We start from the raw sequence: 72,089 nt of genomic DNA, 5'->3' as shown, positions 1-72,089 counted from the left end.
GATGAACATTAAAATTAAAAGATGATCACATCCTCTTGTTAATGGTCTTGTAATATTCAGCAACTGTGCTTTCTAGGGTAAATATCAATTTTTGCTTTTAATTATATCATAACCAGTAGTGATTGCGATGGTTCTTTCCCCTGAAAAATAAGTGACTTGAATTGACCTACTTTAATTTTATTCATTATCTCTGATATTGAAACCTGTATTTGACATATTATTTGATCTTTTTAAACCACATTCATCCCCAGAAAGAAAGCCCCAAGACATTTTGTTTTAGAATATTTTAAAACATTCTGAGGTTTTGCTAGTTAGGTAAAATGTGACAGTAATTTCGAATTCTTTATTATGGCTTCCTTCTGCAGCAAGAATCAATTATTTCATGCATATTAGTGCCTGGTTTTCAACTTAGTATTTAAGCAATTAGTATCTGTATCTATAAATTAATACATTTATATTTCTAATGGGACTTTAATCATACAAAATGAGTAGAAACTGTCTTTGGGGTTTATTAATGTTGAAGGTAAAAGCTGTTTATTTGATATTAAAGCTCAATTAAATTTTAGCGTCAGAGAGGGAAGGGGAGTTTTTGACACTTTCCTGGTTGATTCTAGTTTTGAATTCTCCCTGAATGAAGGCAAATAAAGAAGCATTTACAGTACCTTTCAGAGGAAGACTGTCTGTTTCAGACAAATTATACTTGTTTTCATATTTTTATACTCAGTAATTGCTGACATCAATGTTCACATGATGACATCTAACCCACTAAAATTATTTGAAACTTAGTATCAACTCTTTAACTTTGAGTTAGATAATGTATTTGCCTCTAAAAATGTTTATAACCACTGACAAATATTTTATATCTTCCAGTATGGACAGATTCATAATTTCAGATTATGCTGTGGCTGATGTAAAGGTTAACATTTAAAAATGAATTTGTCTGATGTTTTATCAAGATAAGGAAAGTACTTTTGCTGTGCCTTGAGCTATCCATGCTGGTTGAAAAGTAAATGCTTTTCAATTTTAAGTCTATGAAATGATTTTAGCTGAATAATTCATATTCTATACACTTAACCTCTTCTCTGCCTACAGTCCGTGTTTTGGTATGTTCTATAAATATATGCAATGTTCGCCATAGCCAACCATAGAAATATTTTATCTACTCAAAGGTCATCCCCAGTTTATTTCCTTTCTGTACCATGTCATATGCATGAAACACTGTCAATCATCAATGGCATCCTGCCCCTGTCAATTTTCCCACTTAACATATTCATATGGAAAAAATCATATAAGGGTCTTTCTATGATCACTTCACTTCATTTTCTGTAATGTTTTCAAGGCCCAACGTGTATCAATGCATAGTAAAACTTCATTTACTTCTAGAGATGAAAGTGTGGCATAGGTCCATGACAATTGTTATACTCATTTCTTTTCACTGATCAAAATTCAGTCCAACAGAGTGTGGTGGTCATCACTTCTGATCTTAGCATCTAGAGGCAGATACAGTCACATCTTTTGAGTTCGAAGTCAACCCTGTATGCATAGGAAGTTCCAACACAGCAAGGGATGTATAGTGAGTCCCTGCCTTAAAAGTCAAATAAAATATTTACAAAGTTGCTTCTATCTTTTCTTCATCATAAATAATGTCACTATAAACATTTGTGTGCATGTTTCTATATGGCCATATTTTGTTCATATTCATCATATAGGCAGGAAAAAAACTGCTTTTGTAATTTTTTTTTCATTTCAGATTTCAGATTTTTAATTGTATTTGTATATATACATACACACAAAGACATATATCATATATATGATGTATACGTGATATATAAAATATATAATATACATATATCATATATATGTATATATAATCATATATATATAATCATATATATATATATATAATCATAGAAATTGTGAAGAGCTGAAGAGCTGCCTTTTGGGTGTCTGGGTCCTTCTTTTTACTTTTTTGGATTTTTTTTTGATTGTGAATTTTGCCCATAGACTGGAACTCACCAAAGGGTTATATGTGGAACATAGCTTCCAACTCTTACCACCTATTATGTAGGACTATTGGTCATCCTGTGGGGTTTCCATCCCCTTCAGTTCCTCAGTCTTTCCCCTAACTCTTTCATAGTGGTCCCTGACCTCAGTCCAATGATTGGCTGTATGTGTATCTGTCACAGTCAGCTGCTGATAGAGCCTCTCTGAGGACAGACTTGGTAGGCTCCTATCTGCAAGCACAACATAGTGTCAGTAATACTGTCAAGGAATGCTGCCTCCCATGGGATAGATCCCAAGTTGGGCTTGTCACTGGACAGCCATTCCTTCAGTCTCTCCTCCATTTTTGTCCCTGCATTTCTTTTAAACAGGATTAATGTGGGCACAGTTTTTGTAGGTGGGTTGATGTCCCCATTCCTTGACTTGGCGGAGGGATATCTGAGTACTGGAGGTGGTCTCTTCAGGTTCTGTATCTCTACTATTGGACATTTCTGCTAGGGTCACTCGCATTGTGTTCTGGGAGCATCCCGGGTCTCCTGGGACATTCTAGAATGCTCCATTATCAGCAGCTGCATGTTTGCATTCATTCTCCTGGCCCATGGGGCCACTATTTCATCTCTCAGACCCTGGACCTCTTTTCCCTTGCCCAAACCAAATCTCCTTTCCTGCCTCCCATGTTCCCCCTTCTGAGTGGGATTTAAGTGTCTTCTCTTTGGCATTTCTTCTCGTTTAACTTCTTAGAGTTTGTGGGGTATACCATGGGTATTCTATACATTTGACTAAAATCCACTTACCAGTGAATACATCCCATGCATATCGATTTGGGTCTAGGTACCTCACTGAACATGGTATTTTTTTAGTTCCATCCATTTGCCTACAAAATACATGTCTTTGTTTTTAATAGTTGTATAGTATTCCATTGTGTAAATGAACAACATACTCTGTATCCATTCTTCAGTTGATGGACAGCCAAGTTTCTTCCAGTTTCTGGCTGCTATAAATGCAGTGGATCATGTGACCTTGTGATATGGAGGAACATCTGTTGGATATAAGCCCAGGAGTGGGTCTTCGGGTAGAACTATTTCTAGTTTTCTGAGGAACTGTCTGATTTCCAGAGTGTTTGTGCCAGTTTGCAATCCCACCAGCAATGGAGGAGTGTTTTCCTTTCTCCACATCCTCACTAGCATGTGCTGTTGCTTGAGGTTTTGTCTTAGCCATTTTGATTGGTATAAGGTGGAATCTCAGGGTCATTTTGATTCACACTCCCCTGGTGACTAAAGATGTAGAACATTTCTTCAAGTGTTTCTTGGCCATTCAAGATTCTCCTGTTGAGATTTCTCTACCTAGAAGTATATCCTGTTTTTAAATTGGGTGATTTTATTTTGGGGGGGGCTAACTTCTTGAGTTCTTTATATATTTTGGATGTTAGACCTCGATTGGATGTAGGTTAAGGTCTTTCCCCAATCTGTAGGATGTTGTTTTGTGTTTTACTTGTTTTACAGAAGCTTTGCCGTTTCAAAAAGGTCTATTAATCATTTTTTTTATTTTAGATCCTGAGCCATTAGTGTTCTGTTCAGGAATTTTTCTCTTATGCCAGTGCATTTCAGAGTACTTCCCACTTTTTCTCCTGTTAATCTCAGTGGATCTGGTCTGATGTTGATGTCACTGATACAATTGGACTTGAGCTTTGTGCAGAATGATAAATAGGAACCAATCTGCCATCTTCTACATGTAGAGTGCCAGTTAGAGTAGCACCATTAGTTGAAGAAGCTTTCTTATTTCTAGTTTTTTTTTTGCTTTCTTTGTCAAAGTTGAAATCTGTACTAATAACATGCATATTTTTATATCCTTATTTCTCTGTAGTACAGCTTGAGGTCAGGGATGGTGATTCCCTCAGAACTTTTCTTATTGTTAAGAATAGTTTTCATCATGCTGGGTTTTCTGTTTTTCCACATGAAGTTGAGAATTGCTCTTTTCAGGTCTGTGAAGAGTTGTATTGGTATTTTGATGGTAATTGCATTGAATTTCTAGTTTGCTTTTGGTAAGATGGTTATTTTTCACTGTTAATCCTACTGATCCATGAATATGGGAGATCTTTCCATCTGCTGAGGTCTTCAAATACTTTCTTCAACTTGAAGTTCTTGTCATACAGACTTTTTTCTTACTTGATTAGAATTACACCATAGTAATACAATAGTTTATATTATATGTAGCTATTGAGAAGGTGTCATTTCTCCAATTTCTTTCTCAGCCCATTTATCATTTGTGTAAAGGAAGGCTACTGATTTCTTTCAGTTAGTTTTATATCCAGCCAGTTTGCTGAAGTTGTTTATTAGCTGTAGGAGTTCTCAAGTTGAATTCTGGGGGTTGCTTATGTATACTATCTATCATCCCTGAATAGATAAACCTTGGATTCTTCCTTCCAAACCTATATCTCCTTGATCTTCTTTGGCTTTGTTATTTATCTACCTAAAACTTCAAATACCATATTGAACAGATAGGGAAAGAGTGGAAAACTTTGTCTTGCAACCAATTTTAGTGGGATTTCTCCTATTTTCTTTCCATTTATTTTGATGTTGGCTATTGATTTCTTTCATATTGCTTTTTTATTATGTTTAGGTATGGACCTTGAATTTCTGATCTCTGCAAGACTTTTTACATGAAGTGGTGTTGATTTTTGTCAAATGATTTTTCAGAATCTAATGGGATGCTCGTGTGATTTTTTCTCTGAGTTTGTTTATATAGTGTACTGTGTTGGTAGATTTTTATACATTGAGCCATTCCTTCATCCCTGGGATGAAGTCTACTTGATTCTGGTGAATGATGCTTTTGATGTGTTCTCGTATTTGGTTTGCAAGTATTTTATTGAGTACTTTTACATTGATGTTCATAAGTGAAATTTGTCTTATATTCTCTTTCATTGTAGTATCTGTGTGTGACCACAGAGTAACTGTAACCTCATAGACTGACTTAAGTAGTATTCCTTCCATTTCTATTCTGTGGAATGGTTTGAGGAGTAATGGTATTATCTCTTCTTTGAATGTCTGGTAAAATTCTGCAACAAAACCATCTGATCCTGGAAATTTTTTTGGTTGAGAGATTTTTAACAAGTCCTTCTATATCCTTAGGGTTTATGGGATTGTTTAGATGGCTTATCTGATCACAATTTAATTTTGGTACATGTTATCTATCTAGAAAATTATATATTTCATCTAGATTTTCCAGTTTTGTTGAGTATATGCTTGTGTAGTGCCATTTTATAATTTTTTTAATGTCTTCAGTTTCTGTTGTTATGTCTCCCTTTTCTGATTTCATTAATTTGACTACTATATCTGATCCTATTAGTTAGATTGTCTAGCTAAGGATTTTTCTATTTTTTTGATTTTTTCAAAGAACCAGCTCTTGGTTTTGTCGATGTTTTTGTATTTTTCTCTTTGTGTCTAATTGTTTGAATTCAGTCTGGAGTTTGTCTATTTCCTTCTATCTATTCCTCTTAGGTATTCTTGCATCTTTATGTTCTAGAGCTTTCAGGTGTACTGTTAAGTTGTTAGTGTAGAATCTCTCTAATTTCCTTATGAACACACTTAGTGCTACGAATTTTCTTCTTAACAATGCTTTCATTGTTTTTTCTAAATTTGGGTATGATATGCTTTTGTTTTCATTTAATTCTAGAAAGTCTTTCATTTCTTTCTTATTTTCTTCCCTGACCAAATTATCATTGAGTAGAGAGTTGTTCAGTTTCCATGAGTATGTGTACTTGCTGTTGTTTTTGCTTTAATCATGGTCCAGTCTTAGTCCGTGGTGATCCTGATATAATGCAGGGGGTTATTTGAGACTTATTTTTTTATTACCTTTTTTTATTAACTTAAGTATTTCTTATTTACATTTCGAGTGTTATTCCCTTTCTCGGTTTCCGGGCCAACATCCCCCTAACCCCTCCCCCTCCCCTTCTTTATGGGTGTTCCCCTCCCCATCCTCCCCCCATTGCCGCCCTCCCCCCAACAATCACGTTCACTGGGGGTTCAGTCTTAGCAGGACCAAGGGCTTCCCCTTCCACTGGTGATCTTACTAGGATATTCATTGGTACCTATGAGGTCAGAGTCCAGGGTCAGTCCATGTATAGTCTTTAGGTAGTGGCTTAGTCCCTGGAAGCTCTGGTTGCTTGGCATTGTTGTTCATATGGGGTCTCGAGCCCCTTCAAGCTCTTCTATTTGAGACTTATTGTACCTGTTTAGGCATGTTTTGTGTCTGATTACACGGCCAAATTTGGAGAAGGGTCTGTGAGGTGCTGAGAAGAAGGCATATTATTTTGTTTTGGGGTGAAATATTCTCTAGATATCATTGAATGCATTTGGTTCATAACTTCTGTTAGGTTTACTGTGTTCCTGTTTAGTTTCTGTTTTGATAACTTGTCCATTGGTAAGAGTGGGGTGTTGAAGTCTCTTACTATTGTTGTATGGGGTTCAATGCATGTTTTGAGCTTTAGTAAAGTTTCTTTTGTGAATGTGGGTCCCCTTGCATTTTGGGGCATAGATATTAATAACTGAGACTTCATTTTGGTGGAGTTTTTCCTTTGGTAAGTATTTTTTTTTCATTTTTTCGGAGCTGGGGACTGCACCAAGGGCCTTGCGCTTGCAAGGCAAGCACTCTACCACTGAGCTAAATTCCCAACCCCTTGATAAGTTTTAAGTATCCTTCTCTGTGGAGAGCCACAATAACATTCGCCACCACAAGATGGCGCTGGCTTCCACCGCGCCCCACGTGGAAAGCTGGGATAGCTTTTAGCATTACAGGATGGCGCTGGCCTCCGCCGCGCCAGCCAACTTCCTTTCAGGAAGTTAACTGTGTGCGCATGTGCAAGAGTATCTTCGTGCCAGGTCTTTGCCCACTCCGGGGCATGCCTATGAGATCATGGGTGAGTGACCAATCAGGTGTGGATGCGCCGCGCTAGGGTGTATATAAGCTGCGCCATGCTGGCGCCGCGGCGTGCCCTCTCTTTAAAATACAATAAAAACGTTTTGCTACAGAAGGATTCGTGTGTCCGCGCGTGCGTTTCCTGCTGGCGGGACGTTGGGCGCGCGATATCTGGTGCTGAAACCCGGGATAAAAACGCCACACCATCGCCAGGCGCCAAGAGGGGGTCCTCTGCCCGCGGAGAGAATCCAGAACTGCAGTGTTTAGGGTAAGCTCTGAGAGATATGTTTGGTCTTGACTTCTTTCTATTCTCTCCCCCGCTAGAAGATGCTGCGGAGGCTTTTGTTATCGTATTAGCAGCCTTCATGCTTTCTCTTTTGGTTTTTGATTTTATGGCTGCTGCTAGGCACCATCAGAGGTCGTGCCTAGAAGATGGGAGCCGCCCAACTGTAATAGCAGGACAGAGAGTTCTAGGGGAGGTACAAGACAGCATGTCAGAAACAGATCGGGGTAAAAGATTAAAGAGCTCAAAGAGAAAAGGTAAATATAAGGAAACAGACCCTTCCAATGACTTCAGATCTGAGGGAGCGAGAGATTGGGGAAAGAACGCCCGGGGAGAGGAAACAGAGAAAGGAGAAGAAAGCTTTGAAAAGGAGAAGCCTTTATCCGGTAAAGGAGTTAGAGGTTTTGGAGCTTGATAGTTCAGAAACAGACGAGCTTAGCTCCTCTGAAGAAGAGGATTTAGAAGATGAGGCAGCTCACTATGAAGAAGAAAGATATGGGCCTAGGTGGAGAGCCACTGTGAAGAAACCGAAAGTTATAGATCCTTTGTGGGCAAGGCTGGTAAATTTGTTTAAACTTCACAGAGTCATACTGATCAGATTTGATAGAGGTAGACTGCCTGAAAAATTTATTCAGGAGAATCAAACAAAAGGACATCTCAGTGCCCATACACAGCTTGATGGAGTTAATGTAATTGGGTTGTGAGTGGAAATATTCAGGACTGTGTTTCACTTCCATACCATTTGTGAATGTCAGTTGTGCTGCTCAGATATCCCGTAATATATCTCAGTATCTTACAGGAATTTGGTTTCAACACGTTGATAGACTAGTCCAGGAATTGAGACAATCCATCGTCCATATCCACTCCACTCGAGTGGATGGTCACCGTGGAAGTGGTGGGAAAGGGGAAATCCTACCTCTCTGCTGACTCCTATTGGAATCTGGGTTCCTTTCGTGGAACACCATCTAGTTTTTCCTCTTTGTCTATTGTCTGTCCTTGGTGCACCAAGCTCTCCATGTATGTCACTTTATGTCTGTGGTTTTTGTTTCTTGTTGCTTAAATGTTTTATGTTTCATGTTCAAAAGGGAAAATGGTAAAAACTTTATCTGCCAGTCGTTCACACCTTGATTTGGTTTTAACTCGTTTCAAAAAAGGAACAAATGAATAAAAAACAGTTTCAATCAGTCCTTGGAGCCCTGTACCTGTAGCCAGGTGTCTAGGTCAGCTGGAGAAGCTGCCCAGGGGTGAGCGTCTGCATGAGCTGATTATTAGACTCAACAGGTGACAAGGTGCTTCTCTTAAAATCATAGCTAAAAAGGTAAAAATGGTGCTTGGTCTAAATATTAAAGATATGTTTCTGATTGGTTTTAAATGTATAAATATGCTCTACATGCCTTGGTTATGGACTATTGGCTTTTAAGTTATTGGATATGGTTAAAAAGGTATAATATTGGTAACAGAAAGTTGACATAAAACTGGTAATTTGGATAAAGTCATTCTAGACAACATGTGGCATGAGCCAACCTAGGGAAACAGGTCTAAATTGAGATAATATTTTTATAGAATTCTTACTCTAGAAACCAGGCTTCTAAAAGAATTTAGGACAGTGTCTCTTTGTTGAGGTATTGGAGACTACACCATCGTGCGTTCATATGTAGGAATTGGCAGTCAAACTTTGTAACATGAAGGATAGACTTGGTGTTTTAGAGACTGGATTTTGGAGACTAGATCGTTTGTTGGAGGTTGAGTTTTGCTTTCCAAAGTTGTGGTTTTCCCTGAAATTACTGTATTTTAATGCTAATTCTACTGCCCCAAAGACAGTAGTCAGAACTCAGGTGACTTTCCAAAGTTGTGGCTGGGTTCTGGTGTTACAAGGAGAACTTAAAGATTGTGATTAAGGATTGCCAGTGTTACATTGACTAACTCAAACTTATTTGTAATTAAAAAAAATCAAACAGGTAGAGATTGTTACAGGATTTACAAAGGATTGATGAGGTTTTAGAACTTGTGAGAACACTACAGCCAGTTTGTTTACTCCAACTGCCATTTCAAGATAGATTTAGAGGATTGATTTTGAGTTTTCATTTCGTGAGCTTGCTTATAATTTTAGAGAGCCCATAAAGTGATATTATTAAAAATGTTTTACAAAAGAATGGCTAATAGCCTTGTATTATGTAATTTTGTTGCTTCTTCATGTAAGAAATTAGAACTTAAATCTTTCAGTGTATATGGAAATTTTTACTACAAACCTTTGCTCTCAAAATGAGCTTTAATATTTGGGGAGTAGCTGTTGCACTACTCCAAAAAAAAGAATATTTGAAACTAATTTTAAACTTCTAAGGATATGTTAATTGGCTAAGTACCTCACCTTACCAGAGGACTTAGGTCTTTGTTTGTTATCCTCATTGGAGATAAAGCTTCAGTTGTGTTAATACAGAATTGTAGGCTAGAATCATAGAAGTATTTTAGAAAGAAACCTGGTAAAACATATCTTATTCCAAACAACAGTAAATTGGTTATTACAAAATACTGATATTTGATCTATTACATATACAAATTTTTCAGACAAAATTGATAATTTTACTCTTTACATGCTTTTGTACTTCCTGTATATTTGTGCATACAACCCATAGGAAATGTGCTTACTGTATTTATAGGTGGTTCATCTAATGGAAAGGCTACATGTATGATTGGATCACTTGTTTATTCTCTTGAGTTTCTGTTGCTTCAACACAGATTATTAAATTCCATGCTTTAGCCACTGTTTTTAAATCAAGCTTTCAATTCACATACTGATAGCCAATGTGTGGCTTGTGGTTTACAATTGATTTCAATTACTTAATGCTTTACTAGAGACAAGTTTTCTACATGAAATCAGTGAGTGATGATTTCAGTGTGAATTGTCTGACAACTCACTGTCCTTTCAGTGCTCTGGCTCAGACAACTAAACAAAACCATAGACCCAGCTCTTTGAAAATGGTAATAGAGTTAATATAAAAAGAGGAAGACTCCATTTGCTTACTTTCAATTCCCAGCCTCACCCTGCCAGCTCAGGGATTTCTAGTACAACTGAATCTAGACAATATTTACAAGATTTGACATTTCTAATTAATGCTTATGTTTAGGTAAATAAAGTTTGTGAGGTGCTAGAGAGATGGCTTAGTGGTTAAGAACACTAAGTACTGTTCCTTTATAGGACATTTAAGAACTCAAACTAGATTGCCTGGGCTCCTTAACAAGGGAGGACAATGATACCAGACAGATTATAGGCCTTACATAGGAACAGTTAGTCAAAAAATCTCATTCTTTATATATCCAAAACAATAATGCTGGAGACGACAATTTGGTATAAAAGTCAATTTACAAATACAAGGGCTCAGTGTCCTCAATTTAATCCTCAAGGACCTATCTTAATAAATAATATTTTAATATATTTAATTTAATTTATTTAATTTAATAATAATTTAATATATATAAATAATATTTAACAATATTTTAATAAATAAAAAGGGGAGTTATCCCTGTATGCTAAAATATGCTCCTTTTATTTCAATTTTAAAATTTGTATGTCAAGGAAAACTCTGAGTTTATGGCATCCTACAACTAGGCATACTTCTGCCTAGGTGAAATAGAAAGATCCACATATTGATATGATCCTGTCCAGGTATTTTTATGGGGAAGAGGGAATCTTTGTGTTTTTTCTACAGGATGCTGCAGGAGTGTGCCAGCTGCCTGAGTGGCTGGTGAGACTTGCTGATCCTGGGAGCGTGAAGATTCAGCTCTTGTGGTTCGGGTCCCTGGAGTCATTCCTCTGCCCTGAGAGGAAGATGGAAGATTCCCCCTCAAATTTTGTCATCACAGAGATTTTGGTGTTGCTGCAGTCAGTGTTACCGCTGCGTGTGTTCTGTCCCACTGTGGCCTGCTTTCCCACCCTCTGTGCACTGCTGCTTTCTGGAGAAGACTAGACTCCAGCCGTTGCTGCCCCCTTCATTCCCCTGGTGACTCTTGCTGCCTTAACTGGTGTTGTCATTTTACAGTCTATAGCTTCACAGGAATGCCACCTGTGTGAAGCTGCTGTGGACTGGGGAACTCTGCCCTGGTTATGCAGATCTCAGACATAGTTCCATTGCCTGCTGGTTGTTTCAGAGAAGAATGGCTGATCCTGAACTGTCCTGGGAAAGACCTTGTTATTTTCACTGCTATTGTAGCAGCCATTTACTGCTACAGCCATTGGCTCTACAGTGTCTGGAGTTACCCTCCCCCCAATCTATTGTTAGGCAAACACAGTGGGTGAACTTTCTGGAGTAGTTGCTAGAACCAGATGAGGTGCCCACTACTTATCGAGAGTGGCTCTGTTTGGTGCAGCCCTATGCTGTGGATTAGTGTTCATGCTATGGTTGGTTTACAAACTCAGATCTCAACAGAAACGTGACAAGGTTGTTATCACTCAAACATTCGTGGCCATTGAACAAGGGGCCTCCCCTGGAATTTGATTATCTATGCTCAAAAATTAGTCAGTATCTGAGTTCTCTGCTCTTGCACCCCATGGATCTGTGGATCCATTACACTGGGATGAGAGAGACTCAATGATTCTTTGATCAGCCCTTCTACATCGCTGAGGTTTCCTCATTACACATGATAGGGTGATCATGATTTCCCCACTAACTCATTTTCTGGCTGGCCTCTTTTTAGAGTTCGCTCTAGGTCGTTTAACAGTTACTGTCACACAACACTGCGGTATCCAGAGACGGACAACTTTCCTCATGCACAGACCAATCTAAGACACGGGGCCCAGTGGCGATAGGGTTACCCTACGACAGATAAGGCTGTGACATAGAGGAACGACCTAAGACAGGAGCCACAACAGATGGACGTAACTACAGGGACCTAGACCAGCCTCATATTAGTAAAACAATAAGGGGGAGATGTGGAGAGCCGCAATAACATTTGCCACCACAAGATGGCGCTGGCTTTCACTGCGCCCCATGTGGAAAGCCGGGATAGCTTTTGCCATTACAAGATGGCGCTGGCCTCCGCCGCGCCAGCCAACTTCCTTTCAGGAAGTTAACTTTGTGTGCATGTGCAAGAGTATCTTCGTGCCAGGTCTTTGCCCACTCCGGGGCGTGCCTATGAGATCATGGGTAAGTGACCAATCAGGTGTGGATGCACCGCGCTAGGGTGTATATAAGCCACGCCATGCTGGCACCGCGGTGTGCCCTCTCTTTAAGATACAATAAAAACATTTTGCTGCAGAAGGATTCGTGTGTCCGTGCGTGCGTTTCCTGCTGGCGGGAAGTTGGGCGCGCAACACTTCTCCATTTCTTTTGATTACTTTTTGCTGAAAGTCTATTTTATTGGATATTAGAATGTCTCCTCCAGCTTGTTTCTTTGGACCATTTACTTGGAAAAAAATTTCCAGCCCTGTACTCTTAAGTAGCATCTTTGTTACTGAGGTGTGTTTCTTGTATACAGAGAAATGATGGATCCTGTTTATGGTGCAGTCTGTTAGCCTGTGTCTTTTTATTAGGGAACTGAGTCCATTGATGCTAAGAAATATTAATGACCCATAATTGTTAGTTCCTGTTATTTTGTTGTTGGAAGTGGTATTATGTGTGATTCTTTTCTTTGGGGTTTGTTGTGAGATGACTAATTTCTTGTCTTTTCTTGGGTGTAGTTACTCCCCTTTGTTAGAGTTTTTCTTTTTAGTAGAAAGATACCGTTTAAATTTGGTTTGTTTCTCCATTTAAGGTGATTAAGAGTTTTGCTGGGGATAGTAGTATAGTCTTTTATGCATCTGTACAGGATAATCTGGCTTTTAGAGTCTATGTTGATAAGTCAGGTGTGATTCTGATAGGTCTCTCATTGTATGTCACTTGACTATTTTCCCTTACAGCTTTAATATTCCTTCTTTTTTATGCATATTTAGACTTTTGATTATTTTATGGCAGGAGTATTTTCTTTTCTGAACCAATCTATCTGGTAGTCTGTGGGCTTCTTGTATATTCATGGCCATCTCTTTCTTTAAGTTGGGGATATTTACTTCTGTGACTTTGTTAAAGATATTTTCTGGTTCTTTGAACTGGAAAGCTTCATCCTCTTCTATTTCTATTATTCTTAAGTTTATTCCTTTCAGTGTGTCCCAAATTTTCCTAAATGTTTAGGCTAAGGAGGTTTTTACAATTCGTATTTTCATTGACAGATGTATCCATATCTTATATGGTATCTTCTATTCCTGAGTTCCTTGCTTCTATCTCTTGTATTCTGTTGGCGATGCTTTCGTTTGTAGCTCCTGTTCTCTTTCCTAGGTCTTCCATCTTCATTGTTGCCTTTATTAATGATTTCTTTATGTTTTTATTTTCATTCTTAAGTCTTGGATTATTTTGTTCAGTTCCTTCACTTGTTTCATTGTATTTTCTTATATTTCTTTGAGGGATTTTTTTTGTTTCCTCTTTAAGTGCTTCTAACTGTTTGCCTGTGTTTTCCTGTGTGGTGTGTGTGTGTGTGTGTGTGTGTGTGTGTGTGTGTGTGTGTGTGTTTAAGGAAGTTATTTATATCCTCCTTAAAAGCCTCTATTATCTTCATAAGGGGATTTAAGGTCAGAATCTCACTCTTCAGTTGTGTTATGTTATCTAAGCCTTGCTGTAGTAGGAGAGTTAAGTTCTGATGATGCCAAATTGCATTGGCTTTTGTTTACTTTTTTGTGCTTGCCTTTCTCCATCTGTTTGTGTCTGGTATTAACTGGTTTGGGTGTCTAGAATTACAGCAGGCCTCCTGAGGTCAAGTAGAGCTATGTGTTCTGGGTTAGAACAGGCCTCCTGTGTCCCTGTTTAGAGCGGTCCTCCTGGGAGACAGGCAGAGTTGTAGAGTTGTAGAGTGGGTGCTCTGATCTGCCGCAGATGCAGGTGAAGGTGCAGACAAGAAGGGTGATGGAGCTTCAGGAGGACTCTGTGGAAGTCTCAGCTGGTGTGAGTATTGGGGCAGGCATCTCATCTGTGTCCCTGGTTAGAGCACTTCTTCTAGCAGACAGCCAGAGCTACAGGGTCAGGTGCAGGCATAAATATCGGTTACAGGTACAGATGGAGGTTCAGGCATGAAGGGCTTAATTTATTTTTTAGAAGAGGATTTTCTCTGACCCCTGGGAAAGTACTCCAGGCCTTTTCCATATGAGATCATGACACCATGAACACTGTGTCTGGGTAGACAGACTCTCTTTAAACAATCAATTCACTGGGGATTCATCTTGGACATCTCACCCTTCAAAGATGTGAAAAAGAAAACCCAAATAGATGTTGCTTATGAACTGGACGGAGATGTCTGATGTTCTGTCACAGTACCCCAAATGCATGAATGCAGATAACATCTGATACTAAAAAAATGCCTTGAGGAACACTTGATTGTGGAAAGAATATGTGATATATGGCAGCATCATTTTCTAAGTACCAAAACACGGTAGAAAGGGGGAGGGAAACAGAAATAAAATGAAAAGAAAACCTTGGAGATGTTGAGAGTCAAGATGAAGACTGCTGTGACAACCAAACTGCATCCCAGGATAGAGGGGTCTCTCTAAATGCATATTCTACAATTTCTTCTGCATTTTGATTAAAATCCGCTAAGAATGTGGGATAGTCCATCATTCTTACTGTTTTGACTACCCTTTTTCATTCAACATAATCTGTACTACATAATAATATCAGGAATATAGATTTGTATCTCATTTTTCTTTCTTTCTTTTTTTTTTTCCGGAGCTGGGGACCGAACCCAGGGCCTTGCACTTGCTAGGCAAGCGCTCTACCGCTGAGCTAAATCCCCAACCCCTCATTTTTCTTTTTTAAACTGTTGTTATTATATTTAATCTTTTTACTGTCCAGATGCCATCCCCCTCCTGCTCCATCCTTTGAAAGTTCCTTAACCCATTCCTCCTTCCTCTATCCAAGAGGATGTCCCCACCCCTACCCTCACTCTCCTCCACCCCACCAGGCCTTCCCACTCCCTGGGACCTCAAGTCTTTCAAGGGTCAGGTGCATCTTCTCTTACTGAAGCCAGACTAGGCAGTCCTCTGCTGTATATGTGTCAGGGGTCTCGGGTCAGCCAGTGTATGCTGCCTGGTTGTTGGCTCGGTATCTGAGAGACCTCAGGGGTGCAGATTAGTTGAGACTGCTCGTCTTCCTATGGGGTCGCCCTCCTTCTCAACTTCTTCCACCCTTTCCCTAGTTCAACCACAGGAGTCCCCAGCTTCTGCCTATTGGCTCGGTGTAAGTATCTGCTTCTATCTTAGTCAGCTGCTTGTTGGGCCTCTCAGAGACCAGCCATTCTAGGTTCCTTTCTGTAAGCACACCATAGCATCAGTGATAGTGGGGCCTCCCCTTGGGCTGAATCCCAATTTAGGCCAGTTACTGAACCTCCTTTCCCCCAGTCCCTTCTCCATTTTTGTCCCTGCAGTTCTTTTAGACAGGATCAATTCTGGATCAGAGATTTTAACTGTGGGATGGCAACCCCATCTCTCCCCTCTATGCCCTGTTTTTTTAATGGAACTGGATTCTACAACTTCCCTCTCCCTACTACTGGGCATTTCATCTAAGGTCCCCTTCTTTGAGTCCTGAAAGTCTCTCACCTCCCAGATCTCTGCTACATTCTAGAGAGTCTCCCTCACCTTTCACCTCCCAAGTTTGCCTGTTTCCATTCTTTTGACTGGTCCCCAGGGCTTCACTCCTACACCCCAATACCTGATCATGTTCTTCTTTCCCCCTCCATATCACCTCTCCCTCCCAAGTGCCTCCCTCTCCCCACTGAGATTGCTTTCTTCTCCCATCCAAATGGGACTGAGGCTTCCTTACTTGGGTCATGCAGCTTGTTGGCCTTTGTGCGTTCTGTGGACTGTATTCTCTATTTTTTCCTTTCCACTTATTAGTGATAACATATCATACATGTCCTTTTGGGGCCTAATTACCTCACTCTGGATGACATTTTCTAGTTCCATCCATTTGCCTGCAAAACCCATGACAATGTTCTTGCTCTGAATATTAGTCCATCTTGTAAATGAACCACATTTTCTGCATCCATTCTTCCATTATGGGACATCTGGGTTGGTTCTAGCTTCTGACTATTACAAATAAGGCTGCTAAGAACATAGTGGATCAGTGACCCTATGGCCTGGTAGGGCATTTTGGGGTATATGCCCAAGAGTGGCATAACTGGGTCTTTTGGTAGATCTCGTTCCAATTCTCTGAGGAACCTCCACATTGATTTCCAGAATGGTTATACCAGTTTGCAATCCCATTGGCAATGGAAGAGTGTTTGTTTTGTTTCCACATTCTTACCAACATGTGCCATCACCTGTTTTTTGTTTTTTTTTTTGTTTTTTTGTTTGTTTGTTTGTTTTTTTATCTTAGCCATTCTAATTGGTCTAAGGTGCGATCTCTGGGTCATTTTGATTTGCATTCCCCTGATCACAAAAACCTTTGAACATTTCTTTAAGTGCTGCTGGGTCATTTGAGATTCCTGCATTATAAATTTTTTGTTTACTTCTATACCCCATATTTTGATTGGGTTGTTTTGTGTTTTGGAAGTTAGCTAGTGGATCAAGGACCTCAGCATAAAACCAGATACACTGAACCTAATAGTAAAGAAAGTGGGAAAGCCTCAAACTCATTGACATGGAGGGAAGAGGGGTTCCTAAACAGAACTCCATTGGCTCAGGCTGAATAATCAAGAATTGACAAATGGGACCTCAAGAAACTGAAAAGCTTCTGTAAGTCTAAGGACATAGGCATTAGGACAAATCAGCAAACTGCGGTTTGGGATAAAAACACTTCATTAACACCACATCAGGTAGAGGGTTAATATCTAAAATATATAAAGAACTTATTTGTGTTTTTAGAAGAGGATGTTTTCTTGCTTCTTTCCCTTCCCAAACAGCCTGCTAATTTGGCTAAAGGCACGGAAAATGCTCTTGTCACTCATCCCATTTTTGAAGCTTTCATGACAGATTACATGAATGTTAGACAAAATGATCCTTATTGCCCCCTTGCCATTCTCCATTATTAATTCTATTCTCCACCTGTACGACTCCCACCACATTATAATTTCCCTGGGTTTGTGAGTGGAATCATCAAAGGTAATCTGAAAGCGCAGGTGCATAGACTACCTAAAAAGTCAGAACATAAGTGAGATGGTTGGTTTCATTGCCTTCTGCTTCCTAAGTTTTACCAAATAGAGCTTCTGATTGAGGAACTTCCCTCAAAGATCATGGCTTGATCCAAGATAATCGCATGTTCTATTTTTCAGAACTGATTGTTGAAGCTATTCTTATAAGAACATCCTTTCTCCTCCCTTGCAAGTACATGAAGCCTAACAGTAATGAGTAAGGATTCTGAAGTCAACCTGACATACACATAATATTCTCTTCTAAGGCCCAGTATTCATCTACTAATGTAAGGACTTTCTTACTCATGAACAGTTATATTTTCCAGTTAAATTCTTAGTCTCATCCTACTTTTTACTAGGTTACATCAGCCAGGCCCACAAACAGAAAGAAGCACAAAGAAATAAAAGATAAATGGTTCTCAACTTCTCAACAAACTAGTGAAAAGCTTTCAATTTTCTGAAAATAACATCATTTATACACCCACAGAGCTCAAGTCATGTACCTAAAAGGTGTTAGTGACAAGTCAGAACACACGTTTTGTGTGAGGGTTTTGACTTCTGTTTGTACTTTTTAACAAAAATTACCCTAAATACCCTGCATGGCGAGCCTATTCAACTTCCTGACGTTATTCACTCATTTTCATGCTTGACGGGACAAAACAAAAACAAAATCTGATTTTCATGATTTCTTATAAACTGTGGATATTTTACCATGATGGAAATTTCTACTCAACTGTTTGAAAATTGTTTAAAACCTTCTTAGGGGGCATCCACAGTCCAGTATATCAGAACCACTTGGGAGGCACATGAATGCCCACATCAAACAGTGAGACTTCCAGTGTGGAGATGTGGGGTTTAAACCATTCCAAGTGTGGCTAAATCAAGACACTCAACACATGTACTAACTTACAAAAATGTGTTTTCACAACAACTTACAGCATTAGAATTAATAATATAACACTTTGCATGTATAAAATTCAGTGCAAACTAAGTGTTGCTTTTGCACACTAACAACCATTTTAATTTTATTCAAGTGACTCATTTAGATCATCTCAAAATATCCAGAATTAATTTGATTATGAAAACAAAGCATATACATCCAATTAAAAGTGCAATGTGCAGATAAAAGATGTTAACACAATAAATGGAGACAAACCATTTGTTATTCAAATAGAACAAGTTGTATTGCCAAAATGTTCACCATTCACAAACTGTTTAGATTCAAGGCACTAGTACCCAAATGCCGATAGCAATTAATTTATAAGCAAATGTTATAATTCAGTTTGAATTCATGAAATTCAGTGCATTCATTGTATCTTTTATGAATCATGTTTTTGTATAAAACTTAAGAAGGCTTTATTTTGCTCTAGAGCCTTAAATATTTTGTATGCTCTGTTCAAAATATTTTATAGTTTTTCATCTATTTTTTAAGTGTCTGATTTATTTTGAGACAAATGTTGCATCAAATTGAGTTTTAGATCAAATATAATTTTACCACAATGCATAACTACTACCTTTTATTAAATTCTTCTGCAAGGTATTATTTTGGATTTTATGAAAACAGAGTTGGACCCACATGTGTGGCATACCTGTAGTATTTCACTTCCGTGTAATTGTACCCAGCAACAATACTTGGTTATACTTCTGCATGGAAATATATTTTCTTCCTATCTTTTTTCTCTTTTCCAGATTTTTTACCATTATAGTATTTTTTGGACTTTTAAGATAATTCTAAGAATATAATTTTTAATGATTTGTTTGGATAACTATGTGCATATGTGATGCCGACGGTAATGTGCACGAGTGCAGGATTAGCCAAGGCCAGAAGCTGATGAGAGATCCTGTGAAACTGAAGTTCCAAGTGGGTGGGAGACCCTTGAGTTGGAATTTGGGAACCAAACTGGAGTCCTCTTAACAACAATACTCATTCCTAACCAAGGGATCAGCTCGACGACTAGAAATACTTTATCTTGACAAAACTGTTTATCGATGTTTAATTTTCCTCATCTACATAGCTCTCAAGTAGCCAGGAATTAACAGAGATCTTAGCTTTCAGCACCCTGCTCTTTTGCAGGATGCATCTGTATTGACATTATACCTGGCCCAGTTTTTAGTGGTTACGATGGCATAACATTTTAATGATGCCATTTCCGTGTTTACCAGTAGGTTATAAAAACGTTTTTATAATGTTTTTAGTTTTTATGCATCGTGTTTGTCTTGACCTTGCTGAACTGGGTTGGTGTTTAATTCTGTTGGTAGATTCTTTGGGATTTTATGGACGTGTAATCCTGTCACCTGTTCATAAAGAGACCTGTTTTTATTTCCCTTTTCTAGGGTTCGCCTGTTATTCCTTTGTCTCGCATTGCCGGGTTGACTAGAGTTTTCAGGACGATATTAAATAACAGTGATGACTGCTGGTGACCTTTCTTAGTTCCCACTTCTACTGGAGAAGCAGAAAGCATTCAGTCCCTCGTCATCAGGTACATTCTATGCTAGCCATCCCTTGCATTTAGTCATTCTCTATGTGGTTGATGATGTCCTTCCGTTTTCTGCTCTTCTCTCCTTGTTCATTTTTGCCACATGACTTTTCATTGTTTCTTGTGATTCAGTGACTTTTTTTCTCTTATTTAGCCTGTCAATAGATTGGATTGCACTGATCAATCCTTAGCTGTGTAAAGCCTGGGATTCTTTGATAAAGCTGAGCTGTTCAGCTCAACAATTGCTCTTTGCATATTATGGTCTTTCCTGATACTGATACCTACTGATTTTATTTCAGACTCTTTTAGTAATTTCTTCTTCTTATTGATATGTGTAGTAACTCTCTACTAAAGGGTAGATGTTTTCACGGTCTATTTTGAGAATAGAATTTTAATATAAATTTACGAAACAGTAGTTACGAAACAGTAGCTAGTGGCATCATATCAGACTATCAGTGTAGGTGACATTCCAGCTGCCAGGCCCTATCAACAGGAGTGCTGGGGATTGCCTCTCCATGAAGAGATTGTGTAAGAAACGTGGTTCCTGTGGTTAAATGGCTTGTAGTCTGTTTGCTAAAGAGTAATAGCTAACATCCCAAAATAACCAAATACATATCACATTTGTCTTTTGGGGTCTCAGTTACTTCATTCAGGATGTCCTTTTTGTTTGTTTAGTTTATTGGTTGCTTTTGTTTTGTCTTCCTATGTCCATACATTTACCTGTGAATTTCATAATTTAATTTTTTCCCTCCCCCCTAGTTTAATTTTTAACTGCTGAATATATTTCATTGTACAAATGTAACACATTCTCTTTATACGCTCATCTATTGATGGATATCTAGGTTGTTTCTATTTTTTGCCTACTATGAATAGTATAGCAATTAACATGGTGGAGCAAGTTTCTTTATAGAAGAATGTATTTTCCTTCGAGTTATATGAGTGGTATTTCTATAACTTTAGGTAGATCCTAATGATGTCCATATGGCTTGTGGGGTGGCAGGCAATGAAAGGTATCCTGATTCCTGGTCAAGATAGTTTGAATCCCCAGGAGACCCTAAAAGGGACAGCAGGTGCATTCCTATTCTCCCAGGATATCAGGGCCTCATGTAGCTATGCGCCTTACGGACCCCTGTAGAGAGGTTTGAGACAGACAAGTCAAATAGGGCGATGCTCCAAGCCCCTCCTCCATAGGTGAGGACATGACCAAAGGGTCATGTAGGCTCAAGACAGATCAGACAAGGAAGCAGGACCACACCCCCAATTACGTAGATAAGGTCTTCCCAGGCTCTCAGACCAAACCTATAGGAAGTACCTGCTGTCAGACACTGACTCATCCAAAACTGTATTGAAGAGTTGTGTTCAGAATTAAAGGTGCACAGGAATTATTCCATCATCTGAGAGCTTCTGTCATAAGAGCTGTAACACCGCCACTTGGGGAAGAGATCTGCTCTCTCAAAAGCTTCCCTGGACCCTTCACCGGCTAGTCTGTCCCCTAATGGCTCAGCCCAGTAGGCAGCACAAAGGAGGACTAGCAGTGGAGTAGGTAAAGCTGTTCCCTCTCCCTGTCTGAGTTCTCTTCCCATCGCCTGAACCTGAACATGTAGCCAGGTGGGCAAGAGATTGCTGTGGAGAGCCCCATAGTGACTGACAACTTTGTACTCTTCCAAGAAATTGATGACTAATCCCTGAACTCCATATCCTCACCAACACAAGCAGTCGCTTGTTTCAGTGATACTGTCAATTCTGATAGGTGTATGATAGAATCTCAAAGTAGTTTTGACTTGCATTTCCCTGATGACTAAGGATGCTAAGTAATACCTTAGGTGCTTCTCAAAAATTTGTGTTTCCTGTTTGGGGGGGGGGAATTCATTGTTTAAATCTACATCCTATTTTAAATGATTTTCTTTTGGTGTACAGGCCTTCGAGTTCTTTATATATTTTAGATAATAGTCCTCTATTAGAATTATACTTGGTGAAAACCTTTTCCCCATTCTATAGCCCAGATCTTTGTCTGAATGGTGGTGTTCTTTGCCATACAGAATCTTTTTTATTGTATGAGGGCATTTATTAATTGTTGTTTTGGTCTTCGTTGAATGGTCTGTTCAGGAGGTCCTTTCCTGTGTCAATAAATTCCAAACCATTCTTCACTTTCTCTTCTATCAGATTCAGTGCATCTGGCCTTTCATTTATGTCTTTAAGATTTTTAAAATTGAGTTTTGTGCAAGGTGGTAAGTATGGATCATTCTTTTGTCCAGTGTGTATTTTGGGTACTTTATCAAAAAGTGTGCCTAGGCACATGTGGATCTGGTCTGCGTCTTCAGTTAGATTCTATTCATTGACTTATTTGCTGTATTTCAGTACTATACTGTTTTTATTACTATAGCTTTGGTAGTACAATTTGGATAATGATAACTCCATAACTTCGTTTATTATCCAGGACTGCATAAGTTAGTCATTCTCAAAATGTGGATCACAATCTCTTTACATTCAAAGGACCTTTCCACTAGGTTACCTAAGTGACATCCCAGAACACAGATATTCTCCTTACAATTCGTAGTAGTATCAAATTTACAGTTATGAAGCAGCAAAGAAAATTATCTTGTGATTGGAAGTCATCACAATATGAAGAAACTTACCAAGTTGCCCTAACATTAAGAAGATTGACCACCACTGGTTTAAATTATTCTGTCTTTGTTTGTTGTTGTTGTTGTTGTTGTTGTTGTGTGTGAGTTTCCACATGAAGCTGAAAATTGACCTTTCAATTTCTGTGAAGAATTGTGTTAATGTTGATGAAGATTATAGTCAATCTCTATCTGTATATTGCAGTGTATGATAGCATGGTAGAAATGTTGGGCCTCCCTTGGAAAGGAAAATTGAATAGATTGTTTTGTATCAGAGGGAGTGTTATTGGAATGAGAGGATTAAATGGAGAGGGGGATTTATTTGGGTGTTATGGGAACACAGACAGGGAGGGACATCTAAAGCTAAGGACCATTTGAGGGATCATAAGGAAAAGCTCTCTATCTATCTATCTATCTATCTATCTATCTATCTATCTGTATATATATGCATATGTGTGTGACATCACAAAACACAGGTAGTCTCCTTACAATTCATAAGAGTATCAATATTACAGCTATGAAGCAGCAAAGAAAATTATCTTGTGTTTGGGACTCATCACAACATGAAGAAACATAAAATTTCCCTAACATTAAGAAGGTTGATGTGTGTGTGTGTGTGTGTGTGTGTGTGTGTGTGTGTGTGTGTGTGTGTGTTTATGTGAAGATAATCTAAGTGGACTCAACAAATAATAGGAGACAGAGTCCCAGTTGAACAACTCTTTCTGGGTATGGGTTACATATAACCAAGCTTCTGTCCAAAGGGTCTCGTGTGAACCACAAAACAACCCAGGCTATTTGTTGCTCTATGTAAAGTGATGGTAAATCCTTAAAAAGTAACTTCACCAAACATTGAGCACAAAATGCTTGGGCTGGTGCCCACCTAGAGCTTTTACTACTACTGATTATTATTCTTGGTACTGGAAGATGTTCCACATCCTACCAAGGGAGAAGTGAGTATCAACCCAGCTATCAACCCTGAATCTCCAGCAGTGACCTGCTTTCGAGGAGTGTTAGTGCAGTAGTGGCACAAGACTTTTGGGCATAACCAACTCTTCTTTGATAGCTTATATTTAAGGCCCAGTTTGTGAAATAGACCCCTTTCCAAACACTGGTCAAGTGGCCAAGTGAGACAATAGGGCAGGGATTTAGTGTAAAGGCAAACACTACTCTTTTGATAAAGGAACATAGCAATAAAATGACTCTTATGACACAACCTTGCCAAATCCTATCAAACTTTAGATTCTCCCCCAAAACCTATTCATGCCACCAAAATCATGACCATGTGGGAGATTCTTACACACTGTCTTCCAGGTTCGTCTGCAAGCTTCATGTGTAGGTGTGCCTCCATTTTCTCATTGATTCCATGCACTAACAGTAATAAAATACTTCTTAGAATAATTTTATCTTAAATGGATGGATTGTGATCACACCAAGCATAACTCATTTTCAGTCCCAGCTGATTTTCATTTATTGCTACATGAAGCACACAAATTTTCATTATCGTAGATTCTTAACTCAAATATTTCACAAGTACGGCCTTGACTTGGAGACACTTGCCAACAGTGCTATTAATCTGATAAACCAAATCTCTACTCTTCATTTTCATCAAGCATTTTTATCTTCTATGCTATCACATAACAGACCATTAAACTCTAAGTATTCAGTATGTTTTCAAGTCAAAAGTTCAGAAAGTTTCTCTAATCTTTTCCCAAAGCAGCATGGCCAAGTCCATCACAGAAATGAATCCATTCTTCCAGTACCAATCCCTTCTCAAGTTTGTTTCTCTATTGATCTATAAATACCATAACCAAAGGCAAATTGTGGAGGTAAGGATTTATTAGGCATATACAGCTAAGCCAAGATGCATCATTGGAAGAAGCTAGAGTTAAGAGTTTAAGCGTGAATTGAAACAGAAACCACAGAGTAATACTGCTTAGTGGCTTGGTATCCACCTTTATCTTAGGGTCAGCTAGCTTCTTTTTTTACAGCACAGACCATTTCTTAAGGATGATACTGTGTGTACTAAACCAAACCTCCCTACATCAATTTACAGTCAAGAAAGTGTCTCTACAAATGTGCAGGTACACCACTCTAATGGTGGCAATTCTTCAACTAAGATTCCGTCTTTCCATGTGTGTCAGGTTAACAATCAAGGTTAGACGTTACTATGTGAGTGTTGACGCTCTGACATCAGACTTATGCTTATACCTGAAGACACATTCATAGCTCCCATCCTTTCTATAATTCTTAAAATCTAATTTTATTTATTCTTGATAATTCCATTCATGCCAACAGCTCTCTACTACATGTGAAGTATCTCTCCATCTACTTTAGATTTTTGCTACCTTGGTTGTGTGCAAGTCCTGTATATGCTACCATAGTTCTATGTGTTTATTTATGTAACAGTATTGTCATGCCCCAAGGCCTGGCTGTCATAGAACTTTTTCTACAACTTTGTCTCTTCAATTACTTCTACCTCTCTTCCTTAAAGCTCTTAGAGCATTGCTGGGATGGTTTTGTGTATGTGAAAAAGATGCCATTTATGGTTGGACAGTTACATTGCCTATTAATCTGGTCACTATCTTTGACCAGTAGTGAGTCTCTGCATAAGCCACTAACATTTATAACATGAAACTTCTTTAACTAATCTCCATATCAGCACAAATATATAGATACAACATAAATATTTAGAAGAGAGTTTGATAATATAAACATTTAACAAACACTAATAGGTTTTTAAATAAGATCTATGCTTTTTCTAGCCATGGATTTTGACCTTATTTACAATACCAGACATGAAATATCAGCACTGAAAAATGCTCTTTTTTTTTTCCTGGGTTGTGGTTAGGGAAAAAGTGAATCCCAACACTGGCCAAATTGAACAGTGTCTATACATACAGAAGTAAATATCCTACAGTACGGCAACATTTTTAGATGAGAAGTAGACCATTCAGTTTCCAGTTCTTCTTAGGTATTTACTCTTAATTCTTCACTTTCAACTATTAGGTGAACGTGTGCATGCCGACTCTCCCTTGAAAGTGGCAAAACCCCTACTAATACGCTGAAGCAAATATGGATCATGTTGGTCGAAATAACTGGAAGCTAATGTGATACCACTGATTAATAAATTAAAATTGAAAAGTTGCAAATAACAACTTTTTAATTGTTAATTAATTATAAAGTGCTCCGTACTGTATTTGTTGCTTGAGTTCCTTGCATTAGCCCATCAGATAAATATAAACAGACAAACACACATGCACGCGCGCGCGCGCACACACACACACACACACACACACACACACACACACAGAGCTTGTCTATATCAACAACTGAGCCCTGACATCTTCACATCCTTGTAAGAAACTGGATGAAATACGTTTTGTGTTTAACAGTGATGTTACAGGGTAGGCGAGATTAGTCTGATTCTGTTTTCAGGAGCCCAGGTGAAACTATTCCAGAAGATAGACATGGAGATGGTGATCGTCACAGCAGATCTGTGTAATTAGTGAAGACACTTTCAACAATAAAAATGCTGGGCGTGAGAAGAAATGAACTTTACACTGCACGTTTTATCACCAAGTTCATGCCTTAGTAAATGTAACCAACATTTTTCATTAAAATGAGGTATTTACTCTTTTGTAAATCACTATATATAAACATGCAAATATGTATTGAATTATGAAATCATTTGTAGAACCCTTTAATAACATGAAATGTCAGAACTGACTACATACCTATGTGCACTTATTCATATTCAAGTGGCCGGTCATTATTATCATTATTGAATCAGAATGTCAGCAATGATAACTATGCAAACAACAATGAAACAGAATTACATTTTTGTTTCCAAGATGCTTGATTTTTGAAAACACATTTTAGACACATATTTTCAAGAAATAACTTTTTGTGCAACTTATTCTGTAGTTCTATTAATTTAAAACAGTTACCACCTCCAGAAATTTACACGGAATGAGATGTGTACACTATATACAAAATCACCCACTTATTTGGATCAATATTAAAACCTAAATACAAGATTCATTTTTAACAATTCCAATAGTGCTAAATTAGTATTTTCTCATCGGTTACATATGGGCTATAAAATGCTAATGATGCCAGCAAACTATGTATCACTTTAACTATTCTAATAACTCAAAGAGGTGAGCTAACGCATTCAATTTCTTTCAAAGTACTTTGAATCTAGTCAACATATTTTTCAGTTCTATGCCACGCAGGAAAAAGAATGATGGGCCTTACTTTCAATTCACTCCCTCCATTAAGTCAATCATTTGGACAACACAATATCATTAAAAGTGTGGAAACCCAAATCTCAGCCATAAACCCCAGAAAAGCCTCAGGTGCTGGCAGATTTCCCATCAATTCTTATAAAACCTGATTGTGGCAATTATCTCTAACATCAAAGAGTCTTTTCAGAATTTTTTAAGACCAGAATTATGTCTCAGGACATGAAAACTCCCTTGATCCCATAATCCTTAAAAAAGATGACAAGGTAAGGAACAATTGGGGGATTTTCAATGTCTTTTACTCTTCTGAATAGAGAGTACAAGCTTGTTTCCAAGGTTTCAGTAAGCACCTCGGCAGCGTTATCCTTACTGCCCCCCAGAAACAAAGATTATGAAGGATTCACCTTGGTACTTCTGAGAAGATAATACCTGAAAAATAGTACTATTTAATCTACCAGCCATATCTATCCCAAATCATCATATCAGTGAGTCAGAAACTTCTTTATAAAGAGATAAATAAACTCGATATACACTCATTGGGTGATCCTGTCCAGACCATTAGGTTGATCTGCTCGGAGAAAATATTTAAATCTCTAATTTGCTCATAATGCTTCAATGCTCATCTTACTTCCAGCCAAATTACCGCAGCTCTCTTGCCATCTGGTCATCATTCAACTGTTGTTTTTCTGGTGTCAGGAAAATTTTAAACACATCAGAAAAAGGCCCTAAGGGACCCTGGAATGGCTAGCGTTCATGCTAAACTCATAATTCTTCATGGAAAAGAAAAGGAGGGGGGAGTCTCAGAGTGCTGACCACTGTAATCCTTTTTATCGTGATTATTCACACTACCCTAACAGCATTTGGGGCAAGGTTGTTTACACAGCAGAACCTACATAATAAATGGAAATGATTGATTCAAACTAACGGTGATATATCCGGTGTTCACCCATGTACTTGTTGTTTAATAAGAATTGTGTATTGTCCAATGTGACACAGAGTAAAGCAATAGATCTACACAAGCAAATGCAATGTACTTATGCGTAAGAATTAGGGACTCTCAAGGCCAGTGGGATCACGTGGTTAAAGGATTGCCTGCTCTACATGCCTGGCAATCTGATTTTCATCACTGTAGCCCAAAAAGAAGAATAAAAACAATTTACAAATGCGATTACTGACCTGCACTTGTATTCTGTAACACAGGCTTGGCTGCCTCAAAACATTGTAAGGACACATTCAATAAACAATGAATAAAATAAAATTAAATCAAAGAAAAGGGAGATGAGCTGACTTAAGCCATTATAATAAAATCACAGTAGGTGTTAATAAAAGCCACCATAAGCTAGAGAGGGTTCTTTTAGATTTTCAACCTCAAAACTGAAAGAAGTTGATACTTTGTATCTCGGGGAAAGGTTGAGTTGTCAAACCATACTCTGGTTTCTATGAAGAACATACCTCATGAGCTTAGATGCTGCTAAAATGGTCTCAGCTACAATGTGTTTGCACATTACTTACATTTTAAAATTATTCTTTTTTGTGCTTCCTGTTCACCACTATCTTCTATAACATCTCCCAAAGAAGATATCACTTCCAATGAAGACCAATATTTGCAGAGTCTACTTGGGAAATTTGAGTCTGTGCTCTAAGATGCAGACGTCAAAATTGAAATGCAGTAGCAGTAGCAGTCAACTGGCTGGTGATTACAGAGTTGGTGACAGGAACACTGATGGTGGTCTATGGAATAGCTGAAGTCCTGAAATGAGCCCATAATGATTCAAAGACTCAATTCAATGGTTTGCTTTGTGTTACATATAAGGAGAGGATGTTTCTATACAATAAAAAATATTCCCTAGAATTTGTAGCCTGCAACCAATCAGCAACACATCAAATACTCCAATTATACTCGCTACCCACTTATTCTTTTCCTGAATTATTACTTCCTGAATTTTCCTATATTGTATTTCCTTAAGCCTCCTTTATATTCTTCCCACTCAACATGCTGAATATTTTAGTATGGCTTCTGCTTTTATTTATAATCATGTATGTTGACTCTTGTTATTCTACTTCTTCACTGTAACCTAACAAAACTTTTGGAATGGGCCCTGTGTCTTTGAGATATATCAATTTCCTAATTGTGTGTGTGTGTGTGTGTGTGTGTGTGTGTGTATGTGTGTGTGTGTGTGTTTGTGTGTGTGTGTGTATGTATGTATGTATGTATATATGAAGTTTAGTTAACATCACTTTTTTAAGCATGATAATTAAACTGGGCATTATGGCGAATGCTTTTAATCCCAGCACTTTGGAGGCAAAGACTAGTTGATCTCTGAGTTCAAGGCCATCCTGGTCTACAAAGCTGTTCTAGGATAGATAGGCTCACACATAAAAACTCTGCCTTGACAGGAAAAGAAGCATGGTAATCAAACAGTTGCAGATTTAGAAATCAAAAGATAACCTGAAGATAATAACATTTTTAAAAACATATAAGAAAATAAATAAGTATTTGAGAAGCAACAAAACCAGGAAGTTAAAAAAATATAGCAAATGAAAGAATCTTAAAGTAATTTGAGTTACAGTAAAGTGTAAAAAGTGATAAAATTGATTTTATATAATGAAATATTTATTTAAATAGTTTTTATCATAAGAAGAATAAATTTTTAAGAAGAGTAACTTTTAGCTGATTATCAATGTAAGACAACAGGAGATGCCTGAACTTGAAGCAGGAAGACACTGGGCTTCTATTTTTCCTTTGGAATTAAAACTTATAAAGGCATTTATGGCCAGGTAAGCAATCGGAAGCACATGTATGCATAATAGATCAGTTGACTTTGACAATTCCTTAATTGCAAAGTCAGGGAGAATATAGACAGGAATGGCACTGTGTGACATCAATAGGAGGAAAAGCCCTTGGTCCTGTGAAGGCTTGTTTCCATTATAGGGGAATGCCAGGGCATTGAGGTGGGAGTGGTTGGGTGGGAGGGTGGCATCCTCACAGAAGCAGGGTAGGGGGATAGTAGAGGGAGGGAAGGGGGATAACATTTGAAGTGTAAATTCATAAAATATCTAACAAGAAAATATGTACAAAATAGTTGTTGATTCTAAAGAGTAAAACAGAAGTATGGAGGAAAACTATAAAGAATAATCAATTGGAGACCAACATTGTTTAAGGCTCAACTATCAGGTCTATGCTACTCAAATGTAAATCTTGGGTACATGGGAAGTTTAAGTCATAATGGTTCTTAATAAAAATAATGATGTTCAAATCGGTTTTGTTCTAGAACACTGTGGACTAATTATCAGAAGAAAGACTAGAGTAGAGACTCATTCTTTAGAAGGCAATGAACTCTAAAGTGCCTGGCATAGTGATACTGTGTGGCCAAGATTGGCCAAATCTCAGGAGCAGAGAAAAAATACAATCCAAGGGAAATTGATGAAGATGAAGCTAATGGAGACATTCAGGGATAACCAGTGTATAGGATAAGACATATGTGCTCTTGGAAACTGTCAGCGGAGACATTAGATTGGAAGCCAACCTGTAATACATAATCAATCAGTAAGAACAATACCTTATGTGGTATTTCTCTGGGATAAGCTTAAGTGAGGAAAATTTCAGGCCCATGAATCTTTGCTTTGCAGATTATCTATTCCTCTCGCTCGCTCAGAAAAAAATGCATCCGTTGTACCTTAGAATAATGTTTTGAACTGTAAATTTAGCCAGGTCAATCTTCCTGTCTAAAATCTTTTAATTAATGTCTATTGGGTCACACAAATATGTACAGTCTTTGTAACAGAGTAAAAGAAAGTATTTATTTTCTAATAATCTGAACTTTTTACCATTTGTCACCTGGGAATGTTGTTTAGCCTTGAAGAGCTGTTGATAGTTTCCAAGGCTACCCATGTCCCATTACATTTTGTCTCAGGGCCTTGCCGATGTGAATCCAGATGTGGCTACCATTTTCAGAGTTTTACCTGAAAAACTATAAACCAACCCTCAGTATTCTGTTACAATGTGGTCTTTCAGCAAAACTTTCTGTCTTGACCAAGATGAACCTCTCATATGAGAACAAGCTTGTTGGATACACTTTATATAATAGTTTCTATTTGATGTTCCAAGGTCACCATAGTTTTGTTCCTATATTCATTTGTTATCCCAACAGCATTAGACAACTATTGAATAAGTGAAAGAATACTGAAGATGGACTTCAGATATAAATATAAATTTCAATTCATGATTGCCCTCCAAGGAATCTGAGACATAATAATTAAATATCATGGATATAAAAATTCAGTGCTTATAAGACTATTATAATAACTAACTCAGATTAATAATTACCTATTTAATAATTACTTAACCTCTTAAATATATTTGCATTGAGTTTAGTTATTTTATATTATAAGGTATGTGCCCAACACTGTATTTTTGACACATAAAGTGTAAATACATAAATTTCATGTGTTTACATAAACATTTATAATTATGTTTACAATTCTCTTTCATGGTAATTCTATGACCTGTAAAGCTTTGTGGTATATTTATAATACTTATCTTTCTCTCTCTATTTTTATTTTCATTATTTTTATTTATTTACACTCCAGTTGTTGTCCCCCCCCTTCCCTATTCCCCCTTCCAGAGTTCCTCCTCCCTTTCCTTCTCCCCCTTGACTCTGAGAATGTGCTCCCACCTACCATGCCTCCCCCTACCCTGGGGAGTTAAGTTTCTCAAAGATTAAGCCCATCTTCTCTGAGAGGCCAAACCAGGAAGACATCTGCTATACATGTGCCAGGGACCTCAGACCAACCCCTCTATGCTCCTGGTTGTTGACTCAGTCTCTGGGAACTCGATGGGGTCTGGGTCAGTTGAGACTGCTGGTCTGTCTATGGGGTGGCTCTTCCCTTTGGTTTCTTCAATCCTTCCCCTACTTCAACCATAGTGGTCACCAGCCAATGGTTTGGAATGTCTGCATCTGTCTCAGTGTGCTGCTGGTAGAGCCTCTCAGGGGACAGCCATGCCAGGCTCCTTACTATAAGCACACCACAGTATCAGTAATAGTGTCAGGCCTGGGTGACCCATTGCCGCATAAGATGGATCCCAAGTTGGGCCAGTCATTGGAATACCTTAACCTCAGTCTGTTCTCCATTTTTGTCCTCACAATTATTTTAGAGAGGGACAATTCTGGGACAGAAAATTTGACTGTGGGTTACTAACCATGTCCCTCTGCTTGAGGCTCTATCTACTGGTGGTGGAGTCTTTGATTTACTTCTCCCCAGTGTTGGTAATTTTGGCTAAGGTCGTACCCATTGAGTCCTGAAAATCACCCACTACCCAGGTCTCTGGTACTTTCTAGAGAAACCATCCCCACCTCCCACCCCACCTGAGGCTGCATATTTCATTCACTCTCCTAGTCCTCTTCGCTTCTCTCCTGTTCCTGTCCCATACATGATCCTAGTCTCCTTTCCCCCTCTCCCCCCTTCTCACACAGAGGTCCCTTGCTTTCTATGCCTCTCAGGATTTTTTTCTTCTCCATTCTAAGTGGGATTGAACCATCCTCACTTGGCCTTTTCTGCTTGCTACACTTCTTAAGGTCTGTGGGTTGTGTTCTAGGTCTTCTGTGCATTTTGGCTAATATCCACACATCAGTCAGTGCATACTATTCTTGTCCTTTTGCGGCTGAGATATCACACTCAGGGTGATATTTTCTACTTCCACCCATTTGCCCGCAAATTCAAGATGTCCTCATTTTTAATAGCCGAATAGTATTCCATTGTGTAAAGGAATCACATTTTTTCTTGTATCTACTCTTTGGTTGGGGAACATCTGGTTGCTTCTAGTTTCTGGCTATTATGAATAAGGCTGCTTTGAACATAGTGGAACACATGTCCTCATGGTATGGTGGGGCATCTTTTGGTACATTCCCAAGAGTGGTTTACCAGGGTCCTCAGATAGAACTATTTCCAATTTTATAAGGAACCTTCAGATTGATTCCCAGAGTGATTATACCAGTTTGCAATCCCACCAGCAATGCAAGACTGTTCTTCTTTCTCCACGTCCTCACCAGCATGTCCCATCCCTTGAGTTTTTGATCTTAGCCATGCTGATTGGTTTTCCTGTAGATTTTTCAGTTTGTAGAGTATTGGCTTTTGTAGTATGTTCTGATGACTTTTAAAATTTTTCCTCAGTTTTTCTTGTTATGTCTCCCTCTTCATTTCTGAATCTCAGGGTTGGTTTGATTTGCATTTTTCCCTGATGACTAAGGACTTTGAACATTTCTTTAAATGCTTTGAAATTCTTCCTTTGTGAATTCTCTGTTTAGCTCTGTACCCAATTTTTAATTGGGTTATTTGTTTTTGGAGGGCTTAACTTGTGTTCTTTATATATTTTGGATATTAGCCCTCAATCTGATGTAGTGGTAGTAAAGACATTTTCCCAATCTGTATGTTCCTGATTTCTCCTATTGACTATCCTGGCCTGAAGGAATATCAATGGAGACCCTGGAGAGGGGAGTGGGAATGGATGAGACGAGAGGCATGAGAAATGGAGACAAGACAGTATGCTGATCAAGTCTCATTTAATAAAGCAAAATGCCCTTGCTTATAAGCAGAAAAATCACACAACACACACTGGTTGTCAGGGTAACAATATGTCATATCAAAAACCAATGGCATAAATTTTAGTTTCCCCAAAACTTCTAACCTACAATAAGTTTCAATTTTCCTGAAACTTCTAATTAAAAATAGAGTGAAACTCATTCTAGTGCAGAAGCAAGCTACCAGGAAGTTCCCAGTATTCTTAGCCGGTGGTAACCACCATGTATGTTACTTGGAAACAAGGGCCCGTGAAGTAGAAAACACCTAGCTCAGTCAAAGAAAGGCATAAGTAGGCCAGTGGCCATGGAAAACTGACAATGTCTTTTGCCTTACAGAAGCTTTTCAACTTCATGAGGTCCCATTTATCAATTCTTGATCTTAAAGCCTGAGACTTTAGAGTTCTGGTTAGGAAATCCCTGCCCTTCCCCCTCCATGCCACGTGACAATGAGTTTGAGGCTCTTTCCTAATTTCTCTTCTATTAGATTCAGTGTATCTGGTTTTATGTTGAGGTCTTTGATCTACTTGGACATGAGCTTTGTGCAACGTGATACATATGGATATATTTTCATTCTTCTACATAACAGACTGCCAGTTGAACCAGCACCATTTATTGAAGATGCTTTCTGTTTTTCACTATGTGTTTTTGGCTTCTTTGTCAAAGATCAAGCATCCATAGGTGTGTGGGTTTACTTGTGGATCCTCAATTCAATTCTATCGATTGACCTGTCTGTCTCTGTCCAATATCATGTGGTTTCAAGTCACTATTGCTTTGTAATACAGGTTGAGGTCAAGGATGGTGATTCCCTCAGAAGTTCATCTACTGTTGAGAAGTGTTTTTGGCGATCCTGGGTTTTTTGTTTTACCATATAAAGTTGAGAATTGCCTTTTCCATTTTTGTGAAGGATCATGTTGGAATTTTGTTGGGATTGCACTGAATCTGTAGATCAGTTTTTGGTAAGATAGCCATTTTCACTATGTTAATCCTACCAATCCTTGAGCATGGGAGATTTTCTCATCTTTTAAGGTATTTGTTTTTTCAGGGATTTAAAGTTCTTTTCATACAGATCTTTCACTGTTTGGTAAGACTTACTCCAAGAGATTTTATACTATCTGTGGCTATTGTGAAGGGTGTTTTCCCCCTAATTTCTTTCTCAGCTATCATTTGTATAAAGAAAGGCTACTGATTTGTTTGAGTGAATTTTATATTCTGCCACTTTTCTGAAGTTGTTTATCAGCTCTAGGAGTTCATTGGTAGAATTTTGGGAGTCACATGTATACTGTAATGTCATCTCCAAATAATGATATTTTGACTTTGTCCTAGCCAAATTGTATCCACTTGACTTCCTTTTGTTGTCTAATTACCCTAGCTAGAACTCAGAGTGTTATATTGAATAAATTGTGAGAGAGTAGGCAACTTTGTCTTGTCCCAGATCTTAGTGGGATTACTTCTAGCTTCTCTTCACTTAATTTGATGTGGGTTGTTGGTTTGTTTTATATTGCTTTTATTATGTTTAGTTATGTGCCTTGAATTCCTGATCTGTCTAAGACTTTTAAAATAAAGGGATATTGTATTTTCTTGAATGCTTTTTCAACTTCTAATAAGATAATTATGTCACTTTTTTCCTTGAGTTTATTTATATAATGGATTACATTGATGGATTTTCATATAGTGAACAATCCTTGCATCTTTGGGATGAAGCTTTCTTGATCTTCGGTGAATGATGGTTTTGATGTGTTCTTGGATTCTGTTTATGAGAATTTTATTTATTATTTTTGCATCAATATTCATAAGTGAAATTGGTCTGATGGTTTGTTTCTTTGTTGAGTCTTTGTGTGGTTTAGGTATCAGAGTAACTCTGGCTTAGGAAAATGAATTAGACAATGTTTCTTTTGTTTCTATTTTATTGAATAGTTTGAGGAGTGTTGACATTAGCTCTTCTTGGAAGTCCTGCTAGAATTCTGCACTAAAAAAATCTGGCCCTGGGCTTTTCTTGTTGGGAGGTTTTTAATGATCATTTGTATTCCCTTAGGGATTATGGGACTGTTTTGATAGTTTATCTGATCCTGATTTAACTTTGGTAAGTGGTATCTATCTAGAAAGTCATCCATTTAAACTAGTTTGTAGAGTGTAGGCTTTTGTAGCATGTTTTGATGATTGTTTAAAAATTCCCTTTGTTTCTCTTGTTATATCTGTATCTTCATTCTGATTTTTGTTAATTTAGATACTTTCTGTGTGTCATTTAGTTAGTTTTTCTTGGTTTTTATCTATCTTGTTGATTTTCTCAAAGCTTTTGTTTTGGTGATTCTTTGTATCATGTGCTTTGTTTCTACTTGATTGATTTCTGCCCTGGTGTTTGACTATTTCCTGCCTTCTACTCCTCTTGGGTGTGTTTGCCTCTTTCTGTTCTAGAGCTTTCATGTGCTATTAAGTTGCTTGAATGGATTCTCTCTAATTTTTTATGAAGGCACTTAATTCTATGAATTTTCCTCTTAACACTGCTTTTATTGTGTCCCATAAGTTTGGGTATGATGTGTCTTCATTTTCAGTGAATTCTATAAAGTCTTTGACTTTTTTCTTTATTTCCTCCCTGACCAAGTTATCATTGAGCCAAGAGTTGTTCAGCTTTCATGAGTATGTGAACTTTCTCTTGCTTTTGTTGTTATATAAATAGCTGTAGCCCATGGTGATTTGATAGGATGCATGGGATTATTTCAGTCCTCTTATATCTGTTAAGGGTTGTTCTATGTCCAATTATGTTAGGTTGATGTCTATATGCAAGTGAGCGCTGGCATCAGTTAAGTCAAAGCTATGATTAGATAGTAAAAAAATGTTTGTGTAAGGTGCGAGAGAGGGAGAATCAAGGAGAATCAAGAAATCAAGATTCAGATGGAGAAAGATGACCCAGATCTGCGTGGTCTTCAATCGCCAAGGTAGTTGGGATGGATTTCTATAGGCAAATTTATCTTATCTGGGTGGGTGGTTTATATCCTTATCAATTGGTTATAAGTTTATTGTATAGATGTGTTGTGGATTGGGAATTTAACATATAAATCTGATTGTTGGGTTACAGTTTGTTGTACCTTGATTTTAACAGGTTGTTGGGAGTTTATACCATAAATATTTGGGATCAGATGTTGGGAATATAAACAGAGCAGCTGCAGAGAGTTAAGAGAGGGTAGCTGCCTCTGTGATCAAGGGTGGATGTCGGAAATGTGAACAGAATCCACAGTAAGAGAGCTATGAGATAGGCAGTCTTTGTATGAAACTGGCGTCCAGTGACCTACCTGGGTCAAGAAGTACTTTGAGGGTAGCATGAAGCCACTGAGATAAATTAGTGCTAATTCCAATGGCCCCCTGGAGCCAGAACTAGCAAGAGCACAACCACCAGGGTATGTGTGGGAACCAGTCCGCCCATTTTTTAATTTTACTGCAACACAATTATATGGTCAGTTTTGGAGAAGGTTCTATGAGGTGCCGAGAAGAAGATTTATTCTCTTATTTTAGGGTGAAATATTCTGTAGATATCTGTGAAATCCATTTGGTTTATAACTTCTGTTGGTTTCACTGTGTCTCTGTTTCTATGACCTGTCTATTGGTGAAAGTGGAGTGTTAAAGTCTCCCACTAGTGTTTGGTGAGGTTTAAAGTCTATTTTGAGCATTAGTAAATTTTTTTTATGAATGTGAGTACCCTTGAATTTGGAGCATTGATGTTCAGAATTGAGACTTCTTCCTGGTGAAATTTTCCTTTGATAAATATGAAGTGTCCTTCCCCATCTTGTTTGATAACTTTTGGTTAAAAGTCTATTTTATTGAATATTAGAGTGGCAACTCCATCTTGTTTCTTGTGACCACTTGCTTCAAAAAGGTTTTCCCTGCATTTTACAACTGAGGTATTGTCTGTCTTTTTGTGTGTTTCTTGTATGCAGCAAACCGGTGGATCCTATTTTCATATCCAGTCTGTTAGCCTGTGTGATTTTGTTGTGGAACTGAGGCCATTGATGTTGAGAGATATTCAAGACCAATGATTGTTAGTTCCTGTTACTTTTGTTGTTAGAGGTGGTATTATATGTATATGATTCTCTTCTTTTGGGTTTGTTGTAAAATGTTTAATTTCTTTTGTTTTCTTGTGTATAGTTACACTCCTTGCATTGGAGATTTTCTTGCAGTATTCTCTGCTGGGCTGATCAGCAGAAAGATATTGTTTAGATATGGTTTTGTTATAGAATATCTTGGTTTCTCCATCTACAGTGATTGAGAGTTTTGCTGGTTATAGTATCCAGGTCTGGAATTTGCGTTCTTTCAGGGTCTGGATGACATTTGCTAAGGATCTTCTGGCTTTCACAGTTTCTGGTGAGAAGTTTGGTGTGATTCTGATAGGTCTGCCTTTATATCTTACTTGGGATTTCCCCTTACAGTTTTAAATATTCTTTCTCTCTTGTGTGGGTTTAGTGTTTTGATTATTATGTGGCTAGAAGATTTTCTTTTCTTGTCCAATCTATTTGGTATTCTGTAGGCTTCTTTTACATTTAGAGCCTTCTCTTTCTTTGGGTTAGGGAAGTTTTCTTCTATGATTTTGCTGAAGATGTTTTCCTGGCCCTTTGCATTGGGGATCTTCTATCTCTTCTATTCCTATTATTCTTAAGTATGACTTTTTCATTGAGGTTTGAATTTCCTGGATAATTTGGGTTAAAAGCATTTTATCCTTTGTATTTTTCTTTGACTAATGTGTCTATATTTTCTATGTTATCTTCTATGCCTGATATTTTCTCATCTATCTCTTGTATTCTTTTGGTGATGCTTGCATCTGTACCTCCTGATTTTTTCCTAAGTTGTCAATGTCCAGGGTTGCCTCTTTTTGTGTTTTCTTGGAGAGATATGTTTAGTGCCGGTTTCCTTGGAGGCAACTGGTGTTGTCTCTTGTTAGGATGGGCCTCCTGTGTCCCTTGTAACTGAGGACCTCCTGGGAGGGAGACAGGCTGTAGATTGTTGGGGGATGTCAGTATCAGTCATGATCATCTGGCTCTGTTGGAAAGAGCACTGCAGAGTGGGTAGGTCCCGTGTCAGCTTGACTCTGTAGGTGTCTCAGCTGCTGTGGGTGTTGGACAGATTCTCACCTGTATTCTTAGTTACTGTGGACCTCCTGTGAGGCATGCAGGCTGGAGGGTGTGGGTGGGTATTAGAATCTTTCTCAATGTTTTAAATATAATTTTTCTACTTTTCTTGCAAGTTTTGGAAAGATACAAAGTATTATTTTTATTATTTTTAGAGGTCTGGATTTTATTAGCTCCAGTTAAAATTTTGAAATTTTTTTTTTGTCACACAATGTTGATTTTTAGATTTCTTTTTTTTTTTGGAGAGTGATTTTAAACTCACTTGGAAGTATTCCTAATAATTTTAATCCAGGACTTATTTTTACCTCTCCCTATGCTTAAGTCATATACTAAGGCTTCCCATGGACAGTGTACCTATTAGCAGATGCTTACTCTCCCACTGATGAGCACATTAAACTTGTCTTTTCCCCTCTCATCATAGGAGTCTCTTAGCATAGGGCTCAAGGGAAACATTTCATATTTCTAGAGACCTCTCTTGCTGTTTCCCTTTCTCTGTCTTGTCTGTCTGTCTGTCTCTGTGCATATGTATGAGTGTGCATGCATATTTGCCTGTGTGTGTGTGTGTGTGTGTGTGTGTGTGTGTGTGTGTGTGTGTGTGTGTGTTTTGTTCCTAAGACTGGACCTTGTTGTGCAGCCTTGGCTGTTCTGCAGCTCACTCGGCAGTGGACAGTGTGGTTGGACTGAAGAAAGGCACCCCTAGTCTTAGTCAATGGTCAGTCCACATAGGCCTAACAGGCTTGAGCACTCTGTTTTCACAGCTCTATGACATTCAGGACAACAATCCCAAATTCCAAATCTGGCTATCTGGCAACAGTTGATAGGATGTATTTGGAATCCCTCCTCATCTGTCTTAGCTCATGCCATCTTTCAATTTGGGCCTCTCTAGGACTTAGATCACATAACGCTCTCTCCAATGGATCACTGCTCTGCATTGTCAATATCTATAAGTTTGTGTGTAATAAACAGTATCCATCCAAAAAAGTAAAATTAATACAGTAATATTTAAAAAATACAACAGAACGCATACACACATTAAATCAAAATAAAGTGAGATGTTAATAAATAAAAGTTAAATAGAAAATTCCCGAATGTCTGAAATAAAATTTTTATAATTTATGGCTCAAAATAAATATATATGTAAGTAAAATTATGTGAACTGAATTTGCTAATATCTCTGATACTGCTGTCGTGCTGCCTATGAAGAACCACAGGAGAAATAGACCATGGGTAAACACTTTCCCAATCTATATAGGGCCTGGCTTTCATACCAAGCACTGAAAAAGAAAACAATTTAAATATAGGTTCTAAAAGATTTTCATAAAATATTTGGAAATTTTTAACTTAAAAATTAGGTTTATAAAGCCAGTTGTGGTTGCCACATTCCTTCCTTCAGACCCAGCACTCAGAAGGCAGTGGAAGTGATTCTGTGAGTTCTAGTACAACCTTGTCTACCTAGAAAGACTTCATCAAAAGAAAAAACCACCCATGAAACATTGGAGTGTCTTCCACAATGTTCAAAACAAAGTCAGCAATTTAAGCAAAAGATGAGGTGAATAAAAATAATTCTCTCAGTATAAGGTACTAATAAATACATAGTGGTGATGATAAGATCATGTTTTGTAAAGGTAAGTAAACCTAACAAAATTTTAATACCTACCAGTAAAATGAAAAATAATGGAAAAGATAAAATGAGAAACAATTTTATCACCATCAGAATTGGGAGAAATACAAGATTTATAGATAGCAAACGAACAATCATAAGAAAACAGATTTTATGACTATTAAGCTAGGAAACTTAGAGAATGCTCTAAACTGTGGTCAAAACAACAAAGACTGCTGGGAAAAGGGACCTTTGAGTGTCTACACACAAAAGTGAATGGGGAAAGTGTAATTTTCCATTCATATAGTCCTCAGGGCAAATTCATTTTCTAGAGATTTCACTTAAACATGTAATTGAGAAATAGCATTACTGTGCCTTAACTTTTTCAAGATAACGCTCAGTTTGGAAGATCAGGATTACCTTGATTTAAAAAAAAAGTGACCAGTATATTAGCCATTAAAAATTTTATGTAGCCTTTCCTATTCGTCAAAAAATAATATGCCATAATCAACTTAAGTTTATTTCAGAAATTCTTTACTTTAATTATTGAAATAGAATTATATTTAGTTGTAATTTTAAAGGTAAGATAAGAGGTATGATTATCCTTATTTAAAATAAAAATGCAAATTAAAATGTTAATATCTATTTGCATTAATGAAGAAAAAAGAAATAAAATAAACATATTCAAATCTACTATTGTTACAGTTTTATAACACATATATTATTATTATTATTATTATTATTACTATTATTATTTCTTTTTTACGGTCCACTCATTATTGCCCCCCCTCCTCAATCTTCCTTCATCCCATTCTTCCTGCTCTGTCTCCAAGAGGATGACCCCAGGTCCCGGCCCAATCCCAGGAGACTTCAGCACTCCATGGGTCCTCAAGTCTCTTAAGGGTTAGGTGCCTTTTTCCTCACTGAGGCCAGACTAGGCAGTCCTCTACTGTATATGTGTCAGGGGCCTCAGAATGGCTAGTGTATGCTGCCTGAGACAGTGGCTCACTGTCTGAGAGATCTCAGGTTCGTTGGGACTTTTGGTCTTCCTATGGGGTCACCCTCCTCTTCCTCAGCTTCTTCAGTTCAATGGTTGGATGTAAGTATCTGCTTCTGATGCTTTCAGGTGCTTGTTGGGCCTCTCCTAGGGCAGCCTTGCTAGGCTCCTGTCTATAAGCACACCATAGCATCAGTAATGGTGTCAGGCCTTGGAGCCTCCCCTTAAGCTAGATCCCAATAATTTGGGCCAGTCACTGGACCTCCTTTTTCTCAGTCTCTTTTCTTCTTTTGTCCCCGCAGTTCTTTCTTTCTTTTTTTTTCTATTAACAACATTTTATTGAATATTTTTTATTTACATTTCAAATGTTATTCCCGTTCCCGGTTTCTCATCCATAACCCCCTATCACATCCCCCACCCCTTCTCCTATAAGGATATTCTCCCTCCCCAGCCACCCTCTTCCTACCTCCCACCCTATATCTCCCTACAGTTCGTTTAGGCAGAAACAATTCTGGGTCATAGTTTTTGACGGTGGGATGGCAATCTCATCCCTCCACTTCATGCCCTATTTTTCTATGAGTTGAACTCTACAAGTTTCCCTTCCCCACTATTGGGTATATCATCCAAGGTCCCTCTCTTTGAATCCTAGAGTTTCTCACCGCCCAAGTTTCTGGTAATCCTAGAGGGTGCCCCCATCTTCTTCCTCCTGAGATTGCCTGTTTCCATTCTTTCTACCGGCCCTCAGGGCTTCACTCTCTTCCCCCCATACCTGACCATGTTTCCCCTTTTCCCATCCCTCTCCCCTCTCCCAACCAGGCCCCTCCCTCCCTCTACCCCCTATGATTGCTTTCTTTTCCCTCTCAATTGAGATTAAAGTATCCTAATGGATTAGTAGAATATAAAAAGTATTTTTAATGAAAAATACATTTTATTATAAAATCAAAATATTTATAAAATTATCAACATATTATATACATTGCAGATTTATAATCAGATTGTTATATCATGTTATGTTATGATTCAGTTATTAAAATATTATAGATTTTCGAAATAAATTTTTGGTTCTTATTTTCTCAATTTTTCTATTTCATTCATAAAAGTTGAATGTAAATACAAATCTTTAATCATCCTTTTATAGCTACCACTTTTTCTACTCACTGGATCTATTTTATTATTTGGATAAAAAAGAGAATTGGTGAACAATTAGAAATACATAATTTCAGCAAGAGGAGTGAGGCCAGTTCCCTGCATCCTACCCAGAGCCCTAGTCCTTCACATACTCTTGGTTTAATTAGGCGCCTTTGTTGATCCAAGACAACTGAAACCCATGTGCCTATATGTGGGACACAGTCTTGTTGAGAGTTTGGGATGACTCAAAGTTTCCAAAAAAATTCTTGAGGATCCTCAGCAACATCTCATCACCACAGATCCCAAAACGGTTTGACCAATGTTCTGACCTTCTTACTTACTGGTTGTGCTCATTCATTATATCTCTTAGATTCATATCCCTATGATGGTTTCAGTAAGAAATACAATCCATATTCCACAGTGTTTGGACACTTGCCTTCCAGTTGGTGGTACTCATTGGGGATGTTTATGTAGTACAGCCTTACTAGAGGAAGTATGTTCTATGAGATAAGTTTTGATATTAAAAAGTCTCATGACACTTCTAATTTCTTCTTTCTGTTTTTTCCTTTTTTTATTAGATATATGTCTTTATTTACATTTCAAATGTTATTCCCTTTCCTGGTTTCCTGTCCATAAGCCCCCCCATCCCAATCCCCTCCTTCATACAGATGTTCCCCCCATCCAACCCCCTTACTGCCTCCTCCCCAACATTCCACTTCACTGGGGGTCCAACTTTGACGGGACCAAGGGCTTCCCCTTCCACTGGTGCCCCAACAAGGCTATTCTCTGCTACATACGCAGTTGGAGCCCTGGGTCAGTCCAAGTATAGTCTTTTGGTAGTGGTTTAGTCCCTGGGAGTTCTGGTTGGTTGGCATTGTTGTTCTTATGGGGTAGCAAGCCCCTTCAGCTCTTTCAGTCCTTCCTCTAATTCCCCCAAGGGGGTCCTGTTCTCAGTTTGGTGATTTGCTGCTAGCATTGCCCTCTGTATTGGACATGCTCTGGATGTGTCTCTCAGGAGAGATCTATAGCTGGTCCCTTTCAGCATGCACTTTTTAGCTTCATCAATCTTATTTAGTTTTGGTGGCTGTATAGATATGGGCCACATGAGGGTCAGGCTCTGAATGGCCATTCCTTCAGTTGCTGCTCTAAACTTTGCCTCCATATCCCCTCCTATGGATATTTCCCCCCTTTTAAGAAAAAGTGGGAGCATCTGCATTTTGGTCCTGTGGCCTGTGGATTGCATCTTGGGTAATTTGAGCTTTTGGGCTAATATCCACTTATCAATGAGTGCATACCAAGTGTGTTTTTCTGTGATTGGGTTACGTCACTCAGGATGATATTTTCTAGTTCATTCCATGAAGGCATTGTTTTTGATAGCTGAGTAGTACTCCATTGTGTAGATGTACCACATTTTTTAATCTATTCCTCTGTTGAAGGGCACCTGGGTTCTTTTTTTTTTCTTTTTTCCGGAGCTGGGGACCGAACCCAGGGCCTTGCGCTTGCTAGGCAAGCGCTCTACCACTGAGCTAAATCCCCAACCGGCACCTGGGTTCTTTCCAGCTTCTTTCTGTTTTACATTTTCCCCCGAGGATGTAAATGCTGTGTGCTCTGGCTTCTCTGCTTGTCTGGTTTGAAGGACTCATATGTCTCTGTAAGGGGCCAAGTATATCCTTTCTTCTATAAATTGTTTGGTTGTGGTGTCTTGTCATAGCAATACAAAAGTAACTAAGACACCCTCAATCCCATCTAACTTTCAGTCAGGCCTTCTGCTTCCTGTTCAGGTAGATGGGAAAGATAAAAATTGCCAGCAGAATCTTGGTACCAAGTGGCGCAGTTACGGGTACATCAGGGGAAACTGATGTATTTAGTTCTGGAAATAAAGGGATGGGAGAAACCATTAGAGAGTTTGTGTTAGGGGTGTGTACTTGGCCCATCTGTGGATTCCTAAGACCATCAAATCTCTGAGTATGAATCTGTTCTCTATCCTATATATTTCAATATTTCAGAGCATAAGACTTGGTGAAGAAATGTCCAGTTCTTTGCTCTTCTCTTTGGTCCCCTGCTCTTTCCCTCTTCCCCTTTGTCCCTTCTCCTCCCATTCCCCTCCCCCTTCCCTCCATGTGATCGTGGTCAGCCACTACTCCTCTCCTCTTCTACTCTTCTTCTCTCATTAAACTTCTCCACATGGAACCATGAAAAAAAATAAAAGAAAGAAACTTCTAGATTTTATGAACAAATGATTCCAAAATGATGCTGATCATTCAAACTTAATCTTTTGTGATGCTTATTAACTCTTTTTTAAACTTCAGTGAATTAGAATTTGGTATGTTGGAAGTCCCAAGTCCAATAATCTTGGACCATATTTATTCCCCATAGTTTTCATATACTGCCTTCCACTGTACCTGACAAAACAGCCTTAAGACCAATAGTTAACTCATTTGGAATGCACAAGCAGACAATTAGTATTTCTTTGGGATGAATCAACATAGCAGACAACTGGCTTCAACACAGATGCTAAGGGTGTCATCAGAAGCCATCTGAAGCCTCTAGCAGGTTCCTCTGTGTGCTTTGTTGTAATCAACCTCTCTTCCATGTTTCTATCAATGTCTTCCAAAAGTGTCTTGACTTATGACTTCCTTTTTCTATTATTATTATGTTTTTCTTATTAATTTAATATTTTTACAGTCTACTCATTACTGCATGCCTGGGCTGCCCTCCCACAATTTGTCATCCCATTTCTCCTCCCCCATGTCAAGAAGAGGATACCCCACACACCCATCCCCACCCCCACCAGGCATCCCCACTTCCTAGGGCCTCAAGTCTCACAAGGGTTACATGCATCTTCTCTTACTAAGACTAGACCAGCCAGTCTTCTTCTATATATGTGTTGGGGGCCTCAGACCAGCTAGTATATGCTGCCCAGTGGGTAGCTCCGTATCTGAGAGATCTCAGGGGTCTTAGTTAGTTGAGACTTCTGGTCTTCCAATGGGGTCGCTCAGGGTTCCTTGGGCAGAGCAATGTATATTATGGACCAACATTTAGAAGTTTCAGATCACCTGTAATAAGGACTATATCTGCTTTGGCCTCCCTGTGATGATGAAGAATGACCTCAACAAGACTGTGTGACTCAGGAACTAGACTGAGTTGACACTTCTATGACATGATCATCTCATTTACTCAAGAAAGGAGGAGAGAAGCAGCAGGGACTGTGAAGCACTAAGATACAATCTGCGATAAAAGAGTATTGAGTGATAAGTAATTTTCCACAGCACTTCTCTTCATCTTCTGCCTAAGAAGGCCCTAAATTTCTGACAACTGTTTTCTTGGAGGAGCTCCCCATAAAAGAAGAAGCTGGTGAGAAGCTTTGGAAGGCAGCTGCTAATGTCTGCCTTACATGTACAATTCAGACTAACAATTCATTACTATCCTTCTATATAAGCATTGATAGTCCAGAACTGTGATGTTCTTTATTTTGGATTCTGTTTTGGGGGTTCCTAATACTATTTAATACAGAATTTAAGGATGGACAAAAAAGAAATGTATACTTTCTCTATTTTAAAATTTAAGTATGATTTATATTTGATTTACACGTATGAAAATAAGAGAATTTGTTAGGAATATACTAGAATCAAATTAAATGTTACATAAAAACATGCTGGATAATATATATATATATATATATATATATATATATATCCATAACTTACATATTTTACAACAGATCTCTTCAATAAAATAGGGTGTGAGATTTTGGCATGGGCTATTATCTCTATCAAAAAGGGTGAGAGAATATTCCAAAAAAATGTCTATTTTTTAGAAGATGAAAGTCCAAAACCCAGCTTCAGTATCTTCTGGACTTCTGTACTAATCAGGTAAACACATGACAGTTTATTTTAGGAAAAAATATCTATGTTTTTACTTTATTCAATTTTGAGTTGGAGAATGGGTCAATGTAAGACTATGTACATAGCCTTTTTAGAGTGTAGCATATAGCAAGATTGCAGAAAAGAAACAAACAAAAACAATAGCAACAACAGCAAAACAAATAGTTCTTGTTACTATTTGTTACTACTATTAAATACACCTCTGAATGGGTCTACTATGGCTTTTGGTAATAAGATCTCTGGTCTTAATTCCTCCATTGACAAGGAAGTGAGTTATGTAATAACATACGTCTAGAAAACATAGTCCATGTTTATACTATACTTGAGATGAAAAGGCATGCCACAGTTTTATGGTAAAGGTAGATTAATACTCTTCCACAGAAGGTCACGTTGAGGAGCATGTCTACAGCTCTACAATAAGGAAGTGGAAGCATACAATGTTACAAAGGACAGAGGGTCAAAGGTTCAAGGCCATTAGCATTCCACTTTGATTTATGACACTAATTTTTCTTGATTCTTGTAAAGATTACCGTCCTATCAAGAAAAAGCTTTAGAGGTTGTAATTCAAGGTCTGAGCCTGCCTTTTCTTTTTTAACCAAGAAGAGCCTTCAAGGATATATTTCCTAGGAGTACGGAAGACTCTTGGAGAGGCAACATCTGAGTGAGTATTGACCGGCTGTTAGCATTGCTTTCTAAGAGCCTTTCCCCCATTTAGCCCTTGTATAGGTCCTTTCTTGCATTTCCTCTCCATCTCTCTTTAATTAAACATTCACACCCTTCAATCGCCATACTTATAAAAATGTAGCTTATGATTTGGCAGGATGATATTATGGTATTGAGCACTGTGTGAATTGGTTTGAAAGTAGCCAGTGTGGAATCACCCATCAATCACGAGTGCAAACACGGGTCACCGAGGCTGTCAATTTCCATCAGTTCTGTAATTAAATACATCACCAATATGGATTTTATGTAAGAATGTCACTTGTTCCTCACATGTCTGCTGTGGGGACAAACCATGTTTTCCTGTCTCTGTGGTGGCATTCTAAATATAGCACTTTTAAGCACAGAACATCTTCATTTATCTTCCTCTGATTTCCTAAAGAGAAATCCATTTACTAATGCTCAGTCTAAAAGCTATGTTGTTAAATATATATTTGAGCTGTTTTCCATTTAATTAAAATGTTGCAGCCTCTCAGTTGGCATTTTAAACTCATCTTTAACACCGTCTGTGTCATTTGTTACGAAATAAATAGATAATGGGTAATAATCACCTTTTAAAAGCCCGAACAATTTGTAATTATGGAAAATTTGTAATTAGAGATCCTTTATTGTGTGTTTCGAAAGCAGAAGATGCTTCTGGATAAGGAGAAATAAATCATTCACTCTCATTTCAGGATAGTACCAAACTATTTCACATTTAGAAAAAAAATCTTTTATTTTTTTTGAAAGAGCTATGAAGTGTCATTGCCGGCTATTACACTTACACTATGTGAAAAAAACTGCATCGAAGCTCTATTACCAAATATATCTCGCCTGCCATTTGATTTAATCTTCAAATAAGCTCCAGGAAGCAGGTCCCTGGACAGTTAATCTTTAGTTTTGTAGCCCATGCACATTTTCAATATATTTACTAGGGAATTAGGTCCAGTAAGGAGAGAAAGCATATTGTCTTATTCTAGACGTAAGCGTTGTGAACCTTGTTAGAAAAGTATAAATTTCTCAATCATTAAATAGCTGACCAGTGAAATGTTAGCATGTCAGTTGTCTTCCAAGCGTAATAGTTTTCTTTATCAGAGAGTTGAATGTTTACAAAGACTGCATTCATTAAAGCTACCTATTTCTGTTTTAAACCATCATCACACAACAAAGGCCTATAGGCCTTTTTACATAATAAAAATATTTCGGGGGACATGATGGAGTAGACTTAAATATTTAAGGATTGAGGAAGAGGAAGCACTGGGGCAGCCACAATTAAGACTGTATGAGTGAGATTCATGAAGAATGAGCTTTTTCCATTTTAGATTACATCTTTGCCCCCTTTAATATTAGCCCCCTATTTATAACTTCTTCACTTGTCGTATTTGCACAGTAACACCAAGAAATAATTTATACTGGTAGATGGATTACATCGGTAATCTGCAGAAAATTCAGAAGCCCTGATATCACCCTGAAATGCATCCGTAAACGAAAGAAAACAAAGGTCAGAAGTAAATGAAGCCAAGGCTTTTTACACTAACTTGTTCAATTGTGTAACGTTTTCAGAGTGTGTTTTTCTTTTTTTATTGGATTTTTAAAATTTACATTTTAAATGTTATCTCCTTTCCCCGACCCCCACCCACCCCTTCCCACCCCCCTGACATTCCCCTACAATGGGGGGTCCAGCCTTGGCAGGACCAAGAGCTTCTCCTCCCATTGGTGCCCAACAAGGCCATTCTTTGCTACATATGCAGTTGGAGCCATGGGTCTGCCCAGGTATACTCTTTGGGTGGCAGTTAAGTCCCTGGGAGTTCTGGTTGTTGGTATTGTTGTTCTTATGGGGTTGAAAACCCCTTCAGCTCCAATGGTCAGCATTGCATGTATTATTTCAGGAGTAGGCTTCAAGGAATTATTATACTTAATTTATTTTGGAGCCATCTTTATAAATTAAGGCAGTTTATGTAAGTACACAAGTTGACGTAGGATAGTCTACGAATAGCGGAAGAACGCTCACTTTTGATTTGTTTCAGTTTCTCAGAGATTTGAGTTTAGTTTGATCGGTTGATCCAGAAATGCGTGACTTCTCATGGAGTCCTTCATTACTGCCTGACTCTAAGTGTAAAGGAGAAAAAGGCTACACTGAGTTTTAAAAGTGGAAAGAGGAAACTAATCAAATTTGCACTGACTTCACGAAAGTGGTACAGCCTACTGGTGTTGTGATAAAGTTTCTACTCTCTCTTTTGAAACAGAAATACGGCCCATACTCTGCGCCCCTCTGTTCTGCATATACACACACACAATAAGTGGCAATACAGGAAGATAAGAAAAGCTGCTGTGTATTGAACATGTGTGCCTGTGTCACTATGCCCTCAACAAAACTGTAATTTTTTTATATAGCACTTAGACTGTAATACATACTTTAAATAATCTGGGATGATTTCAAATATGCAGGACGGCATGCATAGGGGAACAGACAAACACCATGTCATGTGGCATAAGGGAATTTGATGTGTGCAGAAATTTGGAGGTTCTGGACCCCGTCAGAGAGATTCTGAGACAGATCTGAGAAGCCACTCCTTTGATGCTGGCTTTTGAGCTTTGGTTAAGTGCTACCGGTACATGTAACGTCTGCTGTTTCAATTCTCTCGGCAGCTTTGTGCCTTGAGCATCCCAAAGCAGCAGCCCTCAGCTCATATTGTACAGCAAACGGCAGTAAGTAAGTAAGGTGAGCAGTACACCAACCTCATCTCATAAGTAAGGTGAGCAGTAACACCGATCTCATCTCAAACTGTGAGCATCGATAATTCTGTACAGTTCCAATGGAGTAACTCGATGTCTTGTGTATGTATGTGAACATTTCTACCATTGCTGGGTGAGCCAAACTACCAAGTTCTAAAATTATATATATATATATATATATATATATATATATATATATATATATATATATACTGCAAATTTTTTTGATTGCAGAATGGAGCATTTCACTAGAAATCGAACATTGCTGATCTGAGCTTCAGTGGTTACTTCTCAGAAGACATTGTAATTTCTGTTTAGCACTTCTTTGGGGTTACGAGGGCCATTGTACTAAGAATAACTTATGAATGAACTGCATCAATAGCACTAAGTTGATAATTGTTTGTGGTTCTTGTTCTTTGGAAGCCAGGGAATGTTCTGGAGTCACAGACAGAAATCCAACCCCCATTCTTCAAGTTAACTCATTGTGCAAATGTTAACAATGCGTTTAATTCCAGTACTCTGCAGTTTCAGGTTCAAATTTAGCAATCAAGGAAGATAATATAAACCCAGAGGCATGAAGATTGCCTGCACAGAATAATAGGTAGGGAGAGTGGATCTTACCCTGTAGTATTTGATTGATGTCCAATAACAATTCCTTGTTTTTCCTTAATTTAATAAATTTCTCTGCACTATCGATCATATAAACAAAAATTACCTCACTTTATTTTCCAACAAACTCTAGCAACACACTGGGTTTTGAACCAGGTTCTTGTATAGCCCAGACTAGTGTTAAACTTAGTATACAGCCAAAACTAGACTAGAATTCAGAACCCATTGCTTTAGTTTCCTAATGCTGGGGTGACAGACATGTGCCATTATGTCTAAAACATACATGTCATGTCTGGGTCTCTGGTTTTTCAAATATCGCACATGTTAGAAAAATACTGGTTGGTTTTGAGGACTGTGAAGATTGAGTTCAGTCTTTGTTGTAAGCCAAACTTAGTGCAAGAAAGCATTGCCTCTCTAGGGCACCATCTGGGCAGTTCAAAACTGAATGCAGCAGACTGCAGAGGGGCCTAATGCTCAGCGAGTCTCCTCATAGTCATTTCAATCAAGTTTAAGACTAGGTTTTATATACACCCATGGTATCACTTAACCCCAAAAAGAGAAATCTTTTCTATGAAGTCAGGGACCTAGAGAACCAATACAAATAACACTTTGCTTTTTTCCCTAACTAGGAAGAGGTAAGCAGATAAGAACCCAATGACGGCATGAAAGAAACTAGGATATTTTTATTTTTGATTTGGGTTCTTTTAAAAAATATTTACTTATGGGACATGTACAGGTGTTTATGTGGATGGCACTCATGTGACTGGTGGGATTCTGAGATAGAACACAGGCCTTCACGTCAGTTTGCCATGGTCTCTATTCATTGGGCAACCTTGCCTGGCTGAAATAAACGCTCATTGTTTGTAGCAGGTTTTAAACCGTGCTTTTAACTTCTGGGTTACCACGTCAGATATAAGGCAGCCAACATGTGTGGTGGTGACTGTTACGAAGCTAACTTTCTCTTGTTGGTGAACTCTGCTGCAAGTGGTAGCATTTATTGTTCTTAATGCCATCAAGGGACATCAGGGCAGCTGCTGCCCAAGTCTGCCTAAGTCTCACACAGGAACATTAAGCAAAACCGGAACACCAGTGGAAAAGCAGCCTGGTGACGTACCACATTCAAATTATGGGTGTAAAATCATTATTTTATTTTTCAACTCATTCTTGAATTGGCTTGCTTCTCAGAGTAATAATGTTCTGTGAAAAGAATTAACGATTTGCTTTTATAATTTCACTCAATTATTTAGTAAATACCAGACAATAGTAATGACTTAATTGTAAATTAAAGGCAATAATATATGCTAAAGCAAAAATTAAATTTTATATCACATGCTAGAAAGTAATGTAGATTAGGACCAACATTTGAAAGCATTTATTCACAAATTGTTTAGCATTTTTCATTCTTTTGTTCCAGGATCTTTGTAAAAATACGATGTCTTTATTCTTTTAAAATAGTTTTGAGATCTTAAATGTTAAATAAAAAAATTATTTCATTGGGTATATGGGGACATCCTCATGGAGACAGTGGTGAGAGGAGGTATTGGATATGGAACAGTCAGAGGGTAGGCCGTGAGGGCGATAAAATCTGGACTGTAAAAAAAATGATTAAATAAAATTAAAAAAATTCTAAAGCATTTTAAAATTAAAAAACAGTTACATGGGGTTTTATTTGTAAAGAACCAGGCATAAAAATCTAAATTCTTGAATACTATTGTCAACGCTAATTTTGTTGGTACATTTTAAAAATAATGAAAAATTTAAATACAAAAAATGGGTTTTGAAGCATTTCAAATGCTTTGAGAGACTAACAAAATCCAACCATGTCACAATAGAGTAGATAGAAGAAACGCTGTGGCATGGAGCCGATTGTGACCTTAATACGTTGTATACGGGTAAGATACAGTTGCAGGCTTGAAAAGAAGCGACTGTTTCGTTTGCTTGTAGAGCTCTGTGCTCCTGCATGAGTCTCTCAACTGATCAAGTTGTCTGCTGGGACAAGAAGGAGGCCTCGGCCAAGCGCTCACCTTACCATGTAAAACCCATTCTTAACAAAACTCGGCAGAGAACGAGTCGCACTACACTCAGGCCGCTTTTGTTTTCTCTTCTTTATCTTTTCTGTTTCGAACTCAAGAAGCAAGGTTGCAAGAAAGCATCAAGGTGATTTCATTTGTGGTTTGAAGAACATCCGTATCACGGATGATTAAATTAATGGCAACCTCACCTTGAGAGCCCCTCTATCGGCGGAAAGAGCCGCACTTCATCACCTGTTTTGATTCGTTAGTGTATCATTTAACTTGCTATGACACATGCCCAGCGGTTATAATTGCATTACGGCCTTCCTGTTACATCAGCTCTGCTCCAAGATTCTGCCACTGCTGGCCCAATTTTCAACCCAGAGCACTCCACGGCACTCTTTCCTTTTTACTGTCAACTTTAATGTAGCAGAGAGGCTGAACCATCACTTGGCACTGAGAGTTTAACAGCAATTAACCCCTGCTCTGTCTCCAGGGAGAAGTACATCAGCGACTTGCCAAAACACTGTAAACAAGCTGGTCAGGATCAATGCGCAACCAGGCTGGGGGTAGAGCACCTATGGTATTAATTTAGGGTTGATATATGGGGAAAAGGAGGAAGCCGTCTGCATGAAGTTAGTGGGAGTTACTCCTCCACCCTACATGAGAAATATTGCTTCCTGAAGATGGACACATGATTTAAAACATAAATAAAGGTAAAGGAGGATTTTCATTATTAGCAAGCAGCCTGGATGTTTATTCAGCTGTACTGCCAAAACAAAATAATTAGTTCTTAAATTTATTTTAATTTATTCCATTTAAGATGGCATTATACACTTTAATAGTTCATTCATGGTTTGAAGGTACAAATGGCAAACAACGGAACAAATTCGATTTTGAGATATTCTTTAGAGTTCTAACATACAAATAATTACTTCGAGATTATCTGTAAATTCCAATGTTAGACATGTGGAGCAGGACAGAGGCCAGTCTTCCTAAGGGTATAAGGCAAAAATGTGTAGAGGGGCCGCATATGCCTCCTAAAAGCATAGCTCCATTTTCTGCAGTAATTTGAAAGTGTAGAGAGCCTCAGCCCACTGCTGGACATTTAACTACTACAGTCATGTAAGAGTGGATTGTGACAATGTTGAGAGGGTAAGTGTCTACTATGTGTACATGCAAAGAACTCAAAACAGAGTGAAAATGAGTACATCGACCAAAATGTAGCCAGCCCTATTGAATTTTTTGAAAAAGGAGAGAAAGACATAAGACAGAAGTGCCCTAGTTGACATAGAATTGTTATAAATTCCACATTACATAGAATTGTTATACCAAGAATAATTTCAGGTGAATGGGATGGCCCAGGAGGTAAAGACACTTGATGACACTTGATGCCTGGTGATCAGAGCGTTTCGTCCCTAGCACCCACATGATAGGAGGAGAGAACTGACACCCACAGGTTGTCCCTGGACCTCTACTCATATTACATGGCATATTTGTACACACCCTCACACAAGCATGTGTGCATTTGCATGCATGTACATACATGTGTGCATGCCACACACACAGAGTCAGAGAGATAGAGGAAGAGAGACAGAAACAGATAGACAGAGAGAGAAACAGAGGGAAACAAAGACAGTGAGAGAGATATAAGTAGGATGAAAAGAGATTGTTCTTAAAGAATCAAATTAATTTGCTTACAGTGTATATTTTCATATGACTGTGCTTCCCGTGGAATGGCAACTTGAACATCACCCAAGAGTGAAAGGGGCTCTTGAAGAGACAGTGTGCTTTGCCTATTAATGTCTTCGTTTGCATTTCTTCCTCTCCGGGCTTCTCTGTAGAGAGGGTAGCTTCTAATGCTAATGTCTTATTTCTATTTTTTCTTATGTATTTAGAGACTCGCTTCTCTTGATCAGAAGAAGTTGTAGACTCAAAACATCTGGAACACACAGGAATAAAAATAATTTTACTTAGGGGTGATTTATTTCTGGCATGCTTGAGATATGTCAGAATAAAGGGAGATGACTGCTAAGTTTTATTTCATTGAGCACCTATCTGGATTAAATACAACTTAAGATTCTTGGCACTTGATGCAGTTCCTGGTACATGAAAAGATGTCTACCCCAGCATGCCATTATCTGGAACTGGGGATATGTGGGAACAGCTGATATAAGACAGTTGGATTTATTTTTATTTGTTTGACTAATTGTGTAATAGAAGGACAATAGATATAAGAAGACAATACCTTCTTTGACAAGTTAGAATTGAAGCCCAAAGCCCAGAACAAACACTGCCTAGAACTGAAGTGATGGTGAGTGCCCGTGAGCCTAGCACGTGGGAGTGGAGAAAAGAAGACCAGAAGTTCACGGTCATACTCATCTGTAGTCACATAGTAGTAGCTTACCAGCATGCAAAACATGACACTGTCATTTTTTTAAAAAAATAAATAAAACAAACTACAGCAACAAAAAAAGGAAGGAAGAAGAAAGGAAGACCAGGAAGGAAGGAAGCAAGCAAGGAAGGAAGGAAGGAAGGGAGGGAGGGAGGGAGGGAGGGAGGGAGGGAGGGAGGGAGGGAGAGAGAGAGAGAGAGAAAGAAAGAAAGAAAGAAAGAAAGAAAGAAAGAAAGAAAGAAAGAAAGAGAGGGAAGAGAAAATCAGGGTCTAGAGATGTGAATCCGCAGTTGAGAGTAGCTGTCAGTCTTGTAGAGAATTTGAGTTCAGTTCCAAGGGAATTCTGGGTTAAATACAACTTAAGTTTCTTGGCACTTGATGCAGTTCCTGGTACATGAAAAGATGTCTACCCCAGCATGCCATTATCTGGAACTGGGGATATCAGTCCAAGGGAATCCAACCTGGGTGACCCATTGCTATCTTCTGACTTCAGGGAGCACCAGTCCTGGCTGTGGTGTACAGACAGATGCAGGTAGACACGTATAAACAGAAAATAATACTGCCTGAGATTACAGTGCAAGTCAAAGAGACTTAGATCTGATAAATAGATGCAGTTAAACCGTCTTAATGCATCACTTGGAGCTTTCGCCAATTCGTGATAACTTAGAGCATAAAGGACAACGTATTATCTAACAATGAATATATTTTTCCTAGCTTATCCAATGAAAGTAAAACATCACTGCAATGCAACAGCTAGAGAAACTTGGAGACATAGCTGTGCACCTTGAAAGGGTCCTCCCCTTCTTAAAGGGAAAGGGAAGCTGGAATGGAGGGAGATTTGTGTGAAGGGGAGGAGAGGAGGTACAGATATTGGCATGGGAAGTGAATAAATAAATAATTTTAAGCAAAATAAAAATAATAAAATCGGGTATGATATAGTCCTTATGACTTGAGAGAATAGATGAGGCAAGATTTTAAAAGATGGATTCCAAATAAGGATGGACTTGAATTTTCCTTGTAAACACAAAACTTCTTATACTTAGAAAATTCAGGCTCCTAACATTGAAAGGCACACTAATGAGAATTGTAAGATACAAACAACCAGACAGATATGAATTTAATAAAAGCCTTTAGTCCTCTTTATCCAATAGTGTGACTAAAGAGAGTAAAGTCAAGGAAAGTTTCAATTTCTAAACACTATATCTATACCCACAGAGCGTTGCCCAGTATGAGATTCTATTGTGAAGACGTTGCATTATTTACCTTTTGTTTTTGTGATAAAATGACATGCCCTGAAGCAACTAAAGGAAGAATTCATTATTTTGTCTTCTGGTTCCAGAGGACAAAAATCCATGATTTCAGGGAATGCATGGTATGACTTCATGAGCAGGAGCCGGCTTGCACCATTTCACTGAAATAGAGAAAGCAAGGTAAGATCACAAAGTGGAGTGAGGCTGTGAACCCCAAACGCTTTCTCATTAGGGGGTACTCCCTCCAGCAGTGCTGCACATCTTACAGGGCCCATGATTTTCCCTAAGCAGCGCCAGTAACCAGGTCCAAGCCTTCAAAAGAGATCCAAGGATAGACAATTCTCATTTAAGCCATCACAGGTACCTTACTCTTGAAGGAGTTCATTTTCCCAGAGAGTTACTTCAAGTATGGAACCTGGAGCATGTACAAGGAAGAACAGGAGACTCAGGAGTGTTAGGACAGGCAAAGTGTAGAGATTGGAAACGGTATCTTCCAATGTGCCTGCTCTTTCTTAAGTTCTTAACAGAGGCTGAGAAATAAGATGACCCCCAGCCTAAGGTCCCAGGTAGACACCTGCAAACGAAGGATAGGGAATCAGGATTATGAGTCTGTGAAAGTGATCTTCAGAAACCATGTAACACTGACATCAACGGTATGGTTGAGATGCCAAGATTCTCGTTAAAGCTGGCAAAATAAAGCCCTTGTAATGGCTTGTACTGAGTCTGACAAATTACATACTGCTATCAAGGCCAAGTGCTGGGCACCGCAATTGAAACGAGGGCATTAAATACTGAAGAAGCAGCAGGAGAGATATCCCACAGGGGCAAGCATGGATAGGCTATTAAAAAGCCAGCGAGGAGGTGGGAGAGATCATTTGAAGGATATTAGATGATAAAATCAGAAGAGTATTGAAGTGGATACAGCCTTGGGAACCCTGGTGAGGACTCTGGCTCTGGGGCTGAAAATGATTGGATGATTCTGATAAGATGGATGGCATAAATTAGGTTTTCCAAAATGCATTCAGCGTTCTAAGCATTGCAGATCACAGAGCAGAGGAATATACAGTAAGATTATACAGGAAGAGAAATGGTGGTCAACGGAACTGCTCTGATGAAGTCAGAGTCAGCGAAAAGCAATGGATGGAATCAACACTTTGAAGACCGAAATGGAAATTTTGCTTATAGATTCTATCCTGGGTGTGGGGAAAAGGAGTCACAACTCATACTGAGGAGTTCTTGTTCGTTAACTAGAAAATTAAAGCGGCTAGTGACATCACCGGGAAGGTTGCTGGTAAAGTGTGTGTGGATACATTGAAAAATCTACATTTTTTCTAATCCTTAGCTATCTCATGGTAGCTTAGTAATTATATGATATTCTATGGTGCAGCAAAATGACTCCGCGGGGTTACATAAATCTGGGAATTATCAGTTCATGGTTGAAAATTAATGCAATGATATGCATAAGGATGAATATTATATGAGCATAAAGAGTGAACAGAGACAATGATTGAGTGAGCTGTGGTGCACATCTACACAATAGGAAAAAGTCAGGAGAAGAGCGTAGAAAGAGAGACTGGTAGGGGCCAAAAGACACCAGTGAGGACCTAACCTACAAAGGGATGGGGTATGTTCTGTGACTGTGAAAAATCACATGACAAGGAAGAGGGAGTGAAGGAGGGTGAGAGAGAGACAGAGAGACAGAGCCAGAAAGAGACAGGGAGAGAGATACACAGAGAGAAACAGAGAGAGAGAGAGAGAGAGACAGAGAGAGACAGAGACAGAGACAGAGAAACAGAGAAAGAGAGAGCCACACAGAGAGATATAGAGTGAAAGACAGACAGTGAAAGACAGAGAGGGAGAGGGAAGGAATGGAGCAAACAAAGAAACAAAGAAGCAAACCAAGATGGCAGGAATTCATGCTTGAGAGATAGATCTCTTGCCATACACTCAATCCCATGAATTCATTAAACAAACTATGACAATGATGAGAACAATGATGATGACGATGACGACGACGACGACGATGATGATAGACAGTAAGCACAGTGGGACATGATAATTACACGAGCATTAGAGAAGTATAGATAAACAGCCAACCAGCATAGCCTGCTTGAGAATTCCAGGCCAGTGAGACAACATGCCTCACCCAAACGTACAAACAAACAATAAATAAAATAATAAATAAATAAGATGATACCTGATGAGGGACTCCGAAGGGCTCCCTCTACTCTTCAGATGTGCATGCACCCAACTGCAAACACATGAAGCTTTATACAAGCCTGCACCTTCACAGACAGACAAGTAAATGAGAGAGAACAATTGTCTCATGCACTGCCAAGGCATGAGGTGCCCGAGAAGAGTTCATCATGTTAGGAGGACATCTGATTATACTTGGTGCTTTCCTATGTGCTCATGTGCTAGATTATGTAGATGATTCCTCTCAACTGAATGTTGTCTCTGACATCTTGATTGAGATAACATGGTCATTTGTTATAGCAAATTAACATCCCTCTTTATCACTTCATACTGAAAGGGATGAGCCAGTAACATTCAAGATTCTCATGTGGCCCTCCTCCTGCCCAACAGTGTAGAAGTAGATAGCAAACACTGAGGAGAGCAGACTCTGGCGTTGTAGCTTCCCTAAAGTCAACCAAGACTGGTGATAATAGCATTTTCTAAGTACCTTCTGCACATGAGCGTCTTGGTGTAGCTGACCAAAAGTCTCCCAGGGAGCTTTCCTTGTGATACATTTACACTTGAGTCATACCTGTCCCTCTGTTTAAGCTCAATTAAGCTCAATTAAACATTGGTTCACCAAGACATGCTTGACAGAAACTTTTCTTTACCCTTTTATCCTAGGAAGGGGGCATTTTCTGTCGTCTTTCCCCAGAAAAGTCATGAGACATTTAGAGAAAGTTGGTGCTTAGAGTGGACCTCTTATTTAACAATATTTTTTCCAGTAAGTTAAACACAGGAATCAAATACTGAAATCTAGACTCATGTGTCTCCTATGTGGTCCTATCCTTTGTGCGTTGATGAAGAAAATTAAATCGATTTTTCAAGTGATGGTTGGAAGAAGGTCAGCATAACAGGTGAATTTTTGGTACAGATAGGGAGAGGCATTTTTTTTAGATGCAAAGGCTCTCTCTTCTGAATTTACAGGAGAGAAGTAAACTTTGAAGGCAAAGAGACCATTGTGGGTATGTTCACAGTAATGAGAGCTGGAGTAGCCATCTGGTTTCTGACTGCTTAGTTTCTCAGTGACATGGAGATAAAAAGGGTGCCAGGACAAGTCACCAGGATATTGTATGTCTTTAAAAGGATCTGAGGATAGAAGACTTCAAGAGTCATCGATGATTCCAACTTGGAATCTCTTTCCTAAGAATATCTGTTGACACTACAGACTTGCCAAAATGCTATGCTTATGGATTGTAAGTACAATGAACTAAGGGAAGTACAGAACTGATTTTTTTGCTAGGGGCACTACTGGGCTGGTGCAGGCAAGGCCTGGCCTAGACCTGCATTTAACAGCATAAATCCCTGTGACAAAATGAGAATGTTTTGGCTATCTGTTTCTGACACATACTCTATTCTGTCTCACCTACATTCTTTATAGAACTTAAAATTTAGTGCATTTCAAATAAATTTTGTTGTAAAATGTAGATTAATTGACTAGTACATGAATCCATGTTATTCTATTTAAATCAACATAAGAGAAGAAAATTACATATGCTTTAGTGAAGAAAGTTCTCCATATCTAATTTGAAACTTAGGAATAAGAATTGTTATTCTGCCTTCATTTAAGATTTATATTCCAATGTTCAGATACTAAAACCTCTATGGCTTTCCCAAGTAGAGTTACCATTCAAATTACTGCCATTGTATCCATCACTGACCAAAGAAATTAACCCACAGAAGGAAAGTACACATCGTTGAGCTTTGTTTACACATACACAGTCACAAGTTGACAGTGAATTAAATCTCTGTCCTGGGCTCTAGATAAATATCCTCAAGTCAAGAACTATATATAGTTGGGGCGGCATGATGCTGACTTAATTTCTTATTGAACTTGAATTTTCACCAAAAAGAGCTTCATTAGCATGGTACAATACTGACCCAGGAAGAAGCAAAGATCAGAAGAGGGGAGACAGAAAGAAAGAAGTGAAAAGTAGACAAAAAACCATATACACTTAGTTCTTCAGTCACCCTGTCTGTCACCTTGAAAAACAATAGTAGTTTTGCCAATGAAAAATGAAAACATCCTTTGTAATCCTCCATGCTGGCATTGGCCCATCTCTCCAGGGTCTTACAGTCACTGTCAGAGGGAAGGCCAAATTCCAATAGATAGATAGATAGATAGATAGATAGATAGATAGATAGATAGATAGATAGATAGAGAGAGAGAGAGAGAGAGAGAGAGAGTCATATAACAGAATTGCTTCAAGGGAAAATCTCATGGAAAGAAAGAAATGTTGTTAATATGTTTTTTTTGGATGAATTTTTCCTCCATCTTTATTAAATTGGATATTCTTATTTACATTTCAATTGTTATTATCTTTCCCAGTTTCCAGGCCAACATCACTCTAAACCCTCCCCCTACCCTTGTACATGGGTGTTCTCCTCCCCAGCCTCCCACCATTACCACCCTCCCCTCAACAATCCCATTCACTGGGGGTTCAGTCTTGGCAGGACCAAGGGCTTCCCCTTCTAGTGGTGCCCTTCCTAGGCTATTCATTGCTACCTATGAGGTTGGAGCCCAGGGTCAGTCTTTGGGTAGTGGCTTAGTCCCTGGAAGCTCTGGTTGGTTGGCATTGTTGTTCATATGGGGTCTCAAGCCCCTTCAAGCTCTTTCAGTCCTTTCTCTGATTCCTTCAATGGGGGTCCCGTTCTCAATTCAGTGGTTTGCTGCTGGCATTCACCTATGTATTTGCTGTATTCTGTCTGTGTCTCTCAGGAGAGATCTACATCCAGTTCTTGTCAGCCTGCACTTCTTTGCTTCATCCATCTTATCTAGTTGGGTGGCTGTATAAGTATGGGCCACATGTGGGGCAGGTTCTGAATGGGGCATTCCCTTCAGCCTCTGTTCTAAACTTTGCCTCCCTATTTCCGCCCAAGGGTATTCTTTGTCCCCTTTTAAAGAAGGAGTGAAGCATTCGCATTTTGGTCATCCTTCTTGAGTTTCATGTGTTCTGTGCATCTAGGGTAATTCGGGCATTTGGGCTAATATTCACTTGTCAATGAATGCATACCATGTGCGTTTTTCTGATTGGGTTACCTCACTCAGGATGATATTTTCCAGTTTCTTCCATTTGCCTATGAATTTCATAAAGTCATTGTTTTTGATAGCTGAGTAGTATTCCATTGTGTAGATGTACAACATTTTCTGTATCCATTCCTCTGTTGAAGGGCATCTGGGTTCTTTCCAGCTTCTCCTAATATAAATAAGGCTGCTGTAAACATAGTGGAGCATGTGTCTTTGTTATTTGTTGGAGCATCTTTTGTGTATATGCCCAAGAGAGGTATAGCTGGGTCCTCAGGTCGTGCAATGTCTAATTTTCTGAGGAACCTCCAGATTGATTTCCAGAATGGTTGTACCAATCTGCAATCCCACCAACAATGGAGGAGTGTTCCTTTCTCCACATCCTTGCCACCATCTGCTGTCTCCAGAGTTTTTGATTTTAGCCATTCTGACTGGTGTGAGGTGGAATCTCAGGGTTGTTTTGATTTGTATTTCCCTTATGACTAAAGATGTTGAACATTTCTTTAGGTGCTTCTCAGTTATTCAGCATTCCTCAACTATGAATTCTTTGTTTAGCTCTGAACCCTAAAACTATCCTCAATAATAAAAGGACTTCCAGGGGAATCACTATCCCTGAACTCAAGCAGTATTACAGAGCAATAGTGCTAAAAACTGTATGGTATTGGTACAGAGACAGGAAGGTAGACCAGTGGTATAGAATTGAAGACCCAGAAATGAACCCACACACCTATGGTCACTTGATTTTTGACAAAGGAGCCAAAACCATCCAATGGAAAAGAGATAGCATTTTCAGCAAATGGTGCTGGCTCAACTGGAGGTCAGCATGTAGAAGAATGCAGATTGATCCATGCTTATCACCCTGTACAAAGCTTAAGTCCACGTGGATCAAGGACCTCCACATCAAACCAGGTACACTCAAACTAATAGAAGAAAAAGTGGGGAAGCATCTCGAACACATGGGCACTGGAGAAAATTTCCTGAACAAAACACCAATGTCTTATGCTCTAAGATCAAGAATAGACAAATGGGATCTTATAAAACTACAAAGCTTCTCTAAGGCAAAGGACACTGTGGTTAGGACAAAACGGCAACCAACAGATTGGGAAAAGATCTTTACCCATCCTACAACTGATAGAGGACTTATATCAAAAATATACAAAGAACTCAACAAGTTAGACTGCAGGGAGACAAATAATCCTGTTAATATGTTAATATCAGGTAAACACCATTGCTATTGTAGCAAATAGTAGAGCAGAGACTGTTAAATTGGTGTCAAAGTAACATTGCTGAGTATTAACATATATCTCTTTCTTTTAGCTCCAACTTTTAAAGTTTAGCTGCACTGTACATATGTATAAATATTTGTATATGTGAGAATGTTTGGATACAAAACAAAAAAGTAAAATTTTCTTAAAATTCCCTCTTTAACATTTTTGAAATAAGAGGTTGGGGGCTTTCTTTCAGTGTAGCAAAAATAAAGACACAAAAAAAGAAAACATAGATATTGCTGCCAAATGGGTCATCCCTTAATAACTTATTTCAGATCCTTGTTCCTAGGAGAGTCTTTTTAAAGAAAGTGATGTCCCAAAGATGAATTACTGCAATAATATAATACATTATAGTTTCAAAGTATAGAAAGAAATGATTTCTAAATGAAAACTGAAATCTTGCCACTCACTAAAATTTATAGTAAGCACACCTGGGACAGTGTCACCTTAGGTTTTTTTTAATTAAGTTAATTTAATTTTTTACTTCTTCACTTTACAACCTGCTAACTGCTCCCATCCTGGTCACCTTCCCCAACAATCCTTCCCCCATTCCCCTTTCCTTTCTCCTCTGAATGAGTGGGGATGCCCTGGGTATCCCCCTACCTTGGCACTTCAAACTTTTCTGCAAGACTTGATGCTTCCTCTCCTACTGAGACCAGACAAGGCTGTCCAGCTAGAAAAACATATCCCACCTACAGACAAGAGTTTTTGGGATAGCCCCCATTCCAGTTGCTCAGGGCCACATAAAATAAACTCACAGACCTATGGATATTTGATTTTGGATAAAGAGGCCAAAACCATACAATGGGAAAATGAAAGCATCTTCAACAAATGGTGCTGGTCTAACTGGGTATCTACATGTAAAAGAATGAAAATGGATCCATATTTATAACTATTTATAACTGTGTACAAAACTCAAGTCCAAGTAAATCACGGACCTCAACATAAAATCAGGTACACTAAATCTCATAGAAGAGAAAGTGGCAGATAGCATTGGTACAGAAGACAATTTCCTGAACAGAGCACCGATGGATCTGGCTCTATAAAAGATCAACTATTGATATACGGGGCCTCATGGAGCTGCAAAGCTTCTGTAAGACGTAAAACACTGATACCTTAGTTCTTCTTTACTAGAGAACTTAAACCAACTTTGCCTCTTCAAAAGCCATTGGTGTTGTTGAGAATGAAGTCAATTTATAAAACAGAAGAAAATAAATTATGGTCAAGACCCTAAGTATAAAATCTGACTGTCACAAGAAACCTTAAAAAATGCAATTGAAAACATTATAATTCTATTATTATTTCATGGAGCATGTAGTTACAAATCATAAGGAATTATAATTACACCAAGGCATTTCCCCCTCTTTTCTTCTAGACTATAGTACAATATTAAAAGGGAAACTGATGTCTCCTGAGTTTACTGTCTTCACAGTCCCCATGGTGGAGTACAGGGGCCACAGAGAGAAGAGTAAGCTAACAGCCCCTACCTCCCTCTTGGGTTCAGGACTGCCTCAAACTTTTAAAAAAATGATTTAATCTCCTTGTGATTTCTAGCTCCAAGTGATCCTTCTGTGATTCTGAGAGGCTTCATCAAAATAGCAGGGACAAAGTAGGACCTTGCCATTGTACTCCTGGCAAAAGGCAGTAGCTTGGGGAGCCATTCGCTTTCCAGTAATGAGGACGGGATTGCTTCCTGAAGAATGAAATTTACAAAGTGCTAAACAGAGATGTCCCTTGCAGCTTTGCATATGTATAATGGTTTGCAGTTCAAAAAGTAGCTGGGAAAACATATGTGTATACATGTATGTGTAGATGTATGTATGTGTAGACATTTACACGTAGATACATATACATACTGTCTACTCCACCTGATCCATGTTTAGTCATTTCCAAATGACAACACTTACATTAAAACATTGATAAGTTTCTTAAGTTAAATAAAATGATCAATTTTAAAATGTGATGTCTGGAGCAACAGAGGATAATTTCTGAATTGATCCTGCTGATCCTTTTGTGGTTAACCTTGACACTAGATAGAGCACAAAGGAAAAATAATAATGATTAAAAAAAACCAACCTGAGATGTTAACATGTGGGATATGTATTTTGCAGTAAAGGTCCCTGTCATGTAGATATTACTTGAGTAGGTTCCATGGTGAAACATTTCGGGTTTTTTCGGTTTCTTTTGTTTTTGTTTTCAGGAGGCTAGAAGTGCGGTTTACTAGAGAGTGGGAATGAGAACACTGTATTGTGGGAGAAGGAAAATACCTTCCTTTTTCCTTTGTGATGCAGATAGCAGGAGAGTTTGCACCCATCCATCAGCTAAAGGCCTACAGGGCCTTCACAAAACATCCACGTTCATGATGAATTTCCTATGATTCGATCCGGCCTTCTTAAGTTGCATTATGATGATGTCGATAATTTGGATGTCCATGTGTTGTTTCGACATTTTAAAATGGTTATTTTTATGCTACTCAGATGTGATTCATTAAAAAGACTTGCAGATGTAACTTCTGCCTATGTTTTTATTATTTTAGACATCTGCTTTTGAATTAGAACTTTGTACCTTTGTACTGTATCTACCTCACTCTCAGTTCTCCTCTCCCTTTAACTGTTTCCATGCCATCTGCTATCCCAGTTTATGGCCTCTTCTTTAATTATCGTTATGTGTATATGCATATGTATGTATGCATATGTATGTATATATGTATGTGTATACAAATGAGTTCATTCAGTGGTGCAAGTATGTGCACACATCCACTCCAGGGTTGACCCCGTGATTCTTAACATCACATATAAAATCTTTTCCCTAAAGGAAACTAATCCCCTTGTCTCATCTGTCATTAGTGTCCTGCTCTTCATCTATGAATATGGCTGTATAAATTTCCTCTGTCCACACGGGCATGTCAATGTGTGTCATTATTCTGATCTTACTCTTATGGGTACATTTTTTTATGCTCTTTTTGGGTGACATTATCTAGACATCCTAGGCCTCGACTCCTTCCAAATTCTGTGCCTCTTCTTCCTGGATTTCTCTGACCCTGGGTGTGTGGTTGCACTGCAGATTTATCAGGTGTGTCTTGACATCCTACCTTCCCTGATTCTCTGCACGGGTCATTTGTGAATCTTCATAATAATCTCTAGCCATTGAATAAAGGAGCTTGTCTCATAGTACATCTAAACAATGGAATACTGTTCGACTATTAAGAAAAGTGAAGTCATGGAATTCCAAAGTGAATGGAAGGAAATTTAAAAAGATTATGTGGAGTGAGGTAAACCTGACCAAGGCAGGTGGAGGACACATTTTCTCCCTAGTTTGTGGATCCTATCTCCGAATTTTTAGAATTCAGATTATAACTGGAAGCATCCAAAGAATAGAGGACCATGCTGAAGGAAATGCTACAAGATAAAGTTCTTCAAATATTAACAAAACATGTAGAAAAAAATCTTCAGAACTCCTTTAAATTCCCTTAAGTCATACGGAGAACAAACATAGCTGATGTTAGGTTTCTCTGTTTTTTAAACCTGATAATAATACCAGTTTACTTGTTGAAGGATTAATTTTTAAATTCTGCATTATTCTAGGACAGTAACACAAAGTGTTGGAGCCGGGTTCAAAGAAATTTCTAGTTGCACTGAGCTGTCTACTCAAAATTAATTTCTCTGCTGCCTCACACAACTCTTATTTTAGGCAAATCATTTATACCCATCTATTACGTGTTTCTCATTTAAAGCGTAGCAACATGAATGAGAATACCTTAGACTTGTTGAGGTATTAAACCAGATGAATGGAAATTTTAGCATATAACACTCACGACTTGCTGTTTTCCCCTTTACCCCCTCATGATGAAACAATAAAGCTGTACCAACAATTAAAAAGGAACAATTCATATTTGTGGATAATATGAGCACGCCTGGCTCTATGAAGCTCTTATTTTAAATTCTTTTAACTTCTTTCTCCTGTGCTACAGCAAGCAGATTTAGAAGTTACTTGGTAAGAGGGGCTAATATTTCTGGTAAAAATGTTCCCGAATAAAATGTCTCACATATGAGAGAAGATCAGACGCAGAAAGACATCTTGATCAGATGTCGAATATGAGATAATTTAAGTATAGTCTTTTGATTTCCTAATTTGAATGACAGAACCACTCAATTCTGCTTCATAATCATTCAAATGATTGTTAATCCAAGCCGGGATGATCCAGGGGCTTATATGTTAAATCGACATTATCAAGCAAGAAGATATTCTAGATAAGACCCTCCTAACGAGATTGCCTTATAAAGCCTACAGGTTGCCAGCTGCTTCTGAAAAGCAGTGCTTGGATATTAGCATTTCTGCACTTGAGGATAAAGAACAGAGAGTGATCTATTTCCTCAGTTCTGATATTTGTTATTTCAATTGTTTACGCATGGAGGAAAAAAAACCGGCACCGAGATGCCTTCTAACTGTTGAGCAAACACAGAACTTTGAATGACTCCTTATGTCCTCCCAGAAGCCGGATGAGTGGGAGAATAGGAATACGTGAGGCCGCAAAGATGAGCCTTTGTGTCCTTAACACATCCTTCCCCAGGTTAACTTGCCAGGTTAATGCCTCCCTAAGGACTTATTCTGAAACTTCCTTTAATTGGCAATTGAGAGGTATTTCAGCAGACAGGCGAGCCGCGGACACCCTAAAGACAACAAAAGGGGAAAAGTTAACAAGGGGTTCTGAAGCTCTGCGACAAGGGTGACAAGGTTTGTTAAGCAGGAATAAAGGGATGCGCATTGCAGGAGGTACTATGGATTGGCAGCCTCTTCAGAAAGGTCAGGAGCTTCTTTTTATAATTGCTCCCATTCATTTCAATACAGTTCGCTAAAACACTCCAAAGCCAGAAGCCATCTGAAGGAGTACGGTAACCTCCCTCTCTGTTAGCTGCATCTCTTTCATTCGAACGCCTTTTCTTTCAGCTCGCTCCTACAGTCGTGTTGGAAAAAAACTCATCTTTTTATAATAGGTAAAGATTATGCAATCTCTAGCATGTTTAATGTGATTCGTTTGGGGGAAAACCGGAAGCAAGACTGACCGTTTGTTATAGAAGTTTACGTTGATTTTTCAGGAAGATGTTCGGCACTTATAGCGCTTTTAGTACAACTTACCTCAGCTTCCAGGAGGAAAAAAATGACCAAGAATAATTAAGATTGAGCAGCATGGGAGTTCAGGTTGATTTTTCTTTTCAAAATTCGAATTTATTGATGTTTTGTGCATCTCTTTACTTATTTAGCAAATCTGACCTCTACTAAACTCCTTATTATTCTACGGAAAACAAGTCCCACTGAAAGCATTCTTAAATTTTCAAAGATGTGTTTGACATCTGTACAACGTCCACCGATTCCAATATGAGGCAGGATGAAGCATTCATCCTCTTGATCCCAACCAAGGATGATCTTCTTGAAGAAGTCGTCTACCCAATTAGAAAATAATAAATGATACCTGTAGCCAGAAGAAACCAACTTTTAAGAGCGACAGCCATTTTTCTTCCATAATTTCAAAGGCTAATAATATATTTAAGCTGTGCGCATCTTTAATTTTATGTATAGAAAACATCACTTAAGTCATTATAACCCCTGGAAACACCACCCCTAAATATATCTAAGCTGTTATTTAAGGCAGTGTTGTGACAGCTAAGAAAAAAAAAAATACCTGAAACTTTTCAGAATCAAGGATTTTGCCTACTTTAGTGAAATTTTCAATTAAACTAGAAAAAAATATGGTCAGAGGATGACTTGTTGAAGAACCCTGTTCATAAATTACTGTGTTTCATTACTTTTTAATTAATTATTTTATCTGTTTACATTAAATGTTATTCCCTCCCAGTCCTCTTCTTGACCTCAGCCCACCTCCGGTTCGCCTCTGAGACAGTGCTTCCCCTCCACCACAGCATACATTTTCCCTGGGGCATCAAGTTTCTATAGGATTAGTCACATCCTCTCCCTCTGAGGCCAGACAAGGCAGTCCTCTGTTTCACATGTGCCAGGGTTCATCTAACAGCCTGTGGATGCTCTCTGACTGTGGCTTAGTCTCTGAGAGCTCCCAGGGGTCCAGGTTAGTTGTCACTGTTGGTCTTCTTGTGAGGTTGTCATCCCCTTTAGTTCCTTCAATCCTCCCCCTACCTCTTCCATAGGGGACCCTGACCACAGTCCAATGGTTGGCAGTGAGTATCTGCATTTGTTTCAGTCAGGTGCTGATAGAGCCTTTCTGAAGGCAGCCACGCTAGGCTTCTATCTGCAAGCACAACATAGCATCAGTAATAGTGTCAGGGTTTGGTGCCAGCCCATGGGGTTGACCCAAGTTGGCCAGCCACTGGTTGGCCATTCCTTCAGTCTCTGCTCCATTTTCCTCCCTGCACTTTGTTTGTTTAGACAGGAACAATTCTGGTAAAAATTCTGAAGGTAGGAAGGTGTCCACTGGGGGCCCTGTCTGACTACTGGAGGTGGTCTCTTCAGGTTCCCTCTCCCCACTGTTGTTCATTTCAGCTAAGGCCATCCCCATTGAGTCCTGGGAGGCTCTCACATCCCAGGTCTCTGACTTTCTAGAGTTTCCCCACCCCACCCCTGGCAACTGCATATTCCATTCATTTTTCTGACCTGGGCTCCTCTCCTGTCTTGCTGTATAACTGATCCTGTCCTCTTTCCCATCTCCTGCCCAGATCCTTGCCTCCCTCTGCGTCCCATAAGTATTTTGTTCTCCTTTCTAAATGGTATTGAAGCATTCTGACTTGGACCTTCCTTCTTGTTTAACTTCTTAGGGTCTGTGGGGTGTGGTGTATCATGGGTATTTTTGTTCTCTTTGGCTAACATCCACTTATCAGTGAGTACATACCATGTGTGTCCTTTTGGGTTTGGGTTACCTAACTCTGGATGATATTTTCTAGTTCTATCCTTTTGCCTTTGTTTTAATAGCTTAATAGTATTCCATTGTGTAAATTAAACACATTTTCTGTATCCATTTTTCGATTGAGGGACATCTGGGTTGCTTACAGTTTCTGGCTATTACGAATAAGGCTGCTATGAGCATAGTGTAGCACATGTCCTTCTGGTATGGTGGAGCATATTTTGGGTATATGCCCAGGAACGGTATATCTGGGTCTTCGGGTAGAACTATTTCCAATTTTCTGAGGAACTGTCAGCTTGATTTCCAGAGTGGTTGTACAAGTTTGCAATCCCACCAGCAATGGAGGAGTGTTTCTCTTTCCCTACATCCTCGACAGCATCTGCTGTTGCTTGAGTCTTTTATATCTTAGTTATTCTGACTGACTTTTTGATTAGGCTGTGTCTTAGAATGTGTATGAGCATCTACTGTAATGCTTTTATTTCCCATGATATCTTCTTCTTGTCGGCAGCTTGCCTTCTTAAAGCTTTCTCCTGAATGAATTACTCCTGGGCTGAAACTGTCCATTCTGTATTCCTTAATAAGAAGTCCTGAATGAAATGCTTTTTTATTGACATATTATTTACAAAAGCATATCTGGACACAAACATAGCTTTGTATATAGTTTGGACATTATTAATGACCAACATCAGTGCTGTACTGACTTAGAAAGTTAAGCAAATATGCATTGAAGTCAGCATTCCATGGATATTTTAAAAGGAAAAGTGGAATACACAAAAATTATTTTAGGGCTGGAGAGATGTTCATCAGTTAAGAGTGTGGGTTACTCTTCCAGTGTAACCAAGATTGGTTCTCAACAATCACACAGGAAAGATCACAACTGCTTATAATTCAGGCTCCATGGAATCTAAGAGAGGGGTTCTTCTTCTGTGCTTTATGGACACTTTGTGAATATGGATATACCCACACAAAAAATACACACAGATTTCCATAAATGGATAATAAAACAAATTTGAAAAAAATAGAAATTATTTTAGGGTAAATTTCAGATACACAGTTATATCATGTAAGATTATCCACTGATGTTTGACTGGCATGAATTTCTGGGTTATTGAATTTTTAAAGAAGTGATTAAAAATCAAGCCAAGTGATGACCCATAAATGGTCTGGAGGTCAACTGGGTAGACTGAGTAGAAAATCACACATGACACTGACTCTCTACATTCAAATGAGAAGCCCCAGGAAAAAAGCAATTTAACAATGGGAAACACATAGTCTTTACAAAGAATCAGTGGCATATCCATAGGTTAATCATCAGAATTGTAGTATTTTTTAAGTCTTCTGTTCAGAGCTTGAGAAAGAGTAACTTTCAAACTTAATGGCACCCTAAACCAGGGGTAATCACCCTAGTTGCAGGTCTCTGTTTCACTGACCACACAATGCTGGTCAACCCAACAACTAGGACAGGCTAGTTTTATCAGCCATGATTGAGTGAGTGACTAGGCATGAGGATTCTCTTCTGAAATCCTCCTTCAATTAAAGTTACCATCTTGCTATGAGGTGCTACAAACTTTACATGGCTCCTTGATCATAGTTGGCAAGCTAAAGTCATTCATTTAGAATACATTTTGAAAAAAAGACTGATCATAGTTAACTATGAACATAGCAAAGCACGAACATCCCAATAGACTGGATATAGAAAGGTAACTAACCAGAAATGCACTATATTTAATGTGAATGTGGATGGTAAAGGAAGAAGAAGGTTTGGGACACACAACCCAGTAACTTGTTTCCAACTGTTACATTGTAACCTAAAAATACTTTGTATCGGGTTGGGGATTTAGCTCAGTGGTAGAGCACTTGCCTAGCAAGCGCAAGACCCTGGGTTAGGTCCCCAGCTCCGGGAAAAAAAAAAAAAAGAAAAAAAATACTTTGTATCATGCCAGCATATGTTTTGATATCTTCTGATGAAAACCTTTTAATGCAAGTACTCTAATATTTTATTACTGTCATAGCTAAGAAGAGGTTACAAATATACATTGTGATGATGCTTTAGTAAATCTAAATTTCTGGGTATCATATCACACTTGAAACATCAGATTATCCACAGCTAACACTTATAATGAACAAGAATTTTGGTTCCATTTGTAAATTACTACTATAGTATTTACAGTTGTGCTGTATAGTATGTAAATACACAAAATCATATATTAGGTACGACACAACTATACTTCCTGGTATATAAGTTGGACAGTGCTCATGTGAGGAAATTATGAAGATATTAATGCCATGCCTAAAGTTTTATGAACATAATGTTTATTAGTGAATTTCTTAGAAAGTTAATTAAAAACCATGCAATGCTCCCAAGAAAGTGTTCAGTAGTTATTCTAAAGCGTGACAAATTCTAAAGCAAGCACAGACTACATGCTGTGCTCTCCTCAACCAACAGCAGTGCTGTTTCAATAAGTTTTGCCCATTTTCACAAATATGTTTTGCCCCTGACTCATTCACTGGTATATGTGGCTTTTGAACAGAAATATAAGAATAGCATTATTTTATTAAAATGTATTATTAATTTTTTATAAAAGAGCATTATAAACTGTAGTAAGAAATGAGAGAGAGAGAGCAAGGGAGAAAGAGAGAGAGAGGGAGAGAGAGAGAGCAGAGAGGAGAGATTAGTAATATCACTTCACTAGAAAGCACAGAAATTCAGTGAAGTTCACTTCTCTACTGAATATTAATATATAGATTTTGTTTAATTTTTAAATTCTCCCTCCTGCCTCCTCTGTCTGTCTGTCTGTCTCTGTCTCTCTGTCTCTCTGTGTCCGTGTGTGTTTCATTTACGTATGTGAATAAAGACACCTATGAAGGCCAGAAGAGAGCATTTACTACCCTGGAACTGGGGTTTGTTACGCTTGCTTTGGAGGCTAGACCTGAGCTCATGCTCTATAGATGAAGAGAAATTAGCTCTAATTATTAAGCTACCAAGATTGAAAGACTTCCAACAG

This window comes from Rattus norvegicus, chromosome 4 (genome assembly GCF_036323735.1).
Source record: "Rattus norvegicus strain BN/NHsdMcwi chromosome 4, GRCr8, whole genome shotgun sequence".
Lineage (NCBI taxonomy): Eukaryota > Metazoa > Chordata > Mammalia > Rodentia > Muridae > Rattus > Rattus norvegicus.
This window is presented reverse-complemented; position numbering follows the sequence as displayed.